The sequence below is a fragment of the Actinia tenebrosa genome, unplaced genomic scaffold (genome assembly GCF_029948245.1).
Source record: "Actinia tenebrosa isolate PJP-AT-01 unplaced genomic scaffold, QUT_ActTen_1.0 PGA_scaffold10__47_contigs__length_13832649, whole genome shotgun sequence".
In the NCBI taxonomy this organism is placed as follows: Eukaryota; Metazoa; Cnidaria; class Anthozoa; order Actiniaria; family Actiniidae; genus Actinia; species Actinia tenebrosa.
Window position 1 is genome coordinate 4,245,061 of NW_028292570.1, and position 70,657 is coordinate 4,315,717.

The window sequence follows — 70,657 nt, forward strand, 5'->3', positions numbered from 1 at the left end:
TAATTTTTCGGAGGCGGATGTCTTCCTGAGGCATATGGTACCCGTGTTGACGTACGTCAGGGACAAGAAAAGAACGGCTATCATGTGGGATGATATGATGAGGGAATGGACTATACAGCAACTGCAATGTAAGATGTTTGTATACATGCATCCATGCATCCATGCATCCATGCATCATCATCCATGCATCCATGCATCCATGCATCCATGCATCCATGCATCCATGCATCCATGCATCCATGCATCCATGCATCCATGCATCCATGCATCCATGCATCCATGCATCCATGCATCCATGCATCCATGCATCCATGCATCCATGCATCCATGCATCCATGCATCCATGCATCCATGCATCCATGCATCCATGCATCCATGCATCCATGCATCCATGCATCCATGCATCCATGCATCCATGCATCCATGCATCCATGCATCCTTGCATCCATGCATCCATGCATCCATGCATCCATGCATCCATGCATCCATGCATCCATGCATCCATGCATCCATGCATGGCCATCCATTTAATTTCAGCCATTTCTTTATTTCTTTTAGCAGTCAGCCAGTTAGTGGAACCAATGTTGTGGGGTTACAGAAGCCCACTGTTTGATATTCTCCCCCAAGGTACCTAATCATCATCATAGTCATCATCATCATCACAACATCCATGTTTGAAATTGATTGATAGCTCAGGTTTATCGTAGGATTTTATGATAGAAAGGATATTTTATTTGTTATTAATATTTCTCTCTAGAAATGTGGGCAAAATATGGAGCTGCGTTTCCTCGAGTTTGGATGGCAAGTGCTTTCAAAGGTAAAACGAAATTCGAATAAGACAAATACCAATATTGCTGCGATAGTCCTTGGATAATAAATTCTTTACCTTGGGACATTTTCCACTTCATTTTAGACACGTGTCATTCTCTTGAGAATACGATTCTTTGTCTGATTTGTATCCATATTATTCATGTGTCTTCTCGTGCGCAACCGTTAAACAAAGAAATGGTACTATAGAGAATGACATGTGGACTGAATGGGAAAACATTAGCCCTAGGTAAAGAGACCTAATTGCTTACTATCAATCACGTGACCTTTTTGGAGCTGACTGGGGGGCAAACAAGCGGTTGACTGAGGGGCAACTAGCGAATGTTAAGTCAAAACATGTCAAAATAAGTCTTCAAACTATAGCATTTTACTATTTCTACGACATCAAACCAGAAAACAAGAGATCAAAACAACCTCCAAGATTCTACAAGGTATTAAACTCGAAGCTATTACCGGAAGTGACGTCTATTGATAGCTACCAGCAAGCAAGTCAGGCATTTTATCGGTCGGTCATTTATTCAAATAGTCATTCAAATGGTGCGTCTTTTTTTGGTGCCGCATAGCATTGTGGGACTGAACAGGGGACGCAAACGAATTGAAATCTCCGACATTTTGGATTGAGCGCCAATTCCAGCACCGGCTAAACCCTATTTATTATCGTACTCCAGTCTATTTTAGACTTCCGAAAAAGCTAACTTTTATTCGCTTATCTTTTTGTTCCTTCATTTTAAGGTGCTTACAGATCTAACGCAGACTTTGTTCGCATCAATCTTCGACTTCAAAACAATCTCGAGTTTGTCAAATCGCTTACAATGCTGCCAAGCACGACTCAGGTCATGGGGATAGCACTAACAGGCTGGAGTAGGCATGCATAACTCAATGCTTGTTGCGGGAGTCCCGAGGGTCCCTGTAGAACTCGAGAAACAATCCCTTGTTATGGGGATAGCACTAATAGGTTGGAGTAGGTATGGGTAACTCAATTCTCGTTGCGGGAATCCCGAGGGTCCCTGAAGATCTCGAGAAACAATCTCTTGTTATGGGGATATCACTGACAGGCTGTAGTAGGTATGTATAACTCAATGCTTGTTGCGGGAATCCCGAGGGTCCCTGTAGAACTCGAGAAACAATCTCTTGTTATGGGGATAGCACTGACAGGCTGGAGTAGGTATGGGTAACTCAATGCTTGTTGCGGGAATCCCGAGAGTCCCTGAGGGTAATCATGAGAGAGCCATAGCGTTGAAGTGAAAAGAGTACAGTTTCAATCGTTTGTTAACCCGTTGACTAAACGATAGCGATATGGCCATTATATGTGACATAAATTCATTAAACATTCATATAGATACGACCATTTTGGAACACTCTGCGAGCTACTCCCAGCATCCATTCCTTCATTGGCTATTTGTTTGACAGCTGTCAATCAAGGTAAAATGACATTTCCCTAGAAAATATAAGCATTAATAACTACAAAACTAGACTGTATAGGGGGATACAAGAAAAGGGGCATTGTGAGGGGGAAATAATAGACCCAGAGGATAAATTGTAGACGGGAGTGAAACTTAGTAAAACTACTTTTTAAAAATACTTTGTAGGATATATGGACATCCCCCTGTTGACACAGATCTCAAAAGGCCTTGGATTTCAAAAGACGATCAACATTGACCAAGAATACGCCAAGGAGTAAGCAAAAATCAGGGGGAAAAATTTGGAAAAATTAATTAAAACTAATACCTCTTGTTTTCAAAGTTATGTAAAAAAGAACCTGGTTCTTATTATGATATTATTACACTGTAGCCTTTCAGACTGTGAAGCGACGTTTCCTGGTCATGAAGTTTACAAGTTGGTTTGCAAGCTTAGCATGGCTCATCATAAACTGGAACTTGCTATTGACACGTGAGTAACAATCTGAAGCTATGTTGTGCAGCTATGCAGCTATGCAGCTATGCAGCTATGCAGCTATGCAGCTATGCAGCTATGCAGCTATGCAGCTATGCAGCTATGCAGCTATGCAGCTATGCAGCTATGCAGCTATGCAGCTATGCAGCTATGCAGCTATGCAGCTATGCAGCTATGCAGCTATGCAGCTATGCAGCTATGCAGCTATGCAGCTATGCAGCTATGCAGCTATGCAGCTATGCAGCTATGCAGTTATGCAGTTATGCAGCTATGCATCAGATCACGATACAGATAATACAAGATTCAAGATGTTTTCCTTGTTTCCTGTTATATATCGTACTTGCAATAAACAAGTGTGTTTTTGATTACAGGAAGAATTCATGGAGTCTGCCTCGACAGTTGAAAGCCAAAGAACTCAGTTTTTTTCGTATCAAGTTCGGGAACTCTATCTCTTCCAGGTAGATATAACTTACCTTTTCATTTTGGCTTAATGTTTCTCAAATCTTTTAGGATCACGCAAAGATTTAAGTAATAGTAATACATCTTAATACACCAAAATTACAATTCAAGTTATAGTTCAGTTCCCTGCGCCATCTTGAAAGGTAGCAGTGCCTTTGCATCGAAGCGAAACGAACGGTGAGCTTGCAATGATATAGACCCGTTTTTAACACCTTGAGCAATCATTCACATGCCTCTATCAATGCAAGCTCACCGTTCGTCTCGCTTCCATGCAAAGGCACGGCTAACTTTCATTATAAAATAACTGTAATGAATGTCGCGTTCTGATTAGTTTGGAGCGCGTGCTTTATGAGAGCACATTGCACGCGCGCGCACTTTCCGTTGCGTCATTCCTATCTATTATTGTAATTTGTATTTTATAAAAGAAAAAAAAACTTGCTTGCTGTGCTGTGTGCAGTCATAACGCACTTGGGGATTGGCAGAACACTCGATAAGTGTCCAGAAGCATTCCGCTACGCGTCGTGCTTTTCCTAACACTTCTCTCGTGTTCTGCCAACCTCCGCGTGCTTTATGACAGCACACAGCACGCGCGCGCGTTTTCTATTTCTTCAAGATGGCGCCGGGAACTGTGAAGAGGACTATTCGAAATACTATTGTTTTGGATTGACTAGCCCCTCATGCATGTGAAAAATCTCTTATGTTTCTTCGTGAAAAGGAGGATAGTCAATCTAGAACAATAGTGATTTAAATTAGTCGCCATAGTTGTATTTGGTGTATGGTTACTAGAAAATTCTCCTCAATTTTAATCTTAATTTTTTTTGGAACCCTAAAAAAACTTCTGGGCTGATTCAAGTCAGGGCACAGCTATAACTCACGACGACTTCTAGGCAAGTCAAAGTCAGAGCACGACTAAATCCCAAGAAGGAATTGGAGTTTAGCATGTTAGGTTTCACGAAAGGAAAAAAATTGGAGAAAATTTCTGGAATCAAGGAAGAGACCTTACTCACATGTGATACCAAGTCCAGGAATCAAACCTGAGACCTCAGAGCTGAGAGACGAGTGTACTAACACAGTAGCCAACTTTGATTCCCTAGCCACTTACAATTACATACGACTATAGAAGAACTTGCATTAAAGATTGTCAATGTTTTTCTCCAGCTGTATTAACCTTTATCAAGAGCTCAAGACAGAATCAGCAGTGACTTTATCGAAACTATATTCTGAGAGCACGGTTGACGAATGGATTCAAGACAAGATCGACGAGAACATAAAAGCAGCCGAGAAAGTGCACTTTCATTTCCAGAACGTGTTTGGACAATTGAACAAGGAAATGAGGAAGATCGAGGAAAAGAAGGAGGGAAATGAGCAGTTTGAAACAGACGTTGGGAACGAAAATGAAACGGATGCCTCTATTGCGCAGCCATCATCTTTACCTAAACCAACATCTGCACCAACAGCAGGAGTAACATCAGAACAGGAGGCAACACAAACACCAGCACATGAACCAATATCATCATCATCATTATCATCATCACCATCATCATCATCAGCAGCAGCAACAGCAGCAACAGCAGCATCCCCACCATCGCAGTCATCACAATCATCGTTATCGTCATCATCATCATTAAGCCAAACACAACAATCAGAGCAAGAGCAACAAAAAGCGGTACCCCTTCCAATTAGAACAAGACATTCGAAAGTTTCTCAAACTATGATTAGGGATAAAGATAAACAGAACGAAGTAAAAGATAGAAACCCCAAAAGATATTTGGAAAAATCTAAAATTAAACAATAAAGAGAGCAATAAGGAATATAAATATCCATCAAACAAAATGTTATTAATGATGTCACTTTTTATTGTAAAACAAAAAAAAAAAAAAAAAAAAAAAAAAAAAAGAAAAAAAGAGAAACAAAAAACAAAAAAAAAAACCAAAACAAAACAAGATCAATAAAGAGTGTTAATAGGATATGGCTTAAACACATCGAGAACGTTTGCGCACCACCCAACATACATCATGTATGTTGGATGGTGCGCACATATGGGTAGATTATTATACCATACCAAATGGAATAGGATTGTGTACCCATGTATGTTGGGTGGTGCGCACATATGGGTAGATTAGTATACCATGCCATTAGAATAAGATATAGTGTACACAATCCTATTCCATTTGGTATGGTATAATAATCTACCCATATATGCGCACCACCCAACACACATGGGTACACTATCTATTCTAATGGCATGGTATACTAATCTACCCATATGTGCGCACCACCCAACATACATGGGTGCACTATCCTATTCTAATGGCATGGCATACTAATCTACCCATATGTGCGCACCCCCCAACATACATGGGTGCACTATCCTATTCTAATGGCATGGTATACTAATCTACCCATATGTGTGCACCCCCCAACATACATGGGTGCACTATCCTATTCTAATGGCATGGTATACTAATCTACCCATATGTGCGCACCACCCAACATACAAGGGTGCACTATCCTATTCTAATGGCATGGTATACTAATCTACCAATAAGTGCGCACCACCCAACATACATGGGTACACTATCCCATTCTAGTGGTATAGTATACTAATCTACCCATATGTGCGCACCACCCAACATACATGGGTACACTATCCCACTCTAATGGAATAGTATACTAATCTAATCAAGGATACATTCATCATCGTTCCCACGTTCTGATCGTGTACCGTGTGCCACACTTCCAAGAATAGACCTGTTGCAACAAACAAAAAAAAAAAAAACAAAAAAAAAAAAAACAAAAAAAAAGGGCTTCATTTATATAAAGAGATTTCGTTGGATTACTAATGTGATATCCAAAACCTTTTTCAAAACACTTTTTTTCGGCTTATGAGATATATTTGATTTCAAGATACGAAGCATTTTTAAGTTTGTTTACCATCCAGCAGAGCCTTCCCCAACGAACCTTTGGCTGAATTGATTCGTTAGCAAAGTGATATATCAGCACGCCACTGTTTGTTGTAAATAGGACTCTATCTATCCTTTGTTTAATTTGCAGACGTATATTTTTTTAAAGGGATCTTTTTGATTAAAGTAGAGATGTTGTATAAGTGTCTTGTTTGTTTTAAAGGACAGAGATACTGCCCAAACACTTGTGTCACAAACTAATCTTTCGTTAAGCAGGCTGTTACAAGTTCTATCATACTATCATCAAAACAGTCATTAAAATATATTCACCAAGCATAACATTTATATATCGACTGAACAGAACAGGATGAATAGCAGTTAAAAAGAAGTAAGTGCTGAGTGTTTTTGAATGAAAAATATAGTTTTGTATATGACTTTAGAATTTTTTTCCTATTCAGATATTTCAACTGTATACGAACAATCTTCGTAAGGCGGTTACGTAGAAACTAAGGCTATATAGAGTATTCAACTTACACGGATGCATCAGTTAACAAAAGTAGCCTGTGTCGGCAAGCAATCTTCAACAAGAGGGGTTCTGTTAATGAGCTATAATGGTGGAAGGTGTCGACGCAGGCGACCAACTTCGCTGTACGATTTCGGTTCCTTTGATGTGTAAAGTCCCTCCTATTCTTTAAACAAACGTTTTTTTGACTTTATCTTTTTAACATATCTGTTTCAGGCTTCTATTAAGAGATGGGAATACAAATGACGGTCCACCCAATCAGGATGCGTTATGCGTCTTTTAATGGTTTTTAAAGATCAGTTACAGACGCTTCAACAACTAGTTTCCTGCTGATTTTTTATAGGTCAAAACACTTCGGAGAACTTATCTGATTGAAAGAGTCTTTTAAATGTCCTTTTTATTATTGTTGGACTGAAATGTGTAGTGTAATCTTAATCTAGCTCCTTTGATGAGTCATTTTTAGATTCTTGGATGAAAAAAAGATGTATTAATAAAATAGGTATGGGATGTATTAGTTGGTGGCCATTGAAACCGTCAACTTTAAAACAACTGAGAGATCTAAGTCAGGGCATGGCTAACTCACAGATCAAACCCTGAGACAACCTCTGGGCTGATCTAAGTCAGGGCATGGCTAACTCACAGATCGAACCTCGAGCGACCTCTGGGCTGATCTCGCTCAGGGCACAGATAACTTACAGATCAAACACTAACACATCCTCTGGGTTGATCTAAGTCAGGGCATGGCTTATTCACAGATCGAACCCTGAGACAACCTCTGGGCTGATCTAAGTCAGGGCATGGCTTATTCACAGATCGAACTCTGAGACAACCTCTGGGTTGATCTAGGTCAGGGCACTACAGAACTCACTACAGATCAGGGCGTGGCTAACGCGGCGGCACACATTGAATCCTGAAACAACATCTGGTCTCTAAGTCAGAGTAATGCCAATCTTGAGCAACAGAGGGTTTGAAATTGGAATAACTCAGAATTTCTTTTCTTTTTATATATCACCTAATAAATCACATAGTTTGCAATAAAACTAAGATTTGCAATAAACGTCCAATACAAAAATATTTTCAGCAGAAAACCTTGAATAAACGACACGGGCTTTCGATGAAATATTTTATGAAATATGCCACGTCTAAGAAATTTTGTTGATCATTTTTTCTTTAGTTATATTTTTATGGCTTGGTCAAGGAAGTAACGTTGGACTCATTTTTTTCTTTCTTTTTTCAAATGAAAGATTGATAGCTCGGAAAAATGTAAAAACAAAACAAAGACATGTTATTTTTGCTTTCAAAGGTTTTTTCTGCTTCCAGAATGTTCTATACATACGTCAACTGACGATATCGTAAAACATACTGTAGTATTAAATATTATAAAATAAAGGATATTACGTGGGCGTGCGGAGATGCGAAATTTATCTTCGAGTGTTGAAAAGATCTCTCATGAGTGAGCGCAGCGAATGGTTGTGAAACTTCCAACACGAGAAGATAAATTTCGTATCTCCAAGCGCCCATGTATTATATTGTTCATTATATGTGAAATTATCAGTTTTTCGAAAAGGAGAAATATAGGTATATTATGGATAATTATATGATAAAATGTTTTCTACTTGGTTTATTTTATAACATAGCTAAATAGTTTTTTCAGAGAATTGAAATGGGGGTTTCACTGACATTCAAATGGTTTTGTGCAGCAATTAAATGGGTTTTGTACTAACTGTTTTAAACGTCTTGTAGCACTCAAATGGGTTTTATAGCATTTAAATGAGTTTCTCGCTGACTGTGCTAAAGATACTGTAGCACTTAAATGGTTTTACGAAGCATTTAGCTGGCTTTCCGCTATTTATGACACGTGTGCAAATCTGCACCAATCACAACTCAATTTCAAAATAGTTGTCTTTAAAAAAAAATGGCAGCTATGTAAAGTATGTTCGACTGCATTACCAAAGATATATATTTTAAATCTTGAGAAGATAATTGTATACATAATTTAGAAAGCCTAGCCTACGTATATTGATAGAGAATAATATTAATATGGACTATCTAAAAGAATTGGTTTTGTGAAGAGGGCAAAAAATTAATTAACCTAATAGTAATTGCATTTTTAATTGGCATCATACTTTTGCATGAGATGAAAACTATGGGGGGGAAATTACTACTAGGGGAAAAGAGAGAGAGAAGAGAAGAGAAGAGAAGAGAAGAGAAGAGAAGAGAAGAGAATACTTAATCAGATGTGTAAATTTGATAAAAACTAGAAAATGATCAAAGAAAGGAAGAAAATGAGAAAGAAAGGAGATAAAATAATAAAATGAAATGTTAGGAGAAAAAAAGCCAGAAGCCAGAAAGAGCAGAAGAAAAAGAAGAAAAAGGAGAAGAAAAATAAAAAGAATAAGGACAGAAAAATATCTACCATAGCTGGAAAAACCATGTTCTAATTAGTAAAAAGTTGAAGTTTGAAGGAAAAAAGTTTAAAAATCGCAAAAATATGAAATTTCCAAAATCAAAATCATCTTGCAATGAAAACATTCCTTGGTGGCAGTCTTGCCTACACGGCACCGGTTGGCTGGCAAAATTCCACTTTTCGAAAATCATATCTTCGCGAGTTTTAAACTTTTTTTCCTTCAAACTTCACCTTCTTACTAATTTTAACATACTATTTCCAGCTATGGTAGTTATCTTTTTTGTTTTAACATTAAAAATACCTGACAAACATTCGTAGCACAATCCTAACCTCACTGTACTCCATACTGAAAGCTTTGACTATAAAATGCCTAATAAAGAGCCTCTCTCTCAGTATGCCACACACACGAGAATCACACGCAATATATAATATCTTGTTGAGATTTTACAGTCTTCTTTGTCTAGGTTATCTCGCTGTGCATATTGTGGACCCTGTTGTGTAGCTTGGCTCCCTTGAGAGCCATCTCTTTTATGGTTTTCGACCTATAAACCTTTCCCAAGGCTCTCCACTCCACTTGAGCCGTTGGGAGTGAGTTTAATTGGACCAAAGTAGACTCTTTGCTAGGCTCCTTATCAAGAAATGGTTTTCATATTATCTTAGTCATTAGAGTATTATATTTGATATTTTTGCTGGAGGAATCTTCTCTTAAAGCAGTCGTGAAAGTTTGGGGCAACGTCTTTTGAGAAAGGTACGAGAAGCTACAAAGTTGTTTACTAAGATCCTTTCGATTTCTTTGTACAGACTTTCGCTTGTTGGACGAAACTTTTTTGACATTAGTAGCATAGTTGATTAATTTAAAAGCGAACCTGATAGGAAAATACGAAAGAGGTATCTTATATTACCACGTGAAAAGCATGACCTTTTTGTGTCTTTCTGTTGCCTCAATTTTACAGTGAGGATACTCGAACCGTGCGAACATACACTTTGAGGTTTTTGTCGCTTTTCAGTTAAAATGCATACTGTAAATAGTACCTACAGCACTCTCAATCATTCGATATACATGTATTTGAATTCAATGCTTTATAGTAGAGGGTTTGAAACAGTAGAAAGTTCAGGAATGTCCAGATAAGTGGTGTTTACCGACGGTTCATGTATCTTCACTGTAAAATAATTCTGGAATCGTTTGTTGATCAATAAATTACTTTCTGTAAAGTTGATTCTTTCTTTGCACTCAAATTTATTTTTATTGTTGTCTCTAGCACATGCTTTAAGAACTAAGATAAAAATTAGATTTCTTTCCTAAATTATATTAGGATTTATTCTTTCAAATTCCAATTCAATTTCCAACTATTACTTCAATAATTACCTTTTTACTCAAATAATGAGACATACATTTAGGAGGCAAACGTACATAAATTTTGTGTCATGTTATAGTAAGATTGTGGTAGAAGTAATTCCAACCATCATCATTAAAAACCATCTTGCTTGGGATAGCTCTATTTATACTAAATTCATTTAAGAGTAAACGTGGATGTTATTTTTGCAATTAGTCTTAGGATCAAATTGAAAAGTATGTCCAAGGCTGTGTTTGAATTAAATTTTTAAATGAAACATTAGATGATATTTACAGATAATTAGTAGAAATTACAATTTATATTTTTTCGAGAAACTGAACCTTCAACACGTGTTCTATTCCACCACAAAAAATGGGTGAAAATTTAAGTTTGAACAAGGGATTCACCATTAAAATTATAAGATTATTCAGTACCAAAAACTAATTAAAAGTTCAAGTTATGAATTCAATACTTTTCAATGTTTCAAAGAAGATAGTCTCCAGAAGAAAAAAAAAGCCAAAGATATAGTAGTAAATTTTGTAACTCAACATTGGATAATCTATTTAACTCACTACACTCACAACAGTCCTTTTTTCAGTTAAGTTATTACTTTCATTAGATAAAAAATAGTTCACTTCAAAACTGCTTTGCTCTCTTAATATTCCTAAGTCAGAAAAGTAAATTTAATCATGGAACTAATGTTTGTGGAATTAACTAGAATTTTGATAAGATTCTTAGGTTTTATTTTTCATTTGTTTTAATTAACAAACCACAAATGTGCTGAAAATGAGCCAATACTTTCAAGGCTTCGTAAAGAAGGATGGTCGAATCATTAGGTTTATCAAACTACCCATATTTTTATTTTTATTTTTATCTAAAATAATATATTTATCATATATGTTTTCAAGTAAAATACAAAGGTCTTTTGTTATAAAAAATATAGTTTAAGACAAAGCCATTTTTATATTTCTTTCATTTTTAATTTAGCAGTGGCGATACGATGATGGATATAATTAACATTGTTGTGTGAAGAGCGCTTACATTAATGAATCGATATTTGATCTATTATATAATATAACAATACTCAAGTGTTTTGACCTTTGGTACTCGCTATATATCGATCTTACTTTGTGGAAAGCCTATTTATTTGAATCTGGTTTGAAAACTAATTCAATTTGATTTTGATATTACGTATTGCGAAGCCTAAATCGTGTATTAGTTAAGTGTCTTTTCGCACCTTTGCTGTAGGCGACTTATATTTAACAGTTGGTGAACGACAAAGTTATCTTAATGTCATATCAACAAATCTTTTCACACTTGATTCAGCAATTCCATGTACTTGAGATTTCAAGTACTTCTGCAAGCGGATATAGGACGATTCTTTCATCAAACGAGCAATCGCAACTGGGCTTCTGAAAACGAACTTCCGCTTCCAATCCTCATTTCCAATTTCATGCGTCTTTCAGTCTTTGTCTTTCAATCGAAAATGGGATATTAAAAAACCTGTTATTCTGATACTAATATCAATAAAGAAAATAATTATTGGTGTTGTAAGTGAAATTAAGTTTTCGAGTTTAAGTGTGTTTTTTTCTTTATAAATCCAGTGGTATAACATTTGGCAAAGAGATTATTGGCCATCAGGACTGCACCAGTAAATAGCTGTTGACACCTTAACGCGTGCTCCATCGATTGGGTCAGTCACAAGATTACCAGATGATGGGAAATATTTTTCATCGTTGCGATGATTTCAATTAATTTAGCTCTCACATGTTCGCTTAACGACCTCTAGCAGAGATCTGATAAATAATGACTTCTTTCCTGTGCGCTTAACACGGAACAACATGCTGAATTTTTACGAGAAAAAAATTCATTTCGAACTGAGCCTCGCGAGCTTGGGAGAAATAATTTACGAAACTTTACCTCCGTTGGACGTCGTTTGACAAGAGAAAGCAATCTCTAATAAATCTAGAACTATATTTCAGGTTGTAGATAATATAAAGATGATAAGAACGACATTTTGGTAATTGTCTTGTTTAGATAATATAACTTAGCTCGTTTCTCTCTCCCGCATCGATGCCTCTCGCCAATAGTAATTAAATTTCTTATTACACTTAAACGAAAGGATAATATAAAAGAAAACATCTTCTAAATAGGATTAGAATGTAACAAAGACGATGCGAAGATCTTATATACTAGTTTGTCCATCTGTTTTACGCATTTGTCGATCAGTTATATCGACTGACAGCCCAGGTTCAATGGGTCAAGAGCTTGTGAAGTTTTTCGGTGATTGGATTTAGTTTCTCGCCCGAGGCGAAGTCAAAAAATAGCAGTTTAGTTCTACTGATGTAACAAGTCGTATGAGATCGCACAAGCAGTTGACCTTACTTGATATCACTAACTTTAATCGAAAAATCTGATTTTGAAATCTGTTTTGACGTTATTAATGAGAGGTAAGCTAAATAGCTTTTCGTATCCGGGGCTGAATAGCGTGTTTAATATTAAAGCCCGACACAGCCCCTGTCTTTGTAAAATGGAGCTTTTTCAAAATATATGAATATGCTCGCCCTAAGATCCTCGTTTTCAGCGACAATGACGAGCAGCGTGCATGTGATCGGACTTCCCGGGCTTGCTCTTCTCGTTGACCGTCAAATGAAGTGAAAATTTGTTCACAAACTGTCAAAATCAACAGCTCAGCAGTAGATTAGCCTGGACTTTAACGCCAATTTTTCTATAAAACATGTTTATTTAACACTTTCAGTGCTAGTTGTGGACGTGGTTGGTGGCCTCTAACAGAACACTTAGAAGTGAGCGAGCGTTTGGAAATTCGATTGGCGGGCTGTCTGACACCCTTACTATTCGATTTTTTTTGTTAAGAAGAACGGTAATCGAGATATCCACTTTATAGATGCGTGAAACCTTCTCCTCAAAAAAAAAAAAAAAAAAAAAAAAAAGAATAAAAAAAGTAAGGAGAAAAAGAAGTTGGGAAATGTTAAAGTGCGGAAATTTTGCTTTCGAAAATGATCTTATTTGTCCCTGTATAAAGATTTCATATTTTTATAAAATCTTTCGTCTTATTTTATTTTGCGGACAATGCGGTACTTTGGAAATACAGCCCTAAATAACAATAGTGCTAAAATATGCGATATCCCATTGTGATAGGCGATCTCTGTTTTTGTTCTCAGATATAACGCCGATTTTGTAACGCTTAGAACATCAGTTTATAATCCACTGATCAATGGAAAATTTATAAGTCTTATCTTGGCCTTCGAGGTCTGTTCCACGCTAAAGGGGAAACGACTCCACAAGGGTTAGCTATCCATAAATTATCAGAACTGCGCTATCCAGATTGTTTATATTATGAGAACTTCGCGTTGGCCTAAGGGAGACCTTAAAATAATTACAAATACCAAAAAATTTGCATGTTTGATATTATTCAATCTTATAGGCACAGCGTGATTTGACCTAAAGTTGCCCCACAGCGAGTTCAAGCCTTTTTTTGTGTGTGCCTCTCATTTGTGTGCTTCGAGTCGAGTACGTCCTTTCTCAGATAGCGAGTAGCTACCTCTTTGAAGTGCCTACTTTGTAGTTCTAATCGAGATGGCCCACGAACAAGCTGGTTCCATATCATCCATTATTAACGAGTTGATTCATGGTTCTAGAAAGGATGCTAAGTTTGCTATCCCACCGTGTTTCGGACTCTCAGTCACGCAATATTCATATCCAAAAATCTTTTTCAAATTTCTCATCTGTTCAATGAAACTAAGTGGCACTTTTCGCCTTTTGTTAACGCTTTCAATAATTACATTAATGAAAGTTAAATCCTATTTCAATATTTGAATGATATTCCCATAGCCTACCGAGGTGTAACCTGTGTTTTTTGTGGTTGAACAAGATGATACCAGGACAAGTGACGTACGATTTTCGTCTGTAGACGTGTTCTAATGGGTCTATAACCTTAAATGTTATGTTTTTTTCCCTCTACCAACGTCTTATGATACTATTATCCTTGAGGCATATTTCAATCCAAAGTTCCCAATTTGTATACACTTATTGATTAAGGAGGCGAAATGACAATATTTGGAAAAGTAAACCAGTGCTGTGCGGGATGGTTAGAGATTGTTGTGGTCGATTGAAAAGACCCTCTACTGTGGGGACTGCTCTAACAAAAAAGGAGCTTAAACTGTTTGTTTAAGCAGTTCGACGAATTGATGTAAATAAAATCAAAATAATAGTAACTAATAGCAAAAATAAAGAGGTAGATCCAAAAACTCCCCGACTTCTTCGTTGGTATTGTATGAAACTCCTTACTGCAGTTTCCATAAACATGCGAACTCTGTGTCTGCGAGCTGCACGCAAAATTTGGTTTTTTGCTGCCGTCAGTCAAAAATATGAAAGGTACCCATTGATTAGGATTAATTGACGGTAGCGAAAAAAACAAATTTCGGCGCAAAGCTCGAAGACACCACAGAGTTTGCATGTTATGAAAATTGCAGAAACGCTCACAGTGAGATAAAAAAAAAATCCATTAATTTTTCTTTAAAAAAAAAAAATAAATAAATAAATAAATAAATAAAAAAAAAATTGACGAAATTTGAAAAGATTTAAGAAGCAGAGATGAAATAGTTGTTGATGGAGTTAGAGCTAAAATTAATGACATTGACCTTGTAAGATAAATCAATTGTTTTCTTTTGGGGATTAACAAAATAAACTTTTGAGACACAGTACAGTTGAATGAACATGGTCGTGTTCTAATTTGGATAAACTGTTGAGGCTATCCCAGCAGCAAATAAGCCCAACAAATGTTAGATATATTCTCTCTTCTAAATATTTTCATAACTTGATATCTTAGTCATTCTTTCTTTTTTTTCTTTTCTTTTCTTTTCTTTTCTTTCTTTCTTTCTTTCTTTCTTTCTTTTTTCTTCACTTTTTTCTTTTTTAATTAAACAATATATTTTCTCATTGTTAGCTCCAAGAGCCATTCTTTCTATCCTTCTTTGTTTTGTTTTCTCCTCTCCTTCCTTCCTTTCCTATCCTTTGCACTCCAGTTTCTCAACCAACATTTTTCCTTCAAGTTCATTCGTTCTTTGTCTAGCTTGTCTCGAGCTCCTCTTAGTATCTTTGGTCCGCTTTACTCGACTTTCCTCTCGACTTTCCCTTAGTTCTTGGTCGACTTTACATAAGTACTTTCACATAGCAACAGTCTTGTTTATCCTATTACGACCTTTATTTACTTTGATATTCGGCTAAAGACCCTCTTGTTTACACTCCTACACCTTACATTGGACCCCTGCAATTTTGTACTTGTCTATAAAGATGATCTTTTCAAGTCATTTGTTTTTAACGGTAATTAATCCCATAAAATCTAACCATCGTCTGCGATACAGATGAGATTTATACATGGTACTTCAATCATCAGTAGATAATACCTTTGAAAGCATCAGCACTAAACTAATCATAACTTTGAAGCCGTACCAATACTATGATCACGCTTAGTCGTCGACACGGTTCAGAGATGTTTTATTATAACCTTCAAACCTTTTTTTTAACTCGAGTGCTCATTAAAACTAATACAATGTCAGAATTATAGGATTTAGTCTTAGAAGTCCCAAGGGATAAATCGCAGTCGAAGCGCTAGCTGCACGCGCTGAAATCATCACTGTTGCAACGGCTGAGTGATAGGCGGTATCCACAAAGGGTAGACCAATATATTCTACCGCTTGTGGTAAACTTAGAAAGCGGCATAATTGGTACTCAAGTTGAAGATTCATTTGTTTAAAATACATCAAAATCGAGGACGTTTCCCGAGCGCTGTCGAAAAGAGATAAAGAGTATAGAGAAGTATTCCTTCCTCTAAAAGTTTACCTAATAATACGTGTAATAATTGACACTCAGCTAATATCGCGTGCAAACACGTTTATATCGCTTCTCCACACCTCTTCTAATTCGATGTTTAGACCATATTTTCTAATTATCAGTATTTTATATTTTAACATTTCCTCAAGTGCCGACTCTAGAAATAATCAAGTAGAATTGAGCTCATGAAGAAGACTTCTTGTGACTCTCAATCAGAAGAAAAACGATCTCTTTTTGAATTGTGACTTTGACAAGTTTTTCAAATGTTAATTAATAATACCTATGAATTATAACTATGTCAAAACAACGATAATTGTTGAGTTTTTCGCGGATTATAGATAGGTCAGTAACGACTTCATCCGTTACAGCAAAGGATCACAGATAGACACCACGGGGGGGGTATATGGGTCAAAATAGGCAATTAGAAACCCTTAGTTGTGGATGGTTTGTGTATCCCTCCCCCATAATCAAACAGTCCTTGAACTAATAGTAAATATTGGTCAGATCGTTAAAAAATGACACATCATGGGTAGAAGGACAAATATTGACTGAGGTTTAATCGGGTTTGCGATGAAAGGCGAGGAAAATTCTAAAACGCTCCGGTGGAACTCGAACGCTTCCTTGCAACAATTTAGGCCTCAATCACTCAAAACACAAAGTTCTTTGTAATTGAAAATGAACTTGCCTTCCGAAGAAAGCCATCACGAAAATACTAACAACTGATTGGTTTTGATAGGACCAAAGAGCGTTCAAATATTTATCGAAGCTCACACCCCGCAGGCTATACCTTGTTGATTGGTTGTTTAACTATCAATAAAGTGACGATGCCAATCAAATAGCATAAGAGCCGAGTTACAATAAAGAGAATTATCACGCTGGGTTCACAACATTGCTTCGTACAGATGCTCTGTGGACTGCAAGGCGAATTTGACTGAGAACACAGCACGGCCAAGGCTTCATAGACGATCTAAAGTGTCATCCTATCATATAGAAAACGTTTTTCGAGTAGACGTATTCTTAGCTATGACATTAGAGGTGTAAACACGAATCGTGTCACGAAAGATTTAGTCGTCAAACACCTCCATTTCATAATAGGAAGGACGTGGTTTTGAACAAAGAGTATTTGCTTCATTCAGTCAGGTTTCCATCGTCTTCTCACGCAATTAAAGACTTTAGGAGTGAACAATCACGAGACGTTGACTGGAGCTCCTGGTGTACTTACAATGACTTCCCAAGATCTCTACAGCAACTCATCTAGTGCACACTTTCCTTATTCTTCTGGACAAAATACGCGATCCTCTCGTCCTTCTTCACACGAATTCATCTTCGCCGGGCAGGAAAATTTTACCTCTGGACCCCCGACAACTGTACGTTCACCGAACACAGCCATGGGACTGACTGATACTGGGATGCCAAGAGGAGCGAGCATACCACGACAACACAATATGATTCATGGGTCGGTCGTACATCCATTGCATCCCAACCATTACAGTAGTTTACATGATTCCCATCGTGATGGTGGGAATGGCTCTCCACATGGATTCTTCTCTGTTGCACATGCACATGATCCCCCTGGTCATTATCCTCAAAACGGTGGATCTTTAGGCCAAGCGTATCGGTTCTCTTTCCCAAGAGATGATAAGCCCGAGCTTGCTCAGTACGCCAGTCCCTTCGTACCTCCACGGTACGAGTATATGCCACATCCTGGCCTGTCAATGCCGCCAAGTTATCTTCGACAGCCTTTGAGTCATGTTGTAACATGTGAGTGGATTGAACCGGGCAGCAAAGGCAAGCCATGCGGAAGGCAATTTTTTCGAATGCATGACATTGTGGCTCATCTGGCCGAGGATCATGTTGGAGGTCCCGAGAGTTCTTCTCATGTGTGCTTCTGGAAAGAATGCGCTCGAAATGGCTTGCCCTTCAAGGCAAAGTACAAGCTAATCAACCACATACGAGTACATACCGGAGAGAAGCCATTCCCTTGCCCCTTTCACTGGTTGTGGAAAACTATTTGCTCGCTCGGAAAACTTGAAAATACACAAAAGAACTCATACTGGAGAAAAGCCTTTCATTTGCGAGTTTCCCGGTTGTGATCGGCGGTTTGCAAACTCGAGCGATCGCAAAAAACACTCTCACGTTCACACATCGGACAAGCCTTATATCTGCAAGGTAGATGGTTGTAATAAAAGCTACACTCACCCGAGTTCGTTGAGAAAACACATGAAACTTCACGCCAAGCCATCAGAATCTGGTATGGAAAGTCCTCAAGACGAGATTTCACAAAATGGAAAGTCCAATTCTTCACCATTTCCCTCTGCTTCGACGTACCCCCCAATGTCCGAATGGTTCAACAGAATCCCAGGAGCGCCAACACATCACGAACATTTTCATATGGACAATCCAACCACGCTTGGCCCTAGCCAAGCAGCTTTAGCAAGTTACTGACTCTAACACAATCTGCTGTGCTAAAAATAAGGTCAGCTTCGACTATGCCGGTTCGTGAGGCCTGTTTAGACGTTTCGTTATCAAATTTATCCATACGCCTTCAATCTGCTTTGGCTTTATCGAAAAGGCAAGGGAGTACAATACTTAAGGCTCGATGAAGACAAATGGTCTTTCCTAGACTGTTGCCCCGTTATTTCGAATTTTTGAATTCGTACCAAATGAGGAAGCTAGACTGCGAGACGCCAAAATGTCCAAAATCGCAGGAAGTTCAAATCTTAGGGACCGACAAGGACACAGCGCCTGAAAACCCAGAGAAACCGGGGCCAGAAACTATTTGTAATTCAGTTGAAAATTTCTCAAGGTTTTTCTTACGTATACACGCAGTCTAGCTAGTACTCATTCAAACTTACAGCGTCAATTGGAACCGTGAATATAATGTTGTTGATTGTGGAGCCAGTTATGGCCAATTTTCAAACAAATCTATGAATACAATTCTTGGATGATATATCCACATTCAAAGATACTCCTATTTTCTTAGTTGTCAACTCTAAGAATTTCATTCCAAGAATCTAAATTTTCTTGTACATATACATATATAAATATGAAAAACCAACTCTGAATACTCTTTAAAAAGTCTCACTCTAAAACTGGGTCAGAGAAAGAGAAAAGCATGCTATATAATGATTTATCAGAAACTTAGTTCACCGTTCCGGAAGACACCGGTACTAAATTCATCAACTCACATGAATTGTAAATACACTAACCGTAAAAAAGAAGGCAGGTTGCCCTGTTTCAAATTGATGTTGAACCAAAATGAGCGGTAAAATAAAAGTGTTTATATGGGACACATATAGAAGTTGCCTTTTAAGTGAATGTTTATTCGTACAAAACTGATCGTATTAGCGCTTCAAATTCGGCCAGGCGCAAGTCGATGGCTTATATATAAGGCTTAATTTTAGAACTTTATGAAAAGTAGTTATTTGGTTTCTTTTTGTTTTGGCTCTTGCTAAAGAAAGAGAAATGAAACAAAACAATACCCGAGTAAGAAGGGGAATGAGATAAAGATCGATTTACGAACGGGAAAGTACTTCATCGTGAGATGGTATCGCTCCAAATACCGAATTGCAGCTTACTTGAACCTTTGCATTTCGGTTCTGTGATTCTAGTGTGACTCGAACCCCGTATTCGCTCCAGCGTGTCTTATTTACTCATTTAATTAAACTTAAAAGAAGGACGAAAGCCAGAATATGAAAGACAACTTATCTATGTGGAAGATAAACGTTTACTCACAATACTGTGCCGCTTACGCCTCAGGGGCCGGCTTTTTGCGATTTTGCAAAGCCGTTCGAAACTCCAAATGAGTTAGAAAACTCGTGTTAATTCATGAGTTTGTACGTGTTAGAGCGCTCCTAAGCGAGTTAACAGTCTCCCAAAGTTTAAAAATATTGAACTAAATATAACTTAACGCAAACCCATTTACACGTTCATCCAATCATCTGATATTGAGTGTGTGTAGCGAGTCGCGCGCTAAACGTTCATATTCACCCAAAAACCAAGGGGTTAGAGATGTATGCTGTTATTACTTATATTTCCCTTGATTTGACGTTGAATTTCAAACGCTACGAAAAACAAACTTTGGTCTATTTTTCAACCAATTATATCTTCCGTTGAATTGATGGCGCAGGAAAGGATAAAACGATTCGTGGGTCTTGCAAAAGAGCCGGATTCTCAAAGAATAATTATCCAAGCCGCCATAATTTGTACAAATTCGCCAAGGGCAAATATCAAGGACTAATAAATTCGACACTATTATCCAAATCCAGTCAGCCGAGCAATTCGTTAACACAAATAAGGTCAAAATAGACGGAGATAGAAATACAATAAACTATTGCGATCGATTTAACATCAACTCTTGAAAAATAACAAAAGAAGACTTGGACAATAGATGCGTTGTGTAAGAAGCGAAGACAGTAATTGGAAAAAAAGCGGCTCTTTTTTGAATGTGTCGGCATCTGCCAAAATTCTTAAGTCAACAGAAGGAACTTTTCACGCAAAACGAAAAAGTCCCCAAATCTTATAAAACCAACACCTCCAAAATAAACAACACAAGTTCAAATAAAGTGAGAATGGCACTTAGTGTCGTCTTTATTCGCGCGCTCGGTGTGGGGCTGGACGAAGGCCTGAATCCCAGCGGGTTTTAATCATACAAGTTGGTCAGTTCTTTCAAACACACGCTGAGTTTGATTCCATCTACTTGAGTTTCAAACTGGAATTCTTAAACCAAACCTTTGAGGTGTCTGGACGATTTAGTAGAAAGAGGTAATGTCCTCAAAACGGGAAGAAATTGATGTTTTTTATTTTTCAAAGAAAGATGGCGGTTCTTTTGAAGGTGGTGCATTCTTCTTCGAAGGAAGGTTTCCATCCTCCATAAGAGTTGTGTCACGCTTTTGAGAGTGAAAACTTCAACTACAGACTCACTTTACTTCTTCTTCCTAGTGGATAGCAGGATCTATGAAGGTAAGATTCTATGGTTAACAGATGTATAACCACACAAAGCTATAGCAAGTTCACTGATGGAGTCCCATCAAATAAATCAAAGACATCCTTGCCGACGTGGAAGATCTTGGGATGATTGTATTCTCGCACATCGGTCATCAAATTTTCACACTTTTTTTCTCTTTACACTAGCATTATATCCCCGTCAATTAAACAAACTCCCAACACCTTCCCTAACACCAAAGAATCTAAATGCTCTTTATTGAACACGATTTAAGATTGTAGTAGCTTTAGGATGTTTTTTTTTTTGCCATTTTGAGGTTTTGTTTCGTAACATCTCTTCAGGAGCAGACACTTTACTAACTAATTTTCGACCCCATTGCTTTACACATGAATGCAATTACGCGGTAATATGCCCGAACTAGAATCTTTTGTCGATTTGTTTTAGCGCTCTCAAGATCATAGCATCTTGCTTGAGGGGTCGTCTTTGATTAGTATGCTGCCTTTGTATGCATAGATTTGAAAATAGAACCGTCGTGGTTCGAAGGGTCCTGAGAGAACATAAGGGATGGATTTATAGTTTCCTAGTGTTAAAGGCTATTCGTTCTGGAACAAATCAAACTTCAGTTTAGCATTCACGCGATGCGCTTGTTTATGATATAATCCAAAGGGACATATTCATTTCATTCTGAACTAGTAAAATTAAAGATTTAAGACTCGTGCCATACAACTCCTTTCAAAGGTTTATATTCTCTCAGTGTCCGATATCATCTGAAAGTCCAAGTTCAAATAAGCATCAGCTTAAATTGCATAAAGAATAACCAATGATAAATGGATAGAAAATTGAACCTATACAATGTTTGATTACTGAGTAGAGCCAGATTTAGTTTATGAGACAAAACGTGTTTGAAATTACAGCGAGCAAACTTGTCAAACAGCAGTGTAGACCTAAAATTCCGAGCCGGCCATCACCTCTTAAAAAGACATTAGCGTTTGTTTGGCTTTCACTCGAAATCGCTGTCATCGACTTTTTACTATTAAGATGAAGGACTTTCTAATACACTAGATGGGTAAAGCGACCGCAAAGCTAACACGTAATTTAAGTAAACCATTCTCTTAAAAACGAGTGAATTACACCGAACCAGGTATTTCACTGACTGAGGGTGGATCATTCCGGACAATACTTTAAGGATTTTTTTTGGCTCACAATTAAGGTTTTTTTTTTTAAGTGTTTATCCTAGAGTTAAATAAAGATATTGGAATCGAATTTATATAAAACCAGGGATGAAAGTATGTTTGCTTTTTTTTCTTCAAACATAATATGAAATTCTTTGATTGGAAATTCTGAATCAATAGCACTTTCGATACAGTGTTGTTCCTTCAAATGGGGCACTATTATTGAGCTCACAAACTAGAAACATAAATGTCTTTCATTCAACTCAATTGGATTGATATTTTTATATATATATAGGGGAAAAAGGGTGCAATTTCATGCATGAAGAGGTCTCTGAAACTGCATAACAAACCGAGCAAGCTCTCCTAAGTAATTTTTTTTAGATTTTTCTCCCTACCTTAATGTTTATTACCAACAACACGACTCAGAATGTGTTTGCTTAAGCAAACTATTTCCCTTTTAAAATTAACCTCTTAGAAACGTTTGGAATGAAATTACCAATATTATCCTAGAATTGTTCGTCCAATTGCGGTATTTTCACTGTTAATTGAACGACAGCTTACACCAGATTATTAAAAATTTCCCACCGGAAATTATATTGTATTCTCGCATGAATTCTCTCTTTCCAAAGAAGAAAAGAAAAAAATCCCAAAGCAAAAATACTGAAGAAAAGCTGATGTAAAAAGCATGCATGCCCTTAAAAAATTCCCGTAGAGTTTTAGTGGTATTCTGATCTTACACAAAAGAAATTAAGAGAAAATTTTGAAGAGAAATGATGCGAAGAATCTATTTTGCCGCTTAATTTGAAAACTAAATAGATTGTTCGGATGTGGGTTATTAGCGTCGACCTCTCTTTGAGAACTCTTGAGGTCGCTTCCTCTCAAATAATTTGGAAGTATGAATTCCACTACCTTACTCCCTTAATCCAGACATAAACAATCGAGTACAAACTCAGTGGTTTTCACGCTCTGGGACTTTCTCTGACCCTAATAAGACAATCTTAGCTCTGGTATTTTTAAGTTACATTTCGCGAATGATCCAGTTTGTTTTTCTCACTCATAATCTCATTTTCAGCTTCCATAGCCAAACAAAATATCATCTCTAAACGCTAGTTTTTATTTCAAATACAAACGGTGATCTAGTCTGATATACAAATCCTATTAAACTGAGTTAGTGCGATTTGTCCTCATTAAGCTTACCATGTCTTATTACCTTAGGTTTGGGCACAAAGAAACCGCTTCCTTTATACGAAGTAATGACCTTATTTTCCCCCATACGTTTCATATCTCCCACCTTCTTTTTTCATCCGTCTATTTTTTTACATAAAGAATTACTTTAGAACATTGTTTTCAAGCGGCAAAACACTCAATCCCAGCGAAAAACCATTGTTCTGTTTAGAATTTAGAGGAACCTAAAACCAAATTAAAGACGTACACTGTTGGATTTCACTGCAGATGTACATGTATCATCCACTGTTTGTTACGCTCGGTTTTCAAAGACCAGAGTGGATATCAATGAATACACGATAGGGAACCATACTTTGATGGGGTATATGTTTATCAATCTATTCTTGTATCGTGGAACGTGATATATTTAATACGTTTCATGGCAAGGCGAGAAATCATCTCTGTCCAAGGCGTACTCTATATCTTTCGCTTTTATACTCAGTATTCATACTTTATTCACAAATAGGAATATTTCAAGGCAAGCTCAATTTTGAAATAGTCAATCAACATCTCTCAGTAGAACAGCTTCATAAAACATCAATATGTATTTTTCAAGCCAAATAAGTTGCGTTTTTGAAAGAGATGAGAATGACCAATTAGATAGTTATAATAAACAATGTATAGGAGTTTATCCCCCCAAGTGTAGGAGAAGTATATCTGAATTAAAATGCATTACTATTGAAATTACAAAGCTTAGGGTTTGCAATTTTTATGAAATTAGAAATGTTTTCAACTATCAAGAGTTAAATATTTATTTTTTCGATTCCGTGATATGTCACTAGAGGTGGTGCTGAAAAATGGATTTCTTAAAATGGTTGTCACTCTTGACAAGGTCCTATCTTTCTTTTTATATATTTTCGTAGTATTGAGACTTAGAAGAGAATAACTTTTTCTATAATTCAATACATATTCCTTGTAGTTATTGGAAAGAATTCAAAGCTTACTCAGAGAAAAACTCGCCAAAACTAGAATCATTTCGATGCCTAATTACAGTGGAGACTGAAAATATTTTATTCACAAAAAGTTATAAAAATGTCGGTAAGATTGCTGTTGCAAAAGAAATAAGTTAAGACTATTTATTACATTTTTTGGCTTCTTATAAGCCCAAAACTTTTTAATGATTAGTAATCGCAGTTTTTAACTACTGAATTTACAAAAATGAACGTTACAGAAATGTAACATTGCTGCTTCAAAAGAAATAACTTACGTTGACTATCTATTACAGTTTTTTTGAATCCTTTTACGCCCCAACTTTATAATAATCATTTCAAAGTTTTACTGAATGTTTTTTCAAAAAGACGGGCTGCTAACATTTGTGTCACAAGTGTTTTTTGTGTGTGATAGTTTCATAGTAATGACAGTTCAATTCAGTTATATGTATTAATTTGTACATTTTGTACATTTGTACGATTTTGTTAGTTAATTTTTCATCGGGTATATGGTATGTACTTTACTATGTTAGACTGCAAACCATACATCCGTAAAATATAGCACAAGAACTAAATTGCACTAAACACATTTGTTTCTTTTGTTTTCAATTGTTTCATTGGTGCTATTTTGTACCAATTCGTTAGTACTATTTCAAGGATATATTGTTTGCACTCTACCTTATATCCATGAAAAAGTTACTAACAAAATTGTACAAATTAGAGCAAAATTTCGTAGGTCTACGTTTTACTGAATTTACTGCAATTTCTTGTAAAGATTTTCACAGATGGTATGCACTTTATCTTGCACGTGATGCATATTATAGGTGATAGATATTATTATTTGATGTCAAGTTATCGTGTTATCAAGTGCAATCATTGGAGACTAGTCCTGTCCGTAGAAAAAAAGAAATGAAGTGATAGAAGAAAGAGCTTATGAGCTAAGGAGAAGCTACACTTTGAAACTTTTAGAGCTGAAACTTGTGCGCAAGCAGCGAGCAGGCTATATAGACATGACAGATGATAGTGCATGGTTTGACGAAATTATTGCGCCGTGTAACACCCTCTTAAAACGCTTCTTGCAACGCTGTTGCACACAAGTTGCAGCTTACAGTTTCATTGTGTAACAGGGCTTTTAGATGAAGAAAGAGAGAGAGTTGGAGAAAAGAGGAAAAAAACAATAAACTGATGCGTTACCTGAAAATGATCGAAGGAAGAAAGAAAAATGAAAAATGAAAGAAAATGAAAAAATGAACTTAAATGTTAGAAGAAAGAAATAATGAACAAAAGAAAAAGCTGATGATACTTAGTTATAACTACTCTTCCTCTTTCTTTAAAAAGTCAAATATCATTTACATATTTTTAATTTCAAGGATCCTTGAACTGTTTTTGGTATAAAGGTATTTTAAGAAAGGTTGGCGATGATTTCCTTGCATGTTACATGCTGCATGTTGCATTTTGCATTCCAAGCCCGAATTGCACTATGGACAATGTGAATACCACAACGATATGAACATTTCCGGTATTTTTTCTTCTGTAATTAATTACATATGAACATAATACATTTCGAGCTTAGTAAGCAACATGCAACATGCAACATGCAACATGCAACATGCAACATGCAACATGCAACATGCAACATGCAACATGCAACATGCAACATGCAACATGCAACATGCAACATGCAACATGCAACATGCAACATGCAACATGCAACATGCAACCTTTTCGAAATAAATAAATAAGATAAATAAGCTGTTGATCCAGTTCTTGGAATTCAAAATTAAAAAAAAATATTGATGTTGCTTACTTGTTCACGAAATTCTTATAACTTAAAATCAAATGTTTGGCTCAACAAACTCAACGAGAAGTTTACATACGACGAAAAGACATGCATGTCGTTCAAACCGACATCTGAATACAGCATCGGGTTTAGATTAAATTTGTCAACATGACCTTTTTCAAGTCCGTTCCGATCAATACCAAAAAGAAAATGACTATTTACCGCATTCCCATTTCAGGTAATCACTATTGTTGATGACAATTAAAATTATTTCTAGTTCACGTACATGAGTAAAATAATTAGTTTAATAGTATATAATTATATTAGTGTATTTTTTCCTTCATCATTATTAGTGGTTTACCAATAGTTATTAATATCTTATCAATTATTGTTTTCTCAACTTGCTTGGCCATTAAGAAAAACAAACCCAGTTTTTAGTCCACTTTCTGCATGGTTTATGCTTTCACAAAATTATTGTGTTAAATTATAGTGGCTGTTGACTCGAAAGTTTATACTACTTCAACAGCCACACACATATAATATTTTTGTCTACTTATTTATCATATATATATATATATATACACTTGATTGCATTATGATATCATTAAAAATACTGAATAAATTAGGTATTTGTATAAATGTATACTACAACCTTTCTGCAATCAAGTGTGTATATATATACATATATATAACATCTAATTTAATTTTGTAATTATAATTGTATTTATTGTGTGTGAATAACTTTGAAACTTGAAATTGCCTTAAGTTGTTCTAGGACTTTCTCATTCTTTAATAATATGTTAACTAGATAGGAATTACTGTATTAACACTGTATTAATAATTGAAATAAATGCAATCTTAAAAAAGTCTTCAATGACATTTTTTTGTATCTATTTTCTCCCCACAAATTTTATAAATCCTCTATTTATAATATAACCACACATTTATACAGAAGCAAAAGTTCAAAAACTCTTTGTTAAAATATATATGTATATACATGTGTATGTAAGTACTAAATCTTTAAAGCCCCGTTTACACTATCGATTTTTGCTGCAATTTTTTTTTTTCTTTTTGTGCGATTTTTTTAAAATAATAAATAATGGTGAAGAATTTACTTGTAAAGTTTTTTTCAGGATACCAAGATTTTCCTAGACGAATGTCTCTTTTGAAGGATGAGACAAAAGATTTCATATTTCCGAAAATTGCAGCAAAAATCGCCGCAAAAATCGCCGCAAAAATCGCCGCAAAAATCGCCGCAAAAATCGCCGCAAAAATCGCCGCAAAAATCGCCAGCGTAAACGGGGCTAAAAACTAAAGAAATTGTTATATACAGACAAATATATTTTGTTGAGTATTTCCTCGGAAAGTAAATAGTATAGTACGTATACAAGGAGCAAATCAGCTGCTACAAAGCCACATAAAGTATCCTAGAACATCTTGCTACTGAGACGCGACATTTATACATTAAGTGATCATTATCTCATCGTTTTCTATTGATGGTTTTCACGGCGGCCATGTTGGAGGAACTTAACAAAAGAATTGTCAATGAATTCTTTTGTTATGTCCTTCAACATGGCCGCCGTGTCTTTTGTTATTTCATTCTCTTGGGAATGGTTGAAAACCATCAATACAAGCACATATGCATTATAAGCGTTTAAAATTTTTGAGGTGGCGTAAGAATTTATATACATATATAAATATACATATTATAAATATTAGCAGTCTTATTAGCAGTCAATATTTTAATATTTTAGTATTAGTATTGTATATTAGTATCATATAAATCATTTAAATTATATTTGTATAAGGACTGCCATTGATAACAGTTACATCTATAGTAAATGAAGGGAATACCCTGGATAAATAAAGGTGTTATCTATCTATCATGTCTGTCCATGACATTTCTTTAGAGGTTTTTCTATGGATTAGGCAATCCAAATACAGAGCTTTGCTTAAGTTAAGTAATGTAATACCAAGAGAAAATAACTACTTCATATTCTCTTGTTAATACTTATAATATTATAGAGAAGAGAAGAGAAGAGAAGAGAAGAGAAGAGAAGAGAAGAGAAGAGAAGAGAAGAGAAGAGAAGAGAATTAAAAGAAGAGAAGCCATCTTCGCTATAACTTTGATTCAAACATAACAGGAAACACACTGAATTCAAAGGTGGTCCAGACACATTAACCACGGCGTGATTTTGTTTTGCTAATTTTAAGAGTCCCCCCTCAAGATATTGTTGAACAAGTATCATTTGCGACGCCTAATAAACGAAGTCTCCCACTTGAATTTAATGAAAAAATGTGCGTTTTGCCTTAATTATTTGATGCTCATTAATGCCTTCTGGATCTTCCACAGACATACTAGTAAAACATTTGGTTACTCTTTTCGATATTGAAAGAAATTAATATAAAAAAAGCTAGTACTGCATTCCTTATTCAAAAGCTTAAGGCCAGATTATTGTTTTGGCGCGGCATTAGTTCTAGTCTCCCCCACAGCCGCTGTCAGTGTCGTCACGCAACGCTTGGGAGAAAGCGTTGCGTGACGACACTGAAAGCGGCTGTGGGGGAGACTACATTAGTTCGTACCAGGTGAAAAATTCTTCATTCGTAATCAAAGTAGAACTTGTGTTACAAGTGCTTACTCTGGGGAAATTGTCATCAGGTGGTCGCTTAATAGAGGTTGGTCGCTTAATAGAGGTATAAATTAGTGCAAAACACTTTTTGGGGCTTTGACAATAGCCCGCTTAATAGAGGTTGGTCGCTTAATAGATGTATTAATTAGTACACTTTTTGGGACTTTGACAACTGGTTGTTAGATAGAGATTCTAGTTCTACTCAGATACATACTCAGTACATAATGGTCATTAAGGCTTTTAGGAAGTAGTGAATATCTGGTTGCCATTAGTTTATTTATGTCAGTCGCATGTATTTCTTCCTGTACAAAAACTTTTTTCTGAGTTAATAAAGAAAAAGAAAAAAAAAAAAAAAAAAAAAAAAAAAAAAAAAAAAAAAAAAAAAAAAAAAAAAAAAAAAAAAGAAAAAGAAAAAAATCAGCGAAGCCAAAACACCGAGTCTTTTTCTTATTGATTCTTTTTGTATAGATTCATATGACCCAAGGGTTATAATGAACGTGGTGTTTCGTGATAGCTGCTAGTGGGGTATTTAATTTTTTCTCAGACTCGTTGAGGAGAGCATGTTTTGAAAGTTATTTTTGGCTGCTTTGCTTCTTCCTTCCTCGAGTCTCTCTCTCTCTCTCTCTCTCTCTCTCTCTCTCTCTCTCTCTCTTTCTCTCTCTCCCTCTCTCTCTATCTCTCCCTCTCTCTGTCTCACAGCTCTTTCTCTATGTATATTCAATATTCTAATCCATAATTTATATATGGTCTATATAGACTGACTGAAATATATACATATATACACCAAATCACAATTTGAGTTAAAGTTATAACAAATTATAAATATAAATTTATCTATATAGTATAATAAGGAATTCAACATTTAAAATCTAAACAAATCCTTTTGCCAAGCTGCCTAGAATAAGCCTAGTCAGAATACCTGGTAAGTCTTTGGCACGTTTGCAGCTGATTTGCTCTTTCTTTCAAGCCAGACATTATAGAAACATGTATGAATATCCTTCAAAATTATGCAGCGTTGAATACGAATAAGAGAGAATTAGAGGAAAAAAGACAAGACTGTCATGATGATTTATGAGTAAAAGAATAAAAATAAATAAAATAGACTAAATATTTTGATACAAGTCAACCAACATGGCGGCCATGACGTAACATTCACCCTAAGATTACTGCTGAGCATTTATATCATTTCAAATCTTTCATTTCGAGTAAGCTACTTAAACTTTGAATTAAAAAGATACAAATCGCAATTCCATAGCGTCTTATAATTAGTTTTAGTTAACCTTAGGGCAGCTATAAGTAATTTTAAATAAATGTTTCCAGAAACGTTGTCTTGTGATTATAGGTGTAATCAATATCGTATTTAATTGTTTACAAAAGGTTATCGATCCATGAAGGAAACTTTCAACAGGTGAACGAAACAGCGTTTAGAAAATATTGAGATTGTTGGAAGGTTAAAAAATGAAAAAAGTGAATTAAATTATAAAAAACATGTGCTTTTGAATTTCTTTCGACTTTTTGTTTCATTTCATTTTTTATTGATTTTTTTTTTGTATTTTCGTTTTTCATTCTTTTCTTATTCTTTCCTTTTTTTATATTCCTTTCGTCCTTTCCTTTCCTTTTTTCCTTTCTTTCTTTTTCTTTTTTTCTTTTTCCTTTTTCCAGTTTTTCCTTTTTCTCTTTTCTCTTTTCTTTCTTTACTATAGCTTTTCACTTCTATTCTTTTTTCTTTGACATTTTTGAATTTTTCTTCGCAAAAATTTTTTTTTCAATTAAAAAATAACAATAAAATATAGAAAATACAGGTAAAGGAAATTGAGAAATATAGAATTCTGACTATTTATTAAAACATTTTGTCACTTCTTTAACCTGCACCAAGTTTTGCTCCAATATTGAGAATGCTTTTCAGGTTTTGTAGTTAATAAACTATATTTGTAAACCATGCTAGGCTAGCTGTGCTTTCTCCCAAATGCAACTGTATACCTTTATTAATTTAAAATATTTCATATCCTTAATGCGATTAAAATTAGGAATAGATCCTTTTAACTTGGGTGTCATGTTTTTCCATTACAGACACGTGTTATTTTCTTGAGAATAAGATCCTTTGTTACGTCTTATCCATATCCATGTGTCTATTCATGCGCAACCGTTAAACAAAGAACTGATCAATGCTCAAGGGAGTGACTCGTGGTCTGTAAGGGGGAAACATTACGTTGAGCTGAAAGGATCTATTGTGTCAAATAGTCCCCTTCACAGTTCCCTGCGCCATCTTGAAAGGCAGCCATGATAGAGTCATGTGAATAATTGTCCAAGGTGTTAAAAAAAGTTCTCTATCATTGTAACATAGTTGATTGCAAGCTCACCAACGTCTCGCTTCGATACAAAGGCAGGCTACCTTTCAAGATGGCGCAGGGAACTGTAAAGGAGACGATTCGCTATTTGAGTTGGGTAAAACAGTGCAGTAAATTATTCTTATCCCCTTTTCTCTCCAATCCTTCCTCTCCAACTCTGGGGCTTAACATTAATAGTTGCAGTGATAAGATGTGTATTTTTTATGTTAGTGAATTATAAGCTGATATTTTCTTTCTTTTATTTCACAGAAAAGGATACAAACACTAGGGATATGCGCTTGAGCGTTACGCACGTTATCATAAGCCCTGACATTTGATGTCGACTGTATCGATATTCTGATACAACAAGTCAGGACACAATTAATCGAATTGGCCATCTAACGGAGGGAGGAAAGCCGAAGAACTCGGGAAAAAGAAAATAAACCTCCTCGGCTCTGACGTAATGTTGTCCCATTTCAGACCACGTGTCATTCCCTAGAGTATCATTTCTTTGTTTAAGGTTTGCGCTCGGTTGCGCATGAGAAGACACATGAATATGGATACAACTCAAACAAAGAATATTATTCTCAAGGGAATGACACGGGGTCTGAAATGGGACAACATTACGCTCGAGCGCTCCAGAGCCAAGGAGGTCTATTTAGGGAGAGACCTAGCTAACAAACTCTACTTGCACGTGATGCCGAGTCCAGGAATCGAACCTAAGACACAAGTGGTGAGAGGAGAGGACACCGGACCTACTTCCCCATTTTGTATTCCAAGCGATAGAGTTGCATGTTGGTTCTATTTTATTCTTTAAGGTTTTTATAAAAAAGGTTAAATAAAATTTTACCAAATACTACCATAATTCATCAAAAGAAGCTTTGCACCATCACGTGATGGCAGCCATGACAGGAGGCAGGAGCAATAGGCCTTTTGCAATAGACTGACTCGTGATTGGCAAAAAAATTTGGTCTTCCTTTATTTAAAGATTTTTTGCTGGATTACTAATGTCATATCCAAAACCTTTTCAAAATACTTTTTTCCCCTTCCGATTTCAAGATATGAAGCAGTTTAAGTTTGTTTGCCATCCCGAGCAGAGAGTCTTGCTCAAGGGACCTTGAACTGCATTGATTCGTTATCAAAGTCATATATCAGCACGTGACTGTTTGTTGCAAAAGGACTATTGATTCTGGTCTTATTTGATTTACATGAGAAAGAATTCAGTTTCCCAGGTGAAAAAGACTATTGTTGTGCCCCCTGTCATGGCTGCCATCACGTGATGGTGCGAAGCCTGTATATCACTAAGAAACCCAAGGACATACAAAATTTTCAAATGTGAAACTACATAGAGTGGTTTTCAAAAACCCGTGAAATACACTTTAGCGTATTACACTTTATTACACTTTACTGTCCGCATTTTCTTTTTTTTTTGTGTGTGTGTTTTCGGTGTATTACAATTTATTACACCTTAGTTATTACACTTTGTTCCACGGGTTTTTGAAAACCACTCCAAAACGCTTCAAGTACAGCTACTGTTTGTCAGTATAAACTCTGTTTTTATTTTACGGTTTTACTGCATACGAGCTCTATTGCGTCTTTCAAATTGATCAGTTTGTAAAGTGATAATTAATAAAGTGATAATTAATGATGGTAATTGAACTGAGTGGAGTGCAATTTGGTCTGAAATCAAACGCGTTTGATTTCAGACCAAAATTGAACGACACGAAGTTCAATTACCGCTTAATCATATCCTTTTTGTAATCATACACAAGAAAAAGACACAATAAAGAGTGCAGAATAATCAATTTAATGTAGTAGAAGAACTAAATGCGAACAAAAAAAAAGTCTAAAAAAATTTTTGTTGTTGATTTTGTTGTTTTATTTTGTTTTATTTTATTGTTTAAAAAAATTATTTTTTAGGATTTGATTAAGAGCTCCTAAGAATGCGATTTGTGAACCAATCCGATTGCTGGATTTGGTAGTGATTACAAAAAGAATATGATTAATGAAGTGATAATTAATGAAGTGGTAATTAATGAAGTGATAATTAATTAAGGGATGATTAATTAAATGATAATTAATTAAGAAATTATTATTATTGATTTTTTTATGGGTTCTTTGTTTGTTCCTCTCGCAAGAAGTAACTCAAATACCAAACCAATTATGATCATATGACCGAAATCTACGACATTATGTAGTATTAGGTAACCTAATTCTCTTTTTGTTGCCTGTGTCTCCTTCTTCCCTCGAGAGTACGAGCCCCCTTAATTGCCCTATTTCGCTATGACGTTACAGTTGGTTTATAGGGTGACTTTCATAAACCCGTGGAACAAAATTTAGCTATTAACTTCTATTAACACATATTAATGTGTAATAGCGGTTATTAGTGAGACAACTAAGTATAGCAGTGAAGGTTTATAATTGACTGTTTTTTATTACTTCGTTGTTTAAAGTCTAATGAGTACTAGTACTAGTTTGTATTAATGTTTATTACGCTAACATTTATTTCACGGGTTTATGAAAACCACTCTAAGGGAGGAGAGAATGGTAAAGAACACTTAGTACACACTCCTCTAATATGAAAATACTAAATCTAAATCTACAAAGCTTTTCGCTGTCGTATCACAGCGTGGGACAATCACAACAGAGCTAGGCTCCAAACTAAGTGAAGAAAGCCCAAAGATCGAATTAGAATTTAGAAGTTGATTTTTGAGGGGGGAGGAAAACCGGAGAACCCGGAGAAAAACCCTCGAAACACAGGAGAGAACCAACAAACAATTCTACTCACATACGACATCGAGATCGGCAGGACTCGACTCAGGCCGCATTGGTGAGAGGTGGCGCATTAACAGCGCACGCCACCCGTGCTTCCCGTGAATGGCCGGGAGTTCCAATTATATTTTTAGGGACTTTCCTCTGCTAGATTTCAATTTGACGGATTTGGGTAGACAGGAATAGGTTACTCAAAAATAGAAAAGTTTCACTATTTTATATTTTATTATTTTAAAAATCATAAAAATAAATAAATAAATAAAATAAAAAAAGAGCAAAAGCGTGAGTAGGTATAATGTTTAGGTCACCCATCCAAGTGCTAACCCTCCTCAGACGAGCTTGACTCAATGTCTTGAACGACAACGAATTTATCCGCTGGACCACATTTCAAGGTGAATCAGCATAACAATAGCTGTGAAAACAATGCACCGAATAGACTAGACTTTTTAACATTATACTTTCAACCGATTCCGTGCGTGGCAGAGATGCAAGGGATTAGCCGATATGGTCTGGGGCCCGGCTGGTCTCTCCCCTGATGCTTCGGCTAGAACATTTTCTTGCGTAATTCGTACACCCAAGGGCAGAAGGATTTAATTGCCGTCAGGTCCGAAGTCCATACGACGCCTCAGCTCTGCGGATGTCTCGGGGGTATGGCAAAGTTGAATCGATTTTTTTGAATTTTTTTTGGTGGGTTAAAAAAAATTTTTCTTTTTTTTATTCAATTTTTTAGATTTTTTTTTTTTTTTTTTTTTTTTTTTTAGATTTTAATTTAGATTTGAATCTTCAATAATAAAGCAATCTTTTTAGGAAAAAAAAAAAAAAGGTGCGTTTTAACATTTTGATTAGCAAATCCCAGCAACTAAAAAAAAGACATTCGTAGACAGTAATAGGCATTTTCGAGCTACAAGTAATATATACAGTATGAGTGGCCGAGAGTTTGTATATCGGATACAACACGGACACGAATACTGTAGATTGCTTATCAAACGTCTAGGTTAGTTCCTTTGTGTTTCGCTAAAATTTTCAAGATAAAAGTGAAAGTGAAGTAAATCTAAGTTAAAGTTTATGCAAATGAACACGATTCTGTATCTGATTTACAGAACTCTTCACTGTCGTGATTTCTATTGTGTTTTCCCCATGAATTATTAATGAGTTTGATAAATTATAATTACAGTGGTGTTCCTCTATTGCAGACTCATTTACTCAGGGTTAGCCTCGTATCAGTGTCTAAATATTCGCAAATACCATCGGTAAAGTAAAGAATGCACAACTTCAACAATACAAACGCTTTGAATTTTGGACTAATTTTACCCCGCAGCTGAATTAATAGCTCTAATATATTTTGTATACTTACGATATATATTGTATTTGGTGTCTGCTTTTGCTTTTTTGATTTCTAAAATATACAAACTTTCATAGTTTTCTTTGCGTTCTTGCTGTTTGTCTTCCATCCATCCATCCATCCATCCATCCATCCATCCATCCATCCATCCATCCATCCATCCATCCATCCATCCATCCATCCATCCATCCATCCATCCATCCATCCATCCATCCATCCATCCCATCACTTTTCTTTCTTTTCACAACAATGACTAACAATTGCTTCTACAGTTGACATCCATTTAAAAACAATTTGTTCTTTTTCTTCTTCTAACGTTACCATTCATTAACACAGGTTATTCTCGTTAAACCGTGCCAAGCTTTCTGTTGTCGAGTACAATTGCAACACGTTGATCTACTTTTAATAGGTTTGCAGAAAGCATTAATTACAAAAAAGTATCTTTGAGAGTACCAGCGCACAAGCTGGTGGAAGCGAACATGTAATCACTCTAAGCTCCTTAAGCTTCAGAGTCGGATCTTCATCAATTTTATCCTTAGCAATGAGGTTTTCTCTAAATCTATTCAGTTCTTATCGAAGCCTTTCACTTGGGGTTAGAATAATACATTATCTCAGCTGGACAAGACCTCATGCATCGGGTAAGGGTGTCTAATCTCTCAATAATTCAATATCATGCTAACAGTTCAATGGGTTCCATGTCAATCTTCTTGACACTTGAATGGATTTCACGAGGAAACGTGAACAAATTCTTCCTGTATATAGATATATAGGGCCTTTCATTTCTTTTGAAACATGGTGCTGATAAACGTCTGAATTAGCCTCGAGAATTTGCGCACTGTTTTACCAAAAAACCGGAAACAATGAAGTGACGATAAATAACATTCATCTACTTTAGCGATAAAAATGCGTGATTAGTGAAGTCGAGTCAACAGAAACATCACCACTCGTTGAAATGTCTAATTGCTTTATCGATAGGTTTATTTATAACCTTATGTCATTATACGATTCCTTAGCGGTATGATAAATGCCTTCCGGACCTCTTTGTTTGGAATTATTCACATTCCCCTCAAAGCTATTCCGTTTCTGGCCTCGTTATGGGATTTAGTACCCAGTCTCTTCGATAAATTTGGACAGGGATACCGCCTTTGATAAAATATGGCAACAAGTACAGGAATACTGTGCTACTGTCAATATACAAAAGAAATAAAGATTTTAGAATTAAACTGATGCTTTATATTTTCTTTCAAATAATCACCTCAGTTTTAGTGATAATAGAAAACGCGCGTGCGTGCTGTGTGTAGTTATAAAGCATGCGGGGGTTGGTAGAACGCCAGAGAAGTGTTAGAGGAAGAAGCACGGCGTGAAGCGGAACACGAAAGAAGTGTAAGGAGAAGCTCAACGCGTAGCAGAGTGCTCCTCGAACTTTCTCGAGTGTTCTGCCAATCCCTAAAAATTCTTTATAACTCCACACAGCACAGCACAGCAAGCAAGTTTTTTTATTTCTTTCGCAAAATACAAATTACAATAACCGTTATTTTAGATAGAAATAACGCAACTGAAAGTGCGCGCGCGAACTGTGTGCTCTCATAAAGCACGCTGCGCTCTCAACCAATCATAACAAGAGATTTATAACAGTTAATTTGTAATGGATAGCCCAGCAGGATATTTGATGAGGTTACACGTTATGTCTATTTGTCTCATGTCTCAACAAATTCCTTAAAGAGTCTTGCGCAAGGTGCGCACAAGTATCCGCACGATGACGTTCGTTGCTGCGATCTTCGTTGGAACGTCGCGTGCCGCATTTTATAATTTGCGCGCTCTACCAATGAAATGATAAGGACCGCAATCTATTAAAAAACATTCTTATCATAAGAACAGAGTAGAAGGCGAGATCTTCGTTGAACGTCACGTGCGGCATTTTATAATTTGCGTTCTCTACCAATGAAATGATAAGGACCGCAATCTATTAAAAAACATTCTTATCATAAGAACAGAGTAGAAGGCGAGATCTTCGTTGAACGACACGTGCGGCATTTTATAATTTGCGTTCTCTACCAATGAAATGATAAGGACCGCAATCTATTAAAAAACATTCTTATCATAAGAACAGAGTAGAAGGCGAGATCTTCGTTGAACGTCACGTGCGGCATTTTATAATTTGCGTTCTCTACCAATGAAATGATAAGGACCGCAATCTATTAAAAAACATTCTTATCATAAGAACAGAGTAGAAGGCGAGATCTTCGTCGAATGTCACATGCCGCATTTTATAATTTGCGCGCTCTACCAATAAAATGATAAGGACTGCAATCTATTAAAAAACATTCTTATCATAAGAACAGAGTAGAAGGCGAGGTACCATTTTCTCGAGTATTATTCCTTCACTATTTCTTTCAGAACTCGAAACGCTTTAGAAAATACATTCAGTTAAACATGAGTATAGCTAAATCATAAAGCTTTATTACTAAGAGATCCAAACTGGGCAAAGTTAACGAAGCGCGAACCATTACAAAACGTTTTGACTATAATGTATATTGTAAACAACCGAATCCTAAAGGCACAACGTCAAAAGAACCAACATTATGCAGCTTCTCGTCCAACGCTGCTGCGTTGAGGAGCCAAACTAGTTGCATTACCAACCTCTGCGCATCTTTGATGCGCAAAATGTTTTTGTTATAGTGACGTAATAATGAATTATCGTTTATAAACAACGACAAAGGCGACCATGAAATTACACATCTGTAATACTTCCTATTAACATGCCCCAACCAATGAAAAAGGCCGTGCAAAATCTAAGCTGGTAGATTGTGCTTTCAGCCAATAAGAACCGATCTACGCCTCACTCGCAGAGGTTAATAAAATTATCATGGGCCATAAGAAGTTATTTACACAAACATGGCTAAAAAACTGCACATACCCACCACGGTGGCTTTTGAATGAATATATAATACAACACTTGGACCATTTGGCGCCAAAATGGCTCGACAAAAGATGAGATTTTCAGGACTGCTGTCTAATAAATATCAAATCAATCTGCTAACTAATTAATATGCAGCTCGTAAAGTCCTCCACTGATCACAAAAATGTAAAGCGCATTGAGACGTTGTATAAATGCGCTATACAAGAGCCAAGCAAAATTTTGGTCGCAGTAGCCTGGGAATGAGAACCGGCGACCCAAACACGCTGTGATTGGGTGAAACAAATTTCATCTCTCAGCTGGATAATACGATGCAACACACGTTATATATTTGCGATATTGTTGTAACGACAAACTGTGATATTTCTAGATCTTCATCTACTGATTTCGGTCCCCGGTTTAGGCGATTGTAAGCATGAATAGGCTTTTTACAGCTCAGTAATCACGTGCTGATTAATTCACTGAGAGCAAATGAATGAACATCTTGATTCCCATGGGTGAACTATACTGGAGAGCAAACAAACTTTCTACAACCTGTTTCGAGAGATCGTATAATAAAACTGCATTTCGTAACACACTGGATACACATCGTTTCATTCAGTTCTTTACAAGTAACTAAGAAGAATCACCAATTTAATATAAATTAATAAAATTTTGCTCACCAGTACAGACACGTGACCGTTAACTGCCCATTGGAGTGCCGAATTGTGGTTTTTGCGGGAGAGAAAACCGGTGAAAAACCAAGAAGTACAGGAGAGAACCAGCAAGCAACTCTACTCACATACGACAACGAGACTAAGAATCGAACCCTGGGCGCCTTGGTGAGAGGTGAGCGCACCGTTAAGCCACCCGTGCTTCCAAGACAACAACAAATTTTGTCATGACGAAATAGAAAACACTCGCGCGTGCTGTGCGCAGTCGTAAAGCACGCGGGGGTTGGCAGAACACGAGAGAAGTGTTAGGAGAAGAACGACACGTAGCAGAGTGCTTCTGGACGCTTATCGAGTTTTCTGCCAATTCCCAGGTGCTTTATGACTGCACACAGCACAGCAAGCAAGTTTTTTATTTCTTTCATAAAATACAAATTACAATAATAGATAGGAATGACGCAACGGAAAGTGCGCGCGCGTGCAATGTGCTCTCATAAAGCACGCGCTCCCAACCAATCAGAACGTGACATTCATAACAGTTATTTTATAATTCACAATAAGGTAGATGTGCGTTACGTGTTACCCAACAGAACGGTTTTTTCCAAATCTACAGTACGTCAAAAAATATTTCGTTATTTGATGAAAAATAATTCAAAATTTATTGAAAAATATTTCAATAGTTCATTATTTGCATGTTCTATGTTAGAGTCGACAGATGAAACTAAAAATGAAGTTTTAGTCGGCGCTTGCGATTTCTTGACGCCAGTTTAAATTATATATAATATTTGTTGTTATTCATAGGTTCATGCAATCTTTAGATTTCTTTATATGTGTTCCTATCAAAGAAGCCTACTTTCTATAGACGGACAAGACAAAACTGTCTATAAATACACGTGCTCTCTCGCGAAAAAATGCTTCAGTCAAAAGAAAAAATAATTAGAAAACTTAGTTTTTGCCTTTTCCAGTTTTGATGTATTTTGAGATTAAAAATGAGGTTGTGGTCGAAACGTCAAATGCTTTTGTCACTTATTTTTCCTTTAAGATGTTAAAAATGGGTACGAAAATTGGATCCAATCGAAATTCAAATGAAACATCCCCCTCCCTCCCCTCCCCTCCATATTTACTTTTATTCATGTCTGCCTTATGCTTTGAAGAGAGAAGTGAAGAGAAAATCGTTGTATGTGTTATTCACGGCCTGATATCCGTTCCTTTATCATGATACCATCCATTATATCGACTGGGGGTAATGCTTTGCTTTTCGAATTACATAGCTTTTTCTACTGTGAACTGTGAACCGAGTGAATCATTACTGCGTTCTTGGCTAAAGAATTCGTTTATCGCTGCTGGACAGTATGCGACTGTCAAAACACGTCATTCATCCTATCGACATCTGCTTGATTATTGCACTGGGAATCCATACGCTTTAAACCTGAACTGTTTATAATAATGTATACGTACGCTAGCTTGCTTCGAGAGAAATTCACTGTAATATATATAAGAAAAGAGAAGAGAAAAGAACTAGAGAAGAGAAGAGAATAATTTGCCAATTGTCTCGTTTAGCCTATGGCTACTACAGCTGGCTTGTACCAATTTTCTGTATTTTTGTTGTTTAGTATGTGTAATTTTGTAATTTTGGTACAAAAATCAAAAGATAAAAAAGAGAAGAGAAGAGAGTTATAGATAGAGCTAGCGAAAAGACCATGCCTCTTCACAGCACTGCAGTTCTTTTTTCAGTCACTAGTCAGCAGTTTTAAAATATGGCCATACGATTCAACGTAGCAACAACAGTATTTAGTAGACGTCGCAAAAAAAAAACTAACCCTCCTACATTGTCAAGCATCTCCAGGACGGCTTCAAAGCAAACAACTTAACAAAAACATGACAAAAAAAGCGTTTTATAGACATTGAGGCAAAGCTTCAATGAAAAAAGAGTGTTTGCACCTTTGTAAGCAACTACAGAGTCCTAAATGTTTTATATCGAGTTACTTCGTAAAGGGGATCAAAACATTATTCTGATCGATCCATATTTGTCTAGATAGTTCAAATTTCGCTATACATATTTTTTTGTCAAAAAGTGTTTTGTTCTCAATGAACAATTTTTTTGGTCTCGTTAAGCGCCTCTCGTTGAAACTGGTTATGGAAACCGCAAATTGAACTGAGAAAAAAACGTTACTTAATATTAGGATCCTTACAAAGTCGAAAAAGGATTCCTTTGTGTAGATATGGTTTAGATTTTGCTATATATATTTTTACTCAAAAAGTCATGTGTTCTCAATGAACAATTTTTAAGTCTATTAAGCGCCACTCGGGAAAGCTTAGTATGAATACTACACTTTCAACTGGGAGCCAAGGAAGTTAACTTTTAAAATGCGTATGAGCTAGAAAACAAGATTCCTTACTTTGCATTCTCCTGATGGAAACTCAATTGTTTTACTGAAAACATAAAAAAGCGAAGAATTGTTTTAGCTTTTCTTCGCGTAAATTGTATTTCCCTGCTTTGTTTTTCGCTGTTCTTTTAGTTTTGCCGAAAAACAGTTGGAAAATCGAATCTGAATAATTTTCATGAGTTACCATTCATTGACTTTTGTTCTGTTTTTGCTAGACTCAGAATAATAATAATATATCTAATAATTCAAAGAAAAAGGTATTGACTTAGTCTGGAAAATATGTACCAAAAAACTGCCAGTCACTCGAATAATATAGATATTACAATATATATTAAGAGATGAAATGGTGACGATAAAAGGAAAAAAAATATGAGTATATATTTATGTAAGTTCTTTTAAATATATGGATAAATAAAGCATCTTCATCGTGCTTTCATATCGATCAAGTGAGTTTAGATAATGGATAAATCTCATAATAATACTACTACCGTGTTTGTGCTAGCCTTACTAAACCCCAATAGACTTTATCAAACAATAGGAATGCGAGTCTCTATCGTATTCTTGAATGGCTCTTATTTTTAATTTTTTCGATGGAAAGTAATACGACTAGATAACATTGTGTTTGTTTGCTAGTCAGATTATTTTGTGTGTGTGTGTGTATTTCAGTGCGAATTGTAAAGGGAAAATTATACTTTTCGTTTAAAGATGGTCAAAAAAGCAAACACTGACAAAAAGAAATCGAAAGTCTATATACCTTACGGACCTGAGGGCAAATTTCTAAATATTCCAATTGTATTCTCTGTTTTTCAAGCATATGGAACACGGCCAGTCTTGCTTTTATTGCTCAGAAATGATAAAAGCTTATGATAAGACTATTCACAAAGAGAAACTCTCATAAGGCTAATTTCATAATTGCTTGGCGTTTGAAGAGCGCTTCCAGAAGGAGTTCAGTGTCATTCAGGAAGATTCTCTTGCGCCGCACCGTGTTTACCTAGGACTAAAACTGTCACATTGAAGTCAGAAAATCATTCCACCAATAGTTTCATAAGTAATTTAGTACCTCGATACACCAGGTTAGCATGCCTTATTACGGAATTGATTCAGGCGGATTTCAAGAAAATGGTTTATTTGTTACCGGATGCATACATGTCCCTTTCATGAAGTGCACACGTCTCTTAAACCAATGTTAGCATTAAGAGAGATGTAAAACCGTAGTAAAATAACCCATTTCGTCTGAAAGACGCCAGGCACTGTCAGTGGTCCATGGACCAAGACTAGAGAACTTAGTTTAATGACTTACTTGAACAAGTGAAAAACATCTGTGACGTAATCATCTTTAAATGGACAACCTCCGCCCCTTATACACTACTCTCGAGTCGATTTAATTTAACTCGTAAAACGATGGCCATCACATGCATTTTCTCGTTCATTAAAGTATGTCAACAAGCGTCCAAAGATTTTTGTCTTTGAAGTTTCAACTCTCAACCTGCACCGACTTTTGCTTCAAAATGAGCGAGGAATTCAGCAGTTCTTCCGTGAGAAAAGAATGACAAAAACCCTTTATAAAGTGTGATTTTTTCGAGGATTTTACTGTTCAAGGTGTTAACAGGCTGTTTGAAGTAATTTATAATGTTTTGGTTTCCTTTTCTTGACAACGTATTCATCGTCCCTTTTTAAATGAACCGCATAGCCAAGGCTATTAGACATTTCTTAATAAAGAGCTGGATGCACAAATGAACAGAAAAATAATACTATTTAACCTGGAATTCAAATGGACTTCCTTAAAGTTCTGTAGATAATTGATTATAATCTTAGAATTTTTGCTCCTAAATGTTTATGTTTTTCTTTTAGATTATAAGGTTCTGTTAATGAGTTATTGTGAGCGGTAAGTAAAAGCAGTTTAGATCCATTCATGATTTGAAGCTCATTTAGAATTCTTTGACATCGGCAAATGTTTTCTTTTTTGTCCAAACTAGAGTCGTGTCTCAAAACCTACAGCGCCTAAAACGAACCCTCCTGTGCATATTCCATCAATCTTCAATAATTGATTTTCTAAGTGCTTTCTCTAGAAGCAAAATCTACAAGATGTTTCCAGCTGTATGCTATCACTCTTTGGTATTCCTTTTAGGAGCTTTCCTCTTTATTGAGGAAACTCAATCTAAGTCTTCGTATATCGCGTTTTGTTCGACTGAGTTGTTCCTTACAGTATCTATTAAAAAATATGTTCAAAAATTGCCTTATATTGCCTGCCTCGATCGATAGAATAAATGTTACTTTCTTGCAATCAGAGGCAATTTAAATGTAGGCCAATTATTTCCCCTAGAAAAGGCTTTGAAGACTATCTCATGGACTGAATGTCGTATCAGTTGAATTAAGAAAAGAAAAGCTTTGCTGGTTAATTTTGCATCTTTCCTTACACTTCTTTGGTTTTCAATCCATTGTTTTGTTAATTTTCAATGAAAAAAGTTAAAATATTCGTCTTTGACTTGATCGTTCAAATATTCCATAATTATCTATAGAAACCAACCTATATTTTTGAAACTCTTAGCAATATTTTCAATTCCAAAATTGCGTTTTCGATGATAACGTTTAGGACATTTTGATTTTGGTTTCATTATAATGATAATCTTCAGTTCTCTAGAAGACTTTATTACATTAAATAACTTTAAAAGACAATGAGCTTTGATCTATATATTTAAGTTTCTGAAAGAGATGAAGTGATATCTTCATTCAAAGGCAGAAGCTTGTTTGGATTGTGTAAGCTAAATTATTTTGCATATCAAATTTTTGAAAGAGATTTCTTAACTAATATAAAAGAAAGAAAGAAGGAAAGAAGGAAAGAAGGAAAGAAGGATAGAATAATCAGGAATCCCAAGGAAGAAGGAAAGGACGAATGCCAATCACTCCACTCCGCCCTACGCCGTCCTTGCCCCATGCGGTACGCTGCCTCCCCCACTTGCCCGCCGACCCCGCCGCCCCCCGCCACGAAGAAGAAAGATAGGAATGAAGTGAATGAATGAAAGAAAGAAAGACACTAAGAAACTAAGAAAGAAGAAGAAAAAAAGAAGAAAAAAGAATGAAACCAAACAAAAAACAGACAAAGGTGCTTTAAAAACATCGATTATCAATCATGTTAAATAATATATAATATTATATATGTATTATATCAATAATATTAAATAACATGCATGAATGAAAAGTACATTTCTATCCGGGATATAAAATGGCTGCAACACAAGACTTGCAAAAGGGCGATGCCATATGATTTATTTCCATTTTGCTGCAGCCACGAAGTCTAGCTCTCCAGCAAGCTAAACGAATTCGTTTAGAAAAGATTTAGACCATGAGACTAATTAACTACCAAACAAAAAACGGCTTAGATATCTAAGACACTCTTAGCAACACCCAAAAAAACTTCTATTCATACCTATACAATTGATTCTATATATGAATGCAGACTCATTGTGATATTTCAGTATGGTAGTTGTGTTGTTGGAATAAGGCAGGGAGCATGAGTGTGGCAATGAAAAGTGCGCGATAGATTCTTAGAGTATGCAAATATACCCTGCGTGAAATCAGTCGCGGTGTCGTCGAAAACTAGTGGGTTTTCTGCGTACTTTTAAGTTCTCTACGGTCATCTCTTTATACTTTCATATTACATACACAGTAGGCAGTAAAGTTGAGGGCTTGTCAATGTCTATATCTTTCCTTCTTTCGCCGCATGAAAAAGGCTTGAATACTGTTAGGATTATCAATAAAATACACCATATACAACCGACTCAACCATTACAAGGTAGTCGTACCCCAACTGTGTGTCTCGCATACGAAAATCCTCAATCGTGGATCGAAAATCATGGTTGGAGAACTTTTTCCACAAAAGTGTACTCGCTTCAGTGTTTGACATGTGTGCGTAACTGAAAAAAAAAAAAAAGGCTTGTGGAAGAGCTGCTGACGCTGTTGCTAACTTAGAAATCCCACCATGAGGAAAAAGTACGAAGATTCGCGGAAAAGGAAAGCGTTTTACGCGGGTGAGTTAGAAACGTAGAAATGTGGAGTTTTTTCAAGTGAGCCATTGATGGCATATTCCAACGAGATTCAAATACATGCATCATATGTTTGAAACTTTCCTTGTCAAATATTATTTCAAGGGAACTTTTAAAACAAACATGATTCTTCATAGAGTTATCCGCTTATATGCTTTCGTTATTTGTTCGTTTTTCAAGCTTTTTTGGGGGATGGTACTTCGGTTAAAAGCTGAAGAAATGCAAATAGATAGGCAAATGTTTAGATAAACTTAGTGACTTTGTGAGGCTCATCTCGTATGCAAATTCTTAGTGAAAGCTGTACTACGAAAAACTTACATCTTTTCCAAACATTTTTAGACATTTAAAAAGCGTTGCGAAAAACTAACAATGAAGTAGACTTAGATTCTTCTTAAGGAATATTTTTGAGCATTTTTCAAGGATAAGAATTGACAAGCTGGTTGGGCCTTGCTTGTTTCGTTCCAATATCAATCGAAAAGTAATATATTCCTATTGACTTAGTAAATTCTATTTTTGAACGACTTGTGGTTTTTAGCAAAACAAACATGAAGATGTACGTTGTATATCGTTTTTCTACGAACTTCCGCTATCGTCTTCAGCCACAACTTATTTGGTTCAGTAAAATACGAGAAAACTCAAAAATTAAAAATGCCTGTCTTCTTAAATATATCAATCAAGAACCTACTTTTGAATTATTGATAAACTGAGAGCGAATCTTTTTTGCGAAAAAACCTTTATTTGCCTTTTGAAACTTTGAAAATTTATTTAAGATAAGCATTATAGCAGAAAAGGCTAAGAAAAAAGGTGTAAATTTTTGGACTTTTTTGTAGAATTATATTCGAATATTCGACAAAAAGTCAAAACATGAACTTCCAATTTAAATAAAATCATATACCTTTAGAGTTAATGAAATTATCACGATGAAAAAAGACAGTTTTTTTCTTTCATGTCATTAAAAAGTGACAAGAAAAAATACCTTTTCTTTACATTTTTAAGAATCGTGCATTTTTAAACTTTTACTCGTTTTGTTTTTGTTCCTTGTCCTCTACCTTCCTGGAGACTTTGTCCATTATTTCCGGAGCTTAAAATATTACTTAACAAAATAGTTTTTTATGAACTTTTGTTTGCAATTATGTGTTTTGGCTTTGCTAGTTTGGACTGCGTTTCCTCTGAGATAAAAACGATTCAAGTTATCCTTCAGTTTTTCTTATTCGAAGACTTTTTTTGTACACAAGTGAAGAATTCTCAGTTTATCGCAGATATTGACCCTTTAAATAAAGTGTAAAGACGTATTCACTAAAATTAAATATGGGAAAACTTAGGGTCGGCTAATTGACAATAAAGATATAGTTTACTGATGTTTCATTATCTGTTTTTCACACGATTTTCAAGAGCTTATCTTACTAGAATCCGATCCCTTATCGTACCAGTGCTTCAGACTTCATCAAAAGTGCTTAAACAGCTCACTAAGGATATTTATCAGTGAATTGAGACAACTTGTTCAGCAAGCAGGGACGAGTCTTTAACAGATGTCGAATTTCTTATCAGTCGTGCAACGGTTAAACGAAGAGATTGTAATTCCCAGATCTGTAGACAAATCTTATCTGGAATCATTTAGTCATCTTAAACTCTCGAAGTCTGTATTTTTCTTTAAACTTCTTACTTAAATATTTATACAAATACCTTGGAATCCAAAATACTGCAAGGATTAAAAAATATTCAAGTGGTATTCAAGTATATTGAAGATGTCCTGGACCTAGACAAAATATTTGTATAATCTTTCAATGATGGCAAAAAAAGTTTCACTTTATTTGAAGGCTAAATTCAATCGCAGATAAGAAATAATTGTTTCCTATAACTTGACGAAGCGGGAAATTTTGTCTTATTTTGGGGGCAAGAAAGGGTATTTGTCTCACGAGTCACGAACTTCGGAAAGGGATGTTTTGAAGTTGAAAAACCGTTCATTTGAATCAGATAAAACACGAATTCGTTTTTAAAATTCCCTTGAATTTCAGTCGACTAGAATCCCATAAAAAATAACTTGAAAAATAGGATTCTTCATCGTGAAACCCGCTGATAAAAAACACTGGAAAACTTCAGTACCGAAGAGTTGATGCTTTCTTACGAAAGAAATTAAAAAATTTTTGATTCTATAATCTATAAATTAAACTATATGTTTTCATACCGATAGCTTAAATTTTATTGCTCATTTTGTTAGTATCCTGTAAACATCTAGGATTAAATCTTGTTTCACTGGTCCTTGTTGAAATTTTGTTTTTAAATTCGGCTTTTATTTCACGGACGTATTGATTAGTTTCTTCGCTGCCATAGTTCTTCTTTTTGCAGAAATATGAATTGCCTAAGTTGGGCTTTCTTTATTATTCTTTCTGGATATTTGAAAGAGAAAATTAGAGCAAATGCAGCAGTATTCTTTCAGTTGATCTTATGTTGTAAACTACTGCCTTCAGAATGATTACTTTAGAAATTGAAGCTTAAGAATTGCTATCCGATAAATGTAGATAGTTTGAAAGATAAATCGTATAGAGAATGAGAAGTAAGATCTTCAATTTCACGGGTTATTGTTCTGTAACTTATAATGCGTGATCTAGCCAGGGAATTGTCAAAGTCTACACTCTTGGATTCGCTAATATGAATAACAAAAAGAGTTCTTTTTGTGTATTTCTTCATCAATTGAAGGCTCTTTTTTCATTTTTTTTATCACTGTAGGTGGGATAAATCTATGGCAATAACAGGATAAGGTACATCGTGAGGAAATGAAAAATTTGTATACAAGAGAGAAAAAGAAAGAGCTGAGTCACACAGAAAGCTATTATTAAAAGTCTTTCAATAATCTAAGGAGAATTTTTAGTACTTCCATGCAGCGTTGGGCCATGTCATGAACATCTTTTTTGATTCGAAGTGGAGGTGGGAGAGTACAGAGTTTGATAACAATGAATTGTGTCCCCCCAAAAAAACACTACGAATACAATATATCTACATGTCAAAACATTATACTTTTTTTCTATTTATATATTTCTTTCCAATTCTCCCGCTTGGCAAGCAAGGACACAACTGCTTCGAATACAAAGATCGTCTCATAAAAGAAACTTTAGATTTCCAATTCGTTACTGCTCTTATACTATTTCCATCCCACTTAGTAGCTTAGCAAGAGCCCAAACAATGACATTTAACACTTGCACTGTTCATAGAAATGCTCTCTCACAGGTCTTTTTTCCTAATATGAATTCCATACACTCACGCATAAAAAAAATCGCTCAAAGACAGCAGGTCATTTTAAAAGTTTTTAGCGCATTTGACTGCTAAAGCACGGCCAATTATTTTGGTATTTCGGCCCGGAGTATGTATTAGCGGCTATCGAGGACAGCTGAAAATTGAAACAGGTCTGAAGACATCGCAGGTGAGACTAGATATTAGGGCTTAACTATAATGCAATGACTCAGTTTCTCTATGTAAAAAATCTATCAGAAAAATACTGCCTCGGGGCCGGAAACCGAATCATCTACTACAGGGTTTGCTCTCACTCTTAGCATCATTTTATCCAGGTGATTGGGGTCAGTCTAGCCGCAAATTTTTCATGCATTTTTCGCCATTTAAAGTAAAATTTCCTTTCTTTGACCTATGGTCATATGTTCGCTATCACTTCAAAGTCTCTTTTTGGTAAATTCGGGGTCTTTTATTTCAGCGTTTGTAAAAATCACAATAGAATCTTTTCTATTTTTTTAATGTTATATGAGAAGTTTTGTGAGTTTAATTTCATTGCCCGAGGAAATTCGAACCATTCGACGATTGCCGGCGAAACAAAAGTTTTGGTCCAAAAAGGCAAACGTTCGTTGGTTCATAGAATAGTTTGGCTTCAAAGGGGTTGAACGAGAATTGTTCTGAGATATTTTCATAAGAAAGAGGTCCTTAAGTCACAAAACAATACGTAATCGCTGTGGTGGCGTAGGATAGTAATATTGCATAGTGAATCGGAACCTTACAGCGACAAGAAAAAATCCATTTTGAACGATAAAATGCAACACTTTTCCTGAACTAATACCTTTAACACAATGGCAAGGAAACCAATTATGGGCCTAAATTAAACGTGTTTAATTGGAGAGATAAAGCAAGAAATATCTTATGATGTCGGGTTTTCAGCTCTAGGTCCTTTGAAGCTTAACACTTAGATGTAAATACCCCACAAGCGGTAGGATCCCTGTGGTTAGCTTGCATGGCCACAATACCTTACCGTGCTTGAGATTAACAACCCCGCAGCTCTAAGGTTTAGCTCTCAAAGTAAGGTCTAGAATCACACGCAACTTTGACTATTAAGGGTTTTCAGTGGTTGGAATTTCACGAGAGGATCTTAAGGGGCTGGATGTTATCTTCCTATCTCAGGGTGTCTTTTTCACGTATACTTAAGGATAACCGATTTGACACGCTTCTCTCCTGATAAAATCTGCCATCAAGGTCAATGGGCCCCTTCTCACAAAAAAAACTTGACAATCCAATAGCAGAACACTTGTTCAGATCCGCTTATATTTCCATATATCACTTGAGAATCTGCAGGCTTGCTGCGGCTATCGCAATAGTATGGTCACAGCCTCCACATGCAAGCGAAAGCAAAACACTTACATCTCCCGTGGCCATTCTCAATGCTATTGTGTCTCTGAGGGCTACATAATTTCCTCGAAGTAAGATTTCTCTGAATGACACATTTTATTCAATTTTCGTTGCCAATTTAATGTGATCAAGTCTTAATATTGGTCAAAAGAAAAAAATTCGGTCATCATGAGATGTGAATTTTTTTGCAAAGTGTCGTCTCGGATTTTTTGAGTCAAATAAGGGTGAAAGCGACAATTGCTTTAAGCTGTTTAGCGTAGCGTGCTGTGTCTTTCAAGCTGAGTTCAACCCCAACTGTCAATCACTATTCAATCACCTGCCAGGACACTGTTGTTAGGATGGTCTTCAAATATCGTCCCCTTATCAGTTACCAAAACTCCCAAGACATCTAGAACCAATTCTACTTCATAAATATGGGCCCCAAAAGATTTTATTGATCGATTTAATAAGTAAGCAGCCCAAATTGCTGAGAAAGATGTCAAAGTTAATAAGAAGACGGATGCCAAATATAGCGTGTATTCCGGGGTGATCAAACAATTAAAAACATCACCATTTCGCAGCAGGGCACAGCTAATCATAATGTCCACGCTGATCAACGGTCTGCGCATGTGCGTGGTGATTGTAGCTCAATCGACTTAAAGGCACCATGCGGCGCATCAACGGCGTAACATATGCCTGCGCACTCAAGGCTCGTTCGTCAGGGAACGTTAATTATAAGGTCTCTAGCCTGTTATTTACACTACAGTAAAACTGATCCATATTCAAAAACCTTATAACAGCTCATATGGACCAGAATCTATGTAAACGTTCGTCGCTCTCGTACGAACCACCATCTCTACAGACTTCTTCCCACGGCTTGAGTACGAGTGTGTTTACGTCAACGGATTACACTGACAGAAGAAGGTCTTCTTCGCCGAATATGAATCACATTTTAGACTCGAGTCATTTATCTTCAATTCGTATCGCCGCGACACATCGCCTTCCTCCAGAGTCTTTGTCATACGACCAGAAAGCAACAGGGATGTCTGGACAGCAGAGCTTGTATCATTCTTTCCCTGCATATCGTCACATGGCAGCCCCGGGATTTGCAGCTCACGAATACATGCACCATCAAGATATGTCGCATTTGACGACTAGTGGAGAACTTAGTTCACATTCTATATCTTTACACCAGTCCATGGGCAGCCCGGGAAACCATCCTCACCGACATAACATGTATACTTCGGCTTCTGGACCGGGTTTGCATCCAAATAATATGGGATACCACCACGGTGTCTCTCACAAAAGTTTAGATGCCGCGGTTCACTATGGTTTTGGACCGACGCACGAGTCCGTTCCACCACACCATGCCATGCCACAAGTTCTCAACTCGACTCTACGATACTCCAGAGGTGCGGATCTTTATCCTAGACCTGATAGATTCTCTCAAGGACTTGGGAATCCCTTTGTGGATCATCCACCACCCGGTTACCCAAGCCCAACAGCTCCCAGCATGTATCTACCACTAGTTAAGCAGCCAACAAACCAAATCTTTACGTGCCTATGGATAGATCAGTCGCCCCCAACTGGAAAACGAAAGCCATGTGGAAAACAGTACACGATGATGCAAGACATTGTCAGTCATATCTCGGATGAACACGTTTGTGCAAATGATTCCAATTTGCACGTTTGCTACTGGCAAGACTGCGTCAGAAATGGCTTGCCTTTCAAGGCCAAGTACAAGCTTGTCAACCACATACGAGTACATACCGGAGAAAAGCCATTCCCTTGCCCCTTTCACGGTTGTGGAAAACTATTTGCTCGCTCGGAAAACTTGAAAATACACAAAAGAACTCATACTGGAGAAAAGCCTTTCATTTGCGAGTTTTCCGGCTGTGATCGGCGGTTTGCAAACTCGAGCGATCGCAAAAAACACTCTCACGTTCACACATCGGACAAGCCTTATATCTGCAAGGTAGATGGTTGTAATAAAAGCTACACTCACCCGAGTTCGTTGAGAAAACACATGAAACTTCACGAATCTGGCGGCGTCAGAGACCTTTCTCCCTCTCTAACACAGACCAATGGACAAATAGACTCGATTTCTAGCCGAGACTCCACTCGATCTCCACCAACTCCGCGCGCTGTCAAAGAGAAAAGCCAGTCAGAATGGTATTCATGCTGAATGATTGTCAATCTTCAAGCGGCTATCACAGTAGTAAAATCTCTTCAACAGGACCCAAGTCTACGGCTTTCCTTAAATTATTTAATAAACTTTGGCTCCTCGGAGTCTAGCAAGAAAATAACGCAACGCTTTTAGGTGCTTCACAATGGTATAACAAATCTAGAACGAAGTGGAAGAAAGAAGGACAGAAAAGAATGACCGCTCTCAAATCATCAACTTTTGATAAGTATTTTTGATTTGATTTTGAACATCCTGCCAAATATGCAGACGTTAAAAACGTTGTACATAAAGAACTACTTGTTAAATCTATATTGACACGTAAACTTTATGAAACGACTGCCAATAGCATAGAAAAATATGTAGATATGTATTCTAACTTTTAAAATTATTTCAATGTATAGAAAAATTGCAAGAGGAAAGAGTGTAAATATACAGAACTGAAAAGTTGTGAAAACTTGAAAAGTTCATGAAAAAGATTATCAAACTCGCTACCCAAAATGTATCTGTTGAAATTATAGAAATTTTGTGCTACAAGATCATTAAAGTATTTAGTTCAAAAACAGTTTTTTAAGAGAGTCATAAGTTTATTCAGCTATGTAGATTTGGGTCAAAACTCTCTGAACAAATCCGCAGAACTCTCAATTTAAAAATTTAAACAATATGTGGAATTATGTTGTGAAGGTAAAGATCGATTCGTTTTTTCAAAAAAATTATGCCTTTGGGCTATGAGCTAATACATGTTATTTTAGCTCAGTCATAGGTCCAAATCAATTTTAATTCGACATATAGGATTGGAGAGCCGAGCCAAACTGAATAACAAGCATTGAAAATAGCGGCGAGTTGCTATGAGCTTGTTTCAAACTCGCCAAAATAAGCTAATTCTTTTCAAAACTTGTATTGTGCTTTCAAGAATTGAGGTAAAAACTGTATTCAAATGTTATGGAAATTTAAAGTTTTAGACCGGCTAACAGTCGACCGAGCACAGCTGTTCCTACGGCGTTTGTAAAATCGATAAGTGAATGGGTGGTTTTCTGACAAAGAAGCTAGAATATAAACAAACAGTACGGTGTTTTCATTGCTTGAAATTCTACGACTCCGAAAGAGTTCTAGAATAAGCGCTTAATATATAAATGACCTAATTTTTTTAGTCCTGTTTACAAAATTTGAAAACCGAATTCTTCGGTGAAAGCCTTAACTTTTAGTTTCTTCGCCAAACCGTTTTTTGGGAGTAACTAAACATATTATGAACAATTAGAAAGAGTGTTAATTTTGAAAATAATATTACTCGTTTTCTAATCTCAAAGTGTGTTTCCTTTGGAAGCATTAAACGCCATATTAGTACATAGATACGGGTATGGTTGTGACGGGAAGTTCTATGTTTTGGTTGAGAATTACTTTGAAATCTTTCGGGGAGCCGTTTAATAGTGTTGGTCAAAGAAATCCGAGTTTGTGTTCACAAATCAGTTTTCATGGCCATTTAGAGACGCACTTAACGCCATAAAAGATATGTTATTTACAGCTGAGAATTTGAATCTAGAGAAATATGAATAAAAGTTTATAAAGAAAGGAATATTACTGAGAAAAGCTGCAGAAGGATGAAGAATGAAAAGACACAGGAAAGAGGGAACTGAGATAATTGGAAATAGATAAAGAACGGAGAGACATGAAAAAGAAGAGATAGAAAATGTAGGTAAATTTGTATGGATAAAATCAGGCAGTCAGAAAATAGAAGAAAGGAATCAGAGAAGACGAAAGACACATCGGAATCGGAAAGAGAGAAAATTAAAAAAGAAGACGAATAACTGATTAATAAGGAGAAGAAGAAGGAGAAGAAGAAGAAAAAGAAAAAGAAGAAGAAGAAGAAGAAGAAGAAGAAGAAGAAGAGAAGAAGAAGAGAAGAAGGAGAAGAAGGAGAAGAAGGAGAAGAAGGAGAAGAAGGAGAACAAGAACAAGAAGAAGAAGCAGAAGAAAAGGAATGAGAAGAAGAAGACGAAGAAAAAGACAAAATAATAGAAGGAAGAAGAAGACGAAGAAAAAGCCCTAGAGATAAAGAAGAAAAAGCAAAGAAGAACAAAACAAAACAAGACTAGTTCTGAAGAACAAGAAAAACAAATAATAATAATTAAAAATATATATATATCAAGAACAGAAACTGAACAAGAAATACATTAATCTAGGAAGTGCATCCCGTGGAGTTCTGGCAAGTTTTCCATTTATTAAACTGTCAATGATGATAAACCAGTTCTCTAACATAAGGTAAAAGCTCTCAGCGGTAACACTGATCACGAACTGGTTTGACCTCCCCGACGCCGCTCCACTGTCAGCGGTCAACCAATTCAACTGTGCAAAAGACGACATTCAAATAGTAGATTTGGGAGGACATCTACGACCATTAATGTTCTGATCATGGTTCTCTGAACTGGTTGTTAAAAGTTTGAAGAACTTAGGGTATTAGCCAAGGGTCATTCTTCATGTTCTTTACAATAGAATAATAGCTTTAGAATCATCACTAGACTGTTAATATAAGGCTGACGTTAATAAATGTCCCTACTTCTGCTAATAATAATCCCTCTTGCTCAAATGCCGGACAAACTTATTATGACAAGTTCATGAAAGGTTTATATGAATAGACTTGGCTTATCTGCTTATCTAGACTCATCCCAACTAAACAAGTCCATTGTTTAACTCTCTACTTTGAAGTCGAATCTGTCAACACTACACTTGTGTTAAGTGTGAGCAATTCAACATATGTATAACAGCCGTGGAAGGGAATTTTCATCGCTGGTCTCTTGATGTGAGGGCAGATAAAACCATTACCATCGATCAGATATGGTCTAATCTAGGACATCTATACAATATCTGTTACCTTTCCTACTCTACTCGAATGCTTAATTTGATCCATACTGTAGAATAAAAAAATCATATTTCCTAGTTTTTAAAGAGTGTTTTCTTGGTTGTAGCATGCATCCTTAAAATCATTATGAACTATTCTTCAAACTATACTACCATATGTTTACTCAAAGAACGCATAGAATACTCAAACATTCGCTTTTTCCTTTATTTAGGGAATTAGTTACATTAAAGCTCATTGATTATCCAGACCGTGAGCTCCATGAATGTAATTTTAGGCAGGTAAACTGAAAAAGTATTTTGTCGCACGGATTTTTTTATTTTATTTTTAAATATTTTGCTTTCTGCCAATTCAAACTGCTGCTGGTGAAAATTAGAGTACGTTTAATTTTGCTTAGTATTTGTGACCTATATGGTTTTGGATTCTGAGATTGATTCTCTTTCCTAAATTAGCCATAAAATTTGAATAGATATAGACGCCTTACTGTGATACTACAAAAGTTAATCAAAACTTCGAGTGGGAATACAATTTCGATTCAATGGATCCTAACACCAACTTGGTTCGACTTGACCGGCTTTCTATTTTTTCATTAGAATAGATGATTGACGCCCAACTACCAAGGTATTGTACTCCAGATTCAAAACATTGATAAGGAAACCATTGGGGCTGATCCGAAATGTGTCGATGGGGATGTAATTAGTACATTTTGTTCCACAGCACACTGAAATTGGGGGTCAATTTTTGTTGGAGTGAGAACTATGAAGGACCCCTGGACTAAAACCAATAATGCAAGGAAAGAAGTTTGTTATTATCTCAATAGTGTTAGAATAAACAAAGCGTTAATCAGTTCTCTGTAGGATTCTGAGGTTTTTTAACAAAGACTACTATAGATCTCATGCCTTGATTCTCTCTCTCCCTCTTTCGATATATATATATATATACTAAAATCAATTTAAAATATTTTTCAAAGAGTGCTCAACATTGCAGGAGCATTACATAATATATATATATATATATATATATATATATACACTACTATACTAATTGATTATTATCATATATATATATATACACATATACTTCTTTTCGTCGTCTTCTTCTTTTTCTTCTCTCTCTCTCTCTCTCTCTCTCTCTCTCTCTCTCTCTCTCTCTCTCTCTCTCTCTCTCTCTCTCTCTCTCTCTCTCTCTCTCTCTCTCTCTCTGTATTTATATATATAATTCTCATGATTTATTTTCTCTCTCCTTCTTCTTTTTGTCTTCTTCTTCTTCTTCTCCTCTCTCTCTCAATAACCATTATAGGAGAACTAAGGGAGCGGATGGACTATAGCTGCATGAATGTCAAAGCTAAATTCCTTAAGTACAAACTGTCTTGGAGGCAATTCCCAGCATGTTGTCCAATAACAGGTCGTTCATGCCTGTAGTTATTGATTTGTGTTACGATATGAATTAGAACGTCAACAGCCAAGGAAATTTTCACTTTAACTAGATTTCTGTTAGGGGGCTATTGAAGCTATAACAGATAATGAATCCATTCGTTAATAATATGAATTTGTTATAGCACGAGTATGACACCAAGAATTAATTATATTCCTTCATTTTACTCTTTATTTCTCGTTCTTTATTTATTTATTTATTCATGTGTTTACTTTTATCTTCAGCTGAACGCGTTTCTATTAATATTCACCGTCGCAGTTTCAATTATTAGCCAAAAACATTCTAGAGCGAATTTGCTGAATAGGCGGAATTCCTTACTAAGGTCATTAGTCTCTACAGTAAGTTATTTCCGATTTTTCCGGACCTCATAAATGATGCGTTCAGTATTTTTACGCCTTCCTTCTTAAAAACATCCTACTTGAAACACTCTTTCGGATTTGCAATTGCCTCTTATTTTCGTTCTTCAAATAAACTCTCAAATGCAAGCCCTAACCTTGCATGATTTTGTCCCAATTTGTTTATTTATTTCTAGATCTGAACACAAATAATCAATCCATGCCAAAGATTTGTTATTTTTATTTACTTCCTACGATATGAAGCTCAAGAAAACTTTGTCTCTAGATTGCGAAATATGGTATATAAATATATATATATACATGATATATTTTAATGTTTAAAACACAACACAATGCATCACGTTTCCATGATCAAGACAAAAACTAACAGTAATTTGTGAGAAAACATTCAAAATAGCAACTACTTCTTGGTTGTCAGGGCAAACTGCTTGGCGTTGCGTGCGTTGATGATCCAACAGACTTTGAATCAATAAGAATTTCCGGATTTGTTTTGAGGAACGTGTTTATAGTTAAGAACGAGCTCAGTCTTGGACATTGTTATAGCGCAAAGTTTTGAGACGCAGGGGTCTTTGTTCAACAGAATAGTGCTCCAAGAATGTCAAATACGTGTTTATAATTCTTTTAGAAAACATAAAGCAATTTGCAATGAACAGAATGGAACTAATGAGAGAAAAAAGTTGGAGAGGAGGTTAACTCACGCGAAAGATAATATTTTAAAACTGTAACTTTCCAAACGTGTTTCCTTTTTTTTTTTTTTTTTTTTGCATGTTTGTACCTCATAGGAATTCCGAATGTCATCTTTAAATTGAGTAGAAAAAATATATGAAACAGATAAGCATAGCGTGACTTTAAGAAATAGAAGGACAAGGACAAGGACGAGGACAAGGAAAATACTTTAATTGATTTATACAGTTTAGGCACGAAAAACATGATCAAACAGATATACTGAAAATCCTCATCTCCAGCTAATTTCAGCATCTTACGCCATATACATCTTTAGCAATATTTAGCCGGATATTTTCTCTTGAATCGTAGCAAGATTGTATTCGTGATGTTCATATTTTGAATTTAAACTTCCAAACTCAATAAGTTTATTTATTGTCCCACTGTAATTACATGGAGCAGGCGCTACAGGTACTCTATTGTACAATACCGATTCAATGATAGAGGTGGCGATTCTTAATTGTTTGTTGACAACTGCGTAAGTAATGTCTCACTTTAATCTATTATAGGACTAAAAATACTAAAATTCGAATTCAGTTTTTACTTCAAAAGCCATCAAAGCAAAAATTCAAGTATAAGAACGTTTTGGAGTTGTTTTTTTTTACTATGACTGTCAAAAAGTATATATAGGTTAAGTCTATTCTAAGTAATTAAGCCAATTCTAGGAGAAGAATCATGGAGTTGCAGGAAAGCAAGAAAGTATTTGAGGGTTTGATATGTGGGTGCCTTCGAGGCGAAACACGAGCGAGAGCAAAGCTCAGCAGTCAATATTTAAGCGTCAATTGATATAAGCCTTTTTTCCGTTAAGTTTGTATTTGCCTACCCTGGGATCCAGCGGTTTTATTTCGCCTCCTGTGGATGTAACGAGCGAGCGCCTAGCGACATGCCGTCAAAACAGCAAACGAGAAGCGAGAATAAAATAATCTGTGGTCCCCAGGGTAGGACGGTCAGAATAATAAATGTTTGTAGCCATAAGGTATTTTCCTTAGAAAATAAATTCAGCCGAATTCTAATTTGTTAAATTCAATTCGGTTTTTTGATAAAGCATAGCTTAAAGTTTATGGTTATAAAACTTTGCCTCCATTCATTTTGATTGGAAATACATCCGAGCTTACGCACTAGGCACCCAGGGACCAAATTGCAAAACCCATAATGTCAACTAACGGCGTAGAAAGTGTCTTTACTCTATGGGTCTGAAAGAATTGCCAGCAATATCATAAAACCAAATTAACCCATACAAAACGATTTTAGGCTGATATATTTATAGATATTGCCTTATACACCTACTTGCAAGAACGTTGTCATACGAAAATAGAACATTAGTGATTTAGTGGGATAGGAATTATATTAAAAAACAAAAGAAGATCACTGAAGCTGAACTTTTTCTTTTGTCTTTCGATATATTCCTTTCTCACTAAATTAGGTTCTAATATCGTATGACAACGTTCTTGCAGGTAGGTGTATGTCTTATGCAGATAAAATAAGCTTATTTTGGGTCACGTGCGAGCAGAACATTCCTTCTTCGTTTAATAGACTCTGGAGATTAAGATTCAGCTTTTCTTTCAGCCAATTATATTAAGTAGTTTTAGATCTTATTGCATTTTTTGTATGGGTATGGTTCGAACCATCGACACAGCTCATCTTACAGCTTTACGCTTCGGTTTAAAGTGGCATAATCGGCTGTATAAAGCCATCCTTTACAGACCAGAGCTAAAGCAGTCATAAATGTTTCTTAAATTCTTATTTTGATATTTACGTTGGGTTTACGCTAACATCAAAATGAGCATAAAGCTTCCTTTTAAAATTGCCACTTAAACATCGCGTAAACCTTCAAAATACTGGATTCTTTTTAAAGCAGAAGTTTCTTCTTTCGTACTACGTGTGTTAAGTTATTCTGTAAGAAAAAGAATGACTCTCTCATCAAGCGAACCACCCTTAGCGATGCAAATGAATAAAAAATGGTTAAATGAAGATTGCTGTTAAGTGCTCTTTGGACGATAATTCTAAAACTATAGTTGGCTATTACTGTACTTTTAACTGCACTACTGTAGTATCTAATGTTGAAATGTCTGATTTCTTAACAGCTACCTCACTCTACTTCAGTATCCAAACTCAAGAAGAGAACTATAGAAAAGCAAAAACAGAAGAAATCCCAAGATCTTTCTTATCATCAAATTCACACTAGATACCTCTTGTTGTCTGGATCGTTTTAACATCGACAAAGGATCCTCGCTAGTTGCCTAAGTCTAAGAAAGCTTACAAATATAAACATTACCGTAGCTTTTTATGTAATCTCAGTGCTTTCAATTGTACATGGTCTGTTAGAGTTGTAGTTACAGCATGTTGTCTATTATTGTGGAATAAGCGGTCACACTTGATATCGTTGAAGCCTTTGGTGCTATATATTTCAGACAACGAGAAGAAGGAAGAGGGAGAGGAGGAGGATGGGGATAAAGAAATGAAGGAAGATGAAACAGAAACAGAAACAGAAATAAAAGAGAGAAGCAAGAAAGGAAGGAAGGAAGGAAGGAAGGAAGGAAGGAAGGAAGGAAGGAAGGAAGGAAGGAAGGAAGCAAGGAAGGAAGGAAGGAAAGGAGATTGAGGGAAAGTAAAATAACAAGACAGACAGAAGGAAAGAAAGAAAATAAAAAACCGAAGGAATAAGTAAATAAAGATGGAACACGAAAATACCCAAAAAAGTCTTTTAATAAAAAGGCGCAGACCAAGGATGTACCGAATGTAAATGCCAACCTAACAACTTTGCCAATTAAAAAATAATAATTTTAAACAAGTGCATATGCTTGGGCAGTTCATGTGCAGCGGAAACAAAATACGGACTAAACTACTCCTTGGAAGCCCTTAGGCAGTTCTTAGTCTAGCTAATTAAGCAAATTTCTATTTTGAACATTAAGTTTTCAAAGAACTTTCTACCGCAAGAAACACGAGACGTTTTACATATACATTGTGAATAAACCTCATGTCAAACTGTCTCTCGAGCAATCAAATAAAAAACCACTATTGTTTGGATTTCTTCTTTTTTTGTGGAAGTGTCAGACATACACGTAGACAATGGACCTGACAATGGACATGGAGAAGGTGTAAGGGACTTGATTCAAGCTTTAGGGTGGAATACTCTGAGTACCCAGCGAGAAAAACATAAGGTCATTTTAGTTTTCAAATCTTTAAATGGCCTTACTCCCGATTATCTGAGTTCCAAATTTATTAGCAGGGATGATAGAGTGACAACAGTAAATCCGTGAAACTTTAGTAATACTAAATAGCACAATTTCATGCAAATTCCATTGTTTTCTGTTGTTTAACTAGCACTATCTTGTACTATTTAGTAATTAGTGTTTCACGGATTTACTGTGGTCACTCTACAAACTCTTACTCCCTATGTGGTTCCGTTAACTAACTAACTGTTTCTCTGCCGTGCACTAATTACCTTAAAAAAACATTTACCTATAGTGTTGTTGTTTCATGGAATAGCCTATCTAGCGATATTCGTCAAGGCGCAATCGCTTAGTGATTTCGACAGCTTTTAAACAAATCCACAATCTAAATAATTAAGCGCGGCATTCATGGAAAGTAGGTTATTTATTTATTTATTATTAATTATGTATTTCTATATTATTAATTAAGGTATTTTAAGCACTGTATTTATTACATTATTTAATATTTTTCGTACATATTCGACCTGATGTTTTTACCGTGTCAAGATAAAAAATATAATCTAAGAACGAACGCCCGTTACTCGAAAGGTGGGGGGGGGGGGGGGGGGGGGGAGAGGGGGGGGGGGGGGAGGGAATTGATCCAGAAATACAAAAAAGGAAGCGTAAAATTAACTCAGGATTGATAATCAGCATTTTATAGATAAAAGCAGGTATAGTGTAAATCTAATTGAATAACGTTTCATATTTTTTTGTATTTTTTGTTGCCTCAAAGGACTGAATATTCTTCATATGAATTGTTGACCTATTTTACTATTGCTTGCTTGGTGTTCATATGTTCCGATCTTATTTTGCCCTGTTGTCTTTTGATCTAATCACTGTTTAAATCTACTGTTTCTATGTCTTAAATAATGACCTGGTTGTCTTGTTGCCCTTCATGAACATATTCCCGTCGTGCCTTGTTGCATCTGTTCCATTGTTCTTAATCTTCTTTGGAATCCCTGGTGTCCTTAGCTGTTGCTCTGTTGCTCTGTTAACATGGTGTCTTTAGTAAACTGCGTTGCCATGATTTTGTCTTTAGCTACCCTGTTTCCATGGCGTTTTTAGCTACAATGTTACCATGGTGTCTTCAGCTACCCTATGTTGCCATGGTGTCTTCAGGGCTACCCAGTTGCCATGATGTCTTCAGCTACCCTGTTGCCATGGTGTCTTCAGGGCTACTCAGTTGCCATGATGTCTTCAGCTACCCTTTTGCCATGATGTCTTCAGCTACCCTGTGTTGCCATGGTGTCTTCAGGGCTACCCAGTTACCATTGTGTCTTCAGCTGCTCTGTGGCCCTGGTGTCATTTGGTGTCCTGTTGCCCTTCCGTCATTAGGTACTCTGTTGCCAAGGTTTCTTCAGCTACCCAGTTGTCCCGCTGTCATTAGCAGTCCTGTTGCTCTAGTGTTATTAGGTACCCTGTTGCCAAGGTTTCTTCAGCTACCCTGTTGTTCTTAGCTGCCTTGTCGCCCTTGTCTCCTTGGCTGCTTCGTTGCTTTGTATTATTGCTACCCTACTGCTCAATGGTCTTGATGCCCCGATCCTTCTGCGATGCATCAGTGTTTTGTGAAGTCTATAATGACTTTGAAACAGCAACAAGTCCCACTAAAAGCATGTAACTGAAATTGGTTTATGCATTGTTGCATAGTTTTTTTTTAACTCAAGGAATTCATTTTGTTATGAGTTTATCAAGGACTTGCCTTGACGAGAATCATGCAGTAACCAGTGATTGTTGATCATAGATAGATAGCTTCTGTACAATAACTAATTTGCCAGAATTCGAAACTTGAAAGAACCGCAGCTTTATAGCTATTTTTGGTAAACCTTAATTAAGAAAAAGAATGAAAAAATGTAGCACGAGAGAAAAGAGCACGAGGAAGTTTACCCAGAAGGAATATAAATGCGACCAAGAACAACTAGAAGAACAAGACTAACAAGAGCAAGAACTGATACAAAGAACATGTAGAAGAAAATGACGACGAAGAAGAAAAGGAAGATAAGAAATATGAACTCGTACCAAGGAAACGCCTCGAAAGACAATATTTATCATTATAATACACTTTACAAAATTACTCGATGATTCGGATGGACAAGAGGCACAATTAAATCCCAAATTGTACTCTGTAGAGTCCCAATTAAATTGCTCAATTTTTTTGAGTGTATTATAAACAAAAAATCACACAATCTTCTCATACGATTCGGAATTTATAGATACTCTGATGTTTTGAAAGTTCTCAAATTGACTCCCCTAAAAGGCTCGTCCAATTTTGAAAACTTTCAAAGCATCACTCGTACCTATCATTACGAATTGTACTCGAGATCGTGCGATTTTTTTATACAAATCCTGCTTTGTCGAAAAAAGTTACATCACGATTCCTAAGAGAAAACTAAACATAACAAACTTTAAGAAATAATCTTCACAATCCATGCATATTCAAGTACAAAGAAGAGAGATCATTACCGGTGTTCAGTTACTATTATAACTTATACTTCCCCATAGTATTCATCTTAAACAGGTAGCGGTCAGTTTAACATTAACATCTCTTATGTAAGGCATATAAAGATAAGTCAAGACGCTGGTTAATCCTTTGTCTTGCTGACTACATAATGAATAGAAATTTTAGGAGTAAAGTAAAGAATAGTAATTTTTGTTTAAACGAATACGAAAGACTTTCTATAGGAAGAATTGCAGCTCAAGTCATCACATTACTATAACTAAAGAATAAAATCCCAACACTATAAACAAATCCGAGCACTTTGGAACGAGCGAGATAGACAGACAGGTATTGTTAGTATGGGCTGTTTTACACATAGTAAAAAAATATATTTAATTCAAGTTTTGGATATTAGACCTTCCTACACCGAACTATAAAATTATTTATGATGGAACATCTTCCATATTATGGTATCATAACTGCAGAAGTTATTTTAGATAGTTGTTTGAAAAAGACAGGTATTGTTAGTATGGGATGTTTTACACAGTAAAAAAAAATATTTAATTCAAGTTTTGAATATTAGACCTTCCTACACCGAACTATAAAATTATTTATGATGGAACATCTTCCATATTATGGCATCATAACTGCAGAAGTTATTTTAGATAGTTGTGTGAAAAAATAAACTTGAAATACCGGCGAATATACTGAGCCACTTAACCGCGAAGTGTTTTTCAAATACTAATATTGGTCATGTTCTTTAATCACCGTTATATTTGTTTTATTTTTATATTAATATCTAGATACTGAAAATAAAGCTAAACTTTACCAGAATTTTCTTGCTTTTTTCATCGTCTCCGAAAATCTTTACTTTTTTCAGTCAAGGGTTCTTTTGTCAGTTTTTTTTCCTAGCAGGCTTTTTCCACGCAAATAATTTTATTTCTTTAAGATTCATTTTTGCCCAGACGTCTCAGGTTTTTCCATTTTTTTAACGTCTAGAAAACGAAATGTTTTCTTAAGTGATTGGCACAGAAAACGATGAAAATGGAAAACTGACTACTTTCTTGTTTAGGACCGTGAACTTGTAGCATGCTTCGATTCAACTCAATGGAATCAGTTAAAGTTACGTAGTTTGGTAGATTTACCAATAGGGGTGAGATCTCCTCGGCTCGCCGTAATGTTTTTCCATTTCAGACCACGTGTCATTCCCTTGAGAATAAGACTCTTTGTTTGAGTTGTATCAATGTTCATGTGCCTCATCATGTGCAAACGAGCGCAAGCGTTAAAGAAATAAATGATATTCTAGGGAATGACACGTAGTCTGAAATGGGAAAACATTACGCCCGAGCCGAGGAAATGTATTTCACGACAATCCCTTGAAATGCCAAGAATAATACGTGGCTGAACCGTTGTCCTTTTCATTGCTTAAAATAAGAATTCCCCTTTGATCAGAGACTTATTCATTTATTTATTCGATTTACTTTTTTATTGAAAAATTGATTCATGAATGTAACATAATAGAGGCAGTTTCGGTTACCTAGGTGACGTTATAGGCAAACCAAGCTGTCTCTAACTATTCTATTCTTTACTATGCCCCAACCATAAGGTTTTAAAAGGAAGTTGGAGTTCCTTAGTTCTTAGATCACAAACACAAATGGACAACACGTTATTTGGAAGACGAGTTTCTGGAACAAAAGCCGCGATGGCAAAAGGTGCCTTTAAGAATACAAAAGATGTTATGAAGCTTCAGTCTTACATTCAAAAATCGCCTCTGCAGATGTTTCAACGCTAATTTACTTCTTGTATAAACGATATTTAATTCAGTTAATATAGAACCATAGCCATTATAACCTAATTAGCTATCATTAAAACTGTCACTATCAACAGGTAAGAATAAACAGATTTGCATTATTCAAAGTTGCAGCTGCTGGGTAAGAATGCCCTTAGAATAACCAAATTGTGGTTACTGACGATCCTTTTTGACGTTTTCAAAAAGAAAGTGAGAAAACTTAAGCTAGTTGTCAGTAACCGCTTAGAAAACTATGTCATAGCTCAATTAAGTTGAGTTCTGGTCTTATGTTGATAGAATCAGACTGCTTGACTTTCAAAAGGTACCGTTTTCATGACGGTTTCGGAGCAAAAGGGCTTGAGAGAAGATGTCAGCCAAAATCAAACGAAATCGAAATTTGGCGGCAACGCTCATATTTAAGTATAAGGTAGACCTATAGCCAAAACAAATAGTGGTATACTTCGTTTTTCGAAATATCGCTTTATTTCCAAGAAAAATGAAAAAAACAAAATTGTCAATAAATGACCCTCTGAGAGAGCCAAAATGCCCTCCAACTTCGGGGGCCTCGCGTGCCTTTGCAAAAATGTGTATGGGCTTCATTGTTGAAAAACTTTTTTTAACATTGTCTTGGCCTCAAATCTATGAAATTTTATTATTTTCCAATAAATTTATGTTGGCGGAAAATTTTTTATTACCAAGTTACTTTGGTGCGTCATGAAATATAAAGAACTTTCAAAAAATATTCTAACCATGTGCTAAATAAAACAAAAGGTCGATATTTAGAAATTGAGAAGTTAAAACAATGTTCTAATTGTGAGTAAAGTGATATTTTGGGGTTTTTATTCTGTAATGAGTATTGGAGATTTAAAAATGGAGAAGTTTTGAAGAAAAAGCGGCCATTCGGTACAATCAAATGAATTTAAAATATTTCCTAAATAGCAAATTATTTAAAAAAATAGCAAACTACTAGCTCAAACTACTATAATACTACCTAGTATGAAAAGATGGATAAGTAAAATTAAAATTATCCACGAGAAAGGATCATTTTTCCAGAGTCAAGTGGTCGGCCTGATACAGTAATAGCGGGGTTGCGTTACCCAAAGTCAGGGCTGCAAAATCGTGACAGCGCGGCATTCCAAAGGGATTACACGTCACACTTTACATGTCACGTTCGTATTTACAAAGACGAATTCTACTGAAAATATCCTTATATGTTTTAGCTTCTTTAATTAGAAAAAAGTTTGAGAATTCTTACAGCCGTAATGTCATCTCTGAATGTCATCGATGGGTGACGTCTCCTCAATTAATTAGATTTTCTCTTTCGTCGCTGGACCACAGGTGCCCCATAGCCCAGTAAAAACTTTTCCACCAGTGTAAACTTTGAACAGACAAAAACGGGAAGAGTTTGTTTATCTGTGGTAATACTATTGAAGCTAGGAAAGGAAATGGATGGAATTGGATGACATTTTTAGAGGACAAACAAAGGCTAATCTCATTATTGATTAAAAAGAAAAGACAGTTTTCTAAACACTTGTATTGCAAAAACTCACGCTCTTTTGTTTGTTTATGTTTTATTTATATATTTTAAATGAAACGACACAAATACAATGGGAAAAAGAAGAAGGAGAAGGAGAAGAAGAAGGAGAAGGAGAAGGAGAAGGAGAAGGAGAAGGAGAAGGAGAAGGAGAAGGAGAAGGAGAAGGAGAAGGAGAAGGAGAAGGAGAAGAAGAAGAAGAAGAAGAAGAAGAAGAAGAAGAAGAAGAAGAAGAAGACAAAATAATAGAAGGAAGAAGAAGACGAAAAAGAAGCCCTAGAGATGAAAGAAGAAAAGGCAAAGAAGAGCAAAACAAAACAAGACTAATACTGAAGAACAAGAAAAACAAATGATAATAATAATTAAAAAATATATATACATATCAAGAACAGAAACTGAACAAGAAATACATTAATCTAGGAAGTGCATCTCGTGGAGTTCTGGCAAGCTTTTCATTTATTAAACTGTCAATGATGATAAACCAGTTCTCTAACATAAGGTAAAAGCCCTCAGCGGTAACACTGATCACGAACTGGTTTGACCTCCCCGACGCCGCTCTACTGTCAGCGGTCAACCACACTGTGCAAAAGACATTCAAATAATAGATTTGGGAGGACATCTACGACCATTAATGTTCTGATCATGGTTCTCTGAACTGGTTTTTAAAACGTTTTTAAGAAGAAGAACAACTGACAAGAACAAGAACAAGAAAGAAGAGCTAAAAGAAGATCCAAAACATTTAGTTTTTGCGCTTATGAATATCAAAAACATTAAAATTTGATCCCTCAAATAACATGAATAAAAAATCATATAATACATTTACTTGGAATTACTATTTACGTAAAACAGTTTTGCATCTTACGAAAGAGATTACCAAGGTGTATAAATGCTTTGGTTATGCGCCGCTAACACTTAGCGACTTCAATGAACTCTTCTAGCCGAGCACTTATCTAGTCATTAAATACCTCATAGAATAAGCGATAATTACTTTCTCCAGGTGACGACTGTCTTTCATTAAATCGACTCTTTCATTTCTTGGTGTAGTAAGGCACCTGGAACCTGAAGACAATAAAACAATATAGCCAAGGATAATGAGCTTGAAAGTAAACAATCATACCCTGGAAAACAAAAACCTTAACCCAGAATACAATAAATCTTGCTACACTAAGAAAGACCCCTTGAATTGGAGATGAATTACGCTGGTGGATAATGTCTTTAGAAATCGAAGAAAAAGAGCGAGGGGAATACGAGAACACTTGTCGTGGCTTGTAATTACTATTTACGACTGGATTAATAACCTCCGTCCGCTATAGAACAAAACCAGGCGTAAATAACAGTCTACGCTCCTGGTTAACTATAACAACAGTAGTGCGATCCACGGCATCTGGCATCTTAACCGCAATGAGCTCGAGGATGACGTTTAATGCAATTTCGCGACAATTTAACTGGGGAGCGGAATTAAGGAAATAGTTTAACTTTCGGAAGGAAGGAAGAGAAGTGTTTATGAGATAGATTAAACGGCGGTCTATTTTGAACAGCTGTAGCTAGAGGCGAAGAAATGTTGATCCCTTGACAGGAAGAAAGAAAGAGGCTGAAAGAAAAAAGAAAGGGAAAGGAAAAAAGAAAATAAAAGAGGGAGAAAAAAAAAAAAAAAAAAAAAAAAAAGAAAAGAAAAGAAAGAAAGAAAGAAAGAAAAAAGAAATGAAAAGTTAGCATCAGACAAAAAATCTGTTAACATTTGGTCAGCTACGCCAACGCCAACGCCAACGCCAACGCCAACGCCAACGCCAACGCCAACGCCAACGCCAACGCCAACGCCAACGCCAACGCCAACGCCAACGCCAACGCCAACGCCAACGCCAACGCCAACGCCAACGCCAACGCCAACGCCAACGCCAACGCCAACGCCAACGCCAACGCAAACGAAAACGCAAATCATCGCAAACGAAAACGCAAATCATCGCAAATGCAAACGAAAATTAACGCAAGCGCAAATGCAAATTAACGTAAATGTAAACGCAAACGCAACTGAACGACTAATTTACATATTAAAGTTTATGAAAACGAACTATGTAAGTACTGTATACAATTCGTTGTCGTATCGACATTTTATCGAGTTATATCGAATACTGAAACTGTTAACGATATAAAATCTGCTTTCTGATTGGTTGGGGCCGCGTGCGTTATAAGAGCACACAGCACCTGTGCGTACTTTCTATTTCGTCATACCTATCCCCAAAAATGTACTCTTACTTGTGATGTGTAAAGAAGACTTGCTTTCTATACTCTGCTCTGCTCTGCTCTGCTCTGCTCTGCTCTGCTCTGCTCTGCTCTGCTCTGCTCTGCTCTGCTCTGCTCTGCTCTGCTCTGCTCTGCTCTGCTCTGCTCTGCTCTGCTCTGCTCTGCTCTGTGCAGTTATACAGCACTTGAGAATTATCAGAATTATCAGGGCAAGGCTAACTCACAGATCGAACCCTGAAACAACCTATGGGCTGATCTAAGTCAGGGCATGGCTAACTCACAGATCGAACCCTGAAACAACCTATGGGCTGATCAGTCAGAGCACGGCTAACTCACAGATCAAACCCTGAAACGATCTCCGGGCTAATTATAGGTCAGAACTAACTCACACTCGCGAACCCTAAAAATCCTGACCTGGCTAACTCACAGATCAAATTTGAATTTAGCGTGTTGGATTTTGCGGAGGGAGAAAAATTAAACCGGATAACCCGAAGAAATATTTTTAAATTACGAAGGGAGAAATCTAAAAACAGTTACTTACATGTAATGCCAAGTTCAGGAATCGAACCAGAGACCCCAGTGGTAAGGGAAGAGCGCTTTATAGCACTACTCTATCCTTAATTTGAACAGCTATTGCCTGGTTCTCCATCGTATTCAAGTCATTCGTCTGAGTAAAAATAAAATATAAAAAAGCTTTCGCCGTTGAGTATATTTAAGAAAACTTCGTTAGAAAATAAAGGACACATGCCCTGCAATGCCCTGGCCTGCCCTGCCCTGGCCTGCCCTGCTTTTCAGTCTTTCCTTCTCGTCTCATTTATTTCGCTTTTTTTTATCTTCTATCCTTCTTTGTTCCCCATTTCCTTTCTTCTTTCCTTTCCTCTCCATTTACTTTCCCCCTTGCTTTATAGGCTCATTAATACTTCAATTTTCTTTAGATGGAAATAGACATGAATATTGAATGTGTATTATTTTTTCCCCTTGAAATCAACAACAATACTATTATAACCTCCTAATCCATCGTACCTAGTCTAGATTCTAAAAGAATAAATTTATCAGTAAAGATCAGCACACAAAACTTCCATACTCAACACTGTAATAACTAGTAAATTCAATAGATAGAATTTCGCGCTCGCAAACTTCATTAACTCGGGCGACTTTCTTCACTCATTCGCGCCATAGGAATTTCCAAAACAAGTGAAAGCAGCGCTAGATAACCGCAACACCGACGACTTTTTTGGGGTGCCTTTTTCTAAATATTTAAATAATTTATACTCTATAATTCCTAATTTCATTAACTTATAAAGTAATATTGAATTGTAACCAAAATACGTTTATGTTTTGAAGGCCCCGTTTGGAGAGTTGAAGATTATGAACAATTGTCGAGGACAGAACTGAACGTATCGTTTTAAGATTCTAGCCGGTTAAGCATTTCGTTTACTGCAAGCGCGAAACGACGGTTGACAAGTGAAAACAAATATTTAAAATTAGTTAAAAAGAATGGCAAAAATCTCCCAGTAGAAGAGATAAACAAAATGTGGTCGTCTTTAGGGAGAAGGTTTGCAAAAGGTAAAGTGAAATGCAGGGAAACGATGAAAACGTGGTTATGTCTGCCTTAATATATGGGAAGAATAAACGTGGTCATGATGCTTGCGATCTGTTTATTTTTTTTAATTAAACGAACCAGAATTTACGGAAGTGAATAACAATAAAATTAATTTCTCGTAAGTTAAATCTGGTTTTTGATGTAAGGAAAAATAAGATATTTCTTCAAAAATTGTAATTTTTCATATGCATTGATTTAGGACTATTTGCCATGAGTAGGTTTTTGCTAATGACACCCACAAAAGTATTATCTTGCAGTAAGTTAAATCTGGTCTTTAACTTGAATTAGAAAGGAAAATGTAAGGAAAAATCATTCCTTCAGAAATTGTAATTATTTTCTATGTATTGATCTAGGACTATCCGTTAAAACAAGCAA

At 36.0% G+C, this 70,657-nt stretch overlaps 4 protein-coding genes and 2 long non-coding RNA genes across 7 annotated transcripts in view; 5 read left to right on the top strand and 1 right to left on the bottom strand.

Annotated features, from left to right (window-relative positions):
* The window catches only part of LOC116301559 (hexosaminidase D), a 12,421-nt gene extending 10,718 nt beyond the window's left edge, over positions 1 to 1,703 (top strand). Inside the window, exons 9-12 of the mRNA XM_089027039.1 lie at positions 1 to 128; positions 559 to 627; positions 758 to 817; positions 1,561 to 1,703. The exon at positions 1 to 128 is cut by the window's left edge and continues 38 nt beyond it. Of these exons, the coding sequence (XP_088883165.1) occupies positions 1 to 128; positions 559 to 627; positions 758 to 817; positions 1,561 to 1,703 (400 nt within the window). The remainder of the gene's footprint in view (positions 129 to 558; positions 628 to 757; positions 818 to 1,560) is intronic.
* A 467-nt stretch (positions 1,704 to 2,170) lies between these two features.
* LOC148912811 (uncharacterized) lies at positions 2,171 to 5,054 on the top strand. Its single transcript, XM_089027040.1, has 5 exons — positions 2,171 to 2,250; positions 2,418 to 2,505; positions 2,620 to 2,718; positions 3,093 to 3,179; positions 4,339 to 5,054. The coding sequence occupies exons 2-5, from the start codon at positions 2,423 to 2,425 to the stop codon at positions 4,973 to 4,975; spliced, it is 906 nt and encodes a 301-aa protein (XP_088883166.1). The 5' UTR covers positions 2,171 to 2,250; positions 2,418 to 2,422; the 3' UTR covers positions 4,976 to 5,054.
* Positions 5,055 to 17,049: 11,995 nt separating this feature from the next.
* On the top strand, positions 17,050 to 19,501 carry LOC116301563 (zinc finger protein ZIC 1-like). Its single transcript, XM_031710643.2, is given in 2 exon segments — positions 17,050 to 18,185; positions 18,187 to 19,501. Coding segments are annotated over 2 exon segments (1,221 nt in total). The 5' UTR covers positions 17,050 to 17,423; the 3' UTR covers positions 18,646 to 19,501.
* Positions 19,502 to 20,761: 1,260 nt separating this feature from the next.
* On the bottom strand, positions 20,762 to 39,063 carry LOC116301565 (uncharacterized). Its single transcript, XR_004197752.2, has 2 exons — positions 38,901 to 39,063; positions 20,762 to 21,154 (listed from the first exon to the last, which is right to left on the bottom strand). It is a non-coding gene; the product is annotated as an uncharacterized LOC116301565 (long non-coding RNA).
* Positions 39,064 to 44,833: 5,770 nt separating this feature from the next.
* On the top strand, positions 44,834 to 60,496 carry LOC116301564 (uncharacterized). Of its 2 annotated transcripts, none has more exons than XR_004197751.2 (2): positions 44,834 to 45,303; positions 59,554 to 60,496. It is a non-coding gene; the product is annotated as an uncharacterized LOC116301564 (long non-coding RNA). The 2 variants fall into 2 exon arrangements; XR_016119234.1 differs by lacking the exon at positions 59,554 to 60,496 and adding an exon at positions 48,046 to 48,174.
* LOC116301562 (uncharacterized) lies at positions 50,534 to 52,667 on the top strand. Its single transcript, XM_031710642.2, has one exon. It carries the CDS (start codon positions 50,726 to 50,728, stop codon positions 52,103 to 52,105), a length of 1,380 nt encoding a protein of 459 aa, XP_031566502.2. The 5' UTR covers positions 50,534 to 50,725; the 3' UTR covers positions 52,106 to 52,667.
* Positions 60,497 to 70,657: the final 10,161 nt, after the last annotated feature.

Bases quoted from the DNA above. Each gene is read 5' to 3' on its own strand.
- LOC116301562 (XM_031710642.2), top strand. From the start codon at position 50,726: ATGGACCAGAATCTATGTAAACGTTCGTCGCTCTCGTACGAACCACCA.
- LOC148912811 (XM_089027040.1), top strand. From the start codon at position 2,423: ATGGACATCCCCCTGTTGACACAGATCTCAAAAGGCCTTGGATTTCAA. The intron at 2,719-3,092 runs GTGAGTAACAAT...TTTTGATTACAG, and splicing joins CTGGAACTTGCTATTGACAC to GAAGAATTCATGGAGTCTGC. The intron at 3,180-4,338 runs GTAGATATAACT...GTTTTTCTCCAG, and splicing joins GGGAACTCTATCTCTTCCAG to CTGTATTAACCTTTATCAAG.